Source organism: Wolffia australiana, chromosome 19 (assembly GCF_029677425.1).
Source record: "Wolffia australiana isolate 7733 chromosome 19, ASM2967742v1".
In the NCBI taxonomy this organism is placed as follows: domain Eukaryota; kingdom Viridiplantae; phylum Streptophyta; class Magnoliopsida; order Alismatales; family Araceae; genus Wolffia; species Wolffia australiana.
Window position 1 is genome coordinate 135,956 of NC_135853.1, and position 72,089 is coordinate 208,044.

General features: G+C 43.9%; 2 protein-coding genes and 1 non-coding gene across 3 annotated transcripts; 2 read left to right on the top strand and 1 right to left on the bottom strand.

The window, feature by feature from the left end:
• Positions 1–22,091: 22,091 nt before the first annotated feature.
• Positions 22,092–30,071, bottom strand: LOC144715884 (uncharacterized). Its single transcript, XM_078590890.1, is given in 9 exon segments — positions 22,092–22,196; positions 22,392–22,918; positions 23,417–24,448; positions 24,451–25,069; positions 25,768–25,935; positions 26,040–26,164; positions 26,252–26,665; positions 26,711–26,920; positions 29,909–30,071. Coding segments are annotated over 9 exon segments (3,363 nt in total).
• LOC144715951 (small nucleolar RNA R71) lies at positions 27,046–27,149 on the top strand. The gene has a single exon (XR_013584780.1). It is a non-coding gene; the product is annotated as a small nucleolar RNA R71 (small nucleolar RNA).
• A 20,839-nt stretch (positions 30,072–50,910) lies between the features above and the next one.
• Positions 50,911–54,837, top strand: LOC144715863 (coronatine-insensitive protein homolog 1a-like). The gene is made up of 3 exons (XM_078590864.1): positions 50,911–51,530; positions 51,839–52,319; positions 53,987–54,837. The coding sequence occupies exons 1-3, from the start codon at positions 51,043–51,045 to the stop codon at positions 54,782–54,784; spliced, it is 1,767 nt and encodes a 588-aa protein (XP_078446990.1). The 5' UTR covers positions 50,911–51,042; the 3' UTR covers positions 54,785–54,837.
• The last annotated feature ends 17,252 nt before the right edge of the window (positions 54,838–72,089 follow it).

Below are 72,089 nucleotides of genomic sequence, written 5' to 3' on the forward strand. Positions count from 1 at the left end.
CGTGTGCTGTCATCCACCGACCTCATCGACCTTCTCTGACTGCATACAGCTGACCAGGCCACCTCCGGCCCCTACGGCGGCCTTGACCCGATCTGCCGTCACCTGTGGCTGCCTACCGATCATCACGGGCCGCCCCAGCCACGACAGCCACCTCTGGCCGCGTTAGCCGCCGCCAGCTGTCTACGACTGCCTCCGGCCGCCTACGGCCACTTCGGCCGCCCTCACTCACCCTCAGCCGCCCCTGCCATCCTCAGCCACTCGTGCAGTCCTTGGCCGCCTCGGCCGCCCTCAGTTGTCTCGGCTGCCTCGGCTGTCTCGGCCGCCCTTGGACGCCTCGGCCATCCTCGCCCCCCCCCCCCTCGACTATCCTTTTCCCCCTCGGCTGTCTTCGACCGCTTTGGCTGCCCTCATCTTCCCTCGCCCACCCATGGCCTGCCCTCGATCGATGGTGCTTTCGCCATCCTCCATATCGCGCTCGCTTTCGAGCCCCTATGCACGCTTAACGGTGCCACTGTGTCTACATGCGCTACATGTGCGCCTAGTATTCTCTAGAGTAATTTTGAGGAGAGCACTCATCGGGCGACCCGCCTCTGCTCGTTCACCGCCACGAAGTACATGCCGTCGCAGGATGAACCGCCGCTGCCTTTGCTGCCGATGCCTACCTCCGTCCACTAGTAGTTAGTTTATAGCCTTCTCCATCATCGAAGCGATGCCGGACATTATCATCGCTGAAGTCCAATAGTATGTAGATGCAACTGTCCTATGCCGTGGCATCGTTACGCCATCACATGCCTGCCGCTATGGTCTCCTAGAGAAGCTTTAGGGGAGATGATCGTTGGATGACGTGCCGCCGCTAGTTTACGCAACAAAGTACATGCCGCCGTAGGATATACAGCCGCCGCTCCGCACCGCCGATGCCTGTCTTTGTCGCCCTATAGCAGAACATAGCCGGGCCCACCCAGTCACTGTTGCAAAAGCGTCTTCCCCGTGCTGTCGCTTCGCTGCTCTTCCCTCAACTCCTTGTGATGTAAACACGAGCTGCTCGATCCCGGCACGTCATGTTACATTAGTCTCCTAGCGGGATGTCTCCCTACAAGGTTCCCCGCACACCCAATGCACGCGCTGCCCACGCGCTGCCCATTCGCTGCCCACGCGGCCACTGCACAGTACCCTGCACAACTCCGTGCACTACACCCGCAGTGCGCCGCCCAGCTTGCACGTCCTGCGCCCATACGCGGCGCTTCCTACTTGTGCGCAGCACTTGGTGCTCGCACGAGGGGTTGGCGCCCACGCTTGGCACTTGGCGCTGGCGTGCGCGTGTTCAAGCCTGCCGATCTGCGTGCCCAGCACGTGCGGGCTTCACCTGATATGTTGCACCTGAGGCGTGAACAGGCACGCGTACCATGTGCAGTGTATCACCACATACGGGGGCGATGGCCTGAAAGATCAGGTTTGGGCATCGCTACCCATAGATGACTCAATCATTATATGGTGAGTCTCACGCAAACACGCCTTCCGAGTAAGCACGTAGGCCTCTAGGTAAGGAATGCCGCCTAGTTAGGGGCCTAACACAATAACATAGATGTTTTGTAATCACTTTCCACTAAACAATAGTTCTCCATTAGCGGAATTAAGGACGTTACATGTGTCCTTGTGAATTCAACTCATCGATTGCTATCACACAATTGGCTAATGCTATTTAAATTATGATGAAGCCCTTCCACATACAAGCATTCTGTATCAAAACTTTGTGATTCAAACTCACATCCCCCATACCTAGAATCTGTCAACATTTGTTGTCCCTAAAATTTACTTTCCGTCCTTTTGTGTTTCTCATGCATATTAGCCATGACGAGTCAACGGTCATGTGTCTTGAGCAATCACTATCTAAGTACCAGCTCCTCTTTGACCGTGTCTGACCTGAAATAAATCTAGGTCAATTTCCTAACCCATGTCATCCTTGCAAGTGGGCTAGTAGTAGTGGTATATACATGGTGAAAATTGAGTTCCATATCATATTTCCTAGGTATGGTATGTCTAGGAGGGAACGTATATGTCTGAATAGATGTAGGGAGATGATGCTACGTACTAGGCTAATTCCTAGGATAAACATACCTACAAGAATAGCCATGTGCAAGTGTTGTCTTGACATATAACCATAATCATATCCATATGGCATCACATTTCTCAGAACATGTGTTTGCGGATATGGATGCATACTCTCACATGGATAAGAAACATACTTATCCATTTTGTTATGTATCCATTCCCTTTCATGGATGGGATACGACCTCCTAGGCCTTCTCTCTTGAGCTCGGGTCTTCTTGAATGCCAGGTCTATATTCTCCAATGTCTTCTTCTTCTTCTCATCCATCGATATTGATGTTGATGTTATACTCTTCTTTGGAGTGGGGCTTACTGTTATTTCCTCCTCCGCCTTCTTCACGGTTGTCATTGTCTTATCCATCTTCATATTTAGGAAGGGTTGTGTCCTAGCCCTTCTTTGATGAATGATGGTCTATGAGATCCCAACATCATGTTGAGGATCTTTGAGCTATCTGCATATTTTTCTAATTACTTGCCTATGTCATCTCTCTCAGTTCTATCCATTCTATAGGAGATCCTAAGTTCTTCTAGTTCTTTAGTCAACTTATTGATTTCTTCATTGAGACAACCTATTTGTTTTCCTAATGTATCATTCTCCTTTAATAGTCTACTTTTTTCCACTTCTAGTTCATCAATTTTGGTGTTACGATCAACTTTTCTATCAACTACTTTAAGGGGTAGACATGTATCAAGTTCTTCTCTTAATCTAGTATTTTCTTTTTCTGAACTAGCTCCCTCATTTGTAAAAGATTTAATAATTTCCATCTTTTCTTTTCTTTCTATTCTAATTTTTTCTTAGCATCCTCAAATTTTCTTAAAACATCATCTATATATGTCTTCAATTATTCATCATCCATTAAATCAACTTTAGAAGAAGATTCATAAGTAAAGTCACCAGGGGCTGATTTTTCCATACTGCAGTTATCTACATCTTCACTCTCAGATCCAAGCTCCTTCCCATTTGGTGCATGTTCTTCATCTTCTTCGCTCCATGTTTCTTAAAAGCCTCTCTTCTTCTTCTTATCTTCAAATATATTTTGTTGGTCGTTTCCATCCTTTGTCTTACCTCTCCTTTCTTCTTTCTTCTCCATTTTAGGGAATTCAGATATGAAGTGTCCCTTTTTTCTGTAGTTAAAATAAGTGTTTACTTTTTCAAAGGCTAACCGCTTACCTCTCTTCTTGAGGAGACGTCCTAGCTTGTGAGAGAGCATCGCAATCTGCTCTTCTCCATCGGTGGAGTGTTCATCGCTCTTCAAAGCTATGTCCTTTCTCTTCTCCTTCTTTCTCTTACTTGAAGAAGCTTGGTCACGTGCCTTTAATTCCTTTTTTCTCTATTTTTTCATCTCATGTGTGATGAGAGAGCCCATCCTGCAGTCGTGAGATCTCTCCGAGCAATGCCACTGTTTAGCTATCCGAAGGCAATTGTGCCCCTTCTCGATCGCCGCCCCCTTTTGGCCTCTTGCGTGGTCTGACCGCACCTGCCCGGAGCAACATCAATTGACGACTTCGGACACCGGGGAAGCACCACATCTTGCCATTTGGTTTGAGGCTGCCGCTGGCTCATAATCTGGTGCCCTCCTGACATCAGATTTGTGACTCACTCCCTACGCACCATCTGCTGCTGATCCAGATTGGCCTACGGCAAACGTTCACCCAGCCCCCTGCTATCCAAATACCCAACGACAGTGTTAGCTGATCTGTATCCGTCCAACGTCACGGTCGTGGCTCTCTCGCTCACCTCGACCTCGCCTCCACCCTACCACTCCTGCACTAGTCTGCCAGTCAAGCCGCCAATCCTCTCTGGCACCTCTCCACCTCACCCGCGCCGGCTGCCGCTGTCATAAAAGAATTTGCACAATGAGCCACAGGCCGACAAGGTACGTCCTTCTTGGCCTGCTCGTTACATTATCCTTAGTAGCATATTGACTCCTCCATGCTCGGGTTAGGTAGGCGAGAGAGAAAGTTGCGCATAAACTACGACAAGTGAACGTCTTTACTGGTATAGACGAGTTCGTCCGTTATGCGTGGGCCCCTACAGATTGATTATGTTCGATGCCGTAGTCATCTTTGTTTCCTCCGACGAGGCTTGAGAGGCTATCATCGCTGTCACTTGGCGATCCCTTCGAAGCTTAGAGCTCGGCATCTCCTTCGAGTCAGGGCCTGCAAGTACGACACGTAGGGCACATTCACATCGTGCACCATAGTTACGTATACCCGTTTAGGGTTATTTATTCGTGTTGACGGCTGACCTCACTATCTAGGTACCGATCCATTGATTCAGTACCGACCAGACGATGTCCTTGACGACGTCCAACATCAACCCATTAGCTCATCGACGGGTCTTTCATCCAAGTCCTTTGATTCTTCAATTGCGGTCACCTTCATGCTCCATTCATCTGAAAGAGAACTCAAGATTTTTTTATTAATATCAAAATCTGTAAATGTCTTAGCCAATGACCTCATGGAGTTTGGGAGTTTGTCTAGGCTCCCCATCATCTCCTTAATCGTCTCCCCTTCATTCATCCTGAAAAGTTCAAACTCAGTGATTAAAATAGATAAACTAGTTTGCTTTATCCTTGATGTACCTTCATGGAAAGTACATAATTTATCACACATCTGCTTAGCTGTGCTAAGAGTTGAGATCTTCTCATGTTCAGATGGGTCTAGACAATGTAAGATAATATTCATGGCTCTAGTGTTAAGAGATAACTCCATTTCATCGACCTTATCAAGGTCTGCTCCAAACCGATCACACACTATTTTCCTTAGTGCAATACTAATCCCCATAAGAAACATTCTCATCCTATTCTTCCAATAGGAGAAATTTGTTCCATCAAACAAGGTAGGTCTAAAGTCATTATCCCTAGCCACAGGATTTACTCCTAGACACCTGTCACGGTTCTAAGTCTAGGTAGGTTCAAATACCACTTGTTAGTTTAGGTGGCCAAAGAATAACTTAAGAGGGGGGGTGAATTAGGTTCTCCATTTATATTATAGTTTTATTTTAATTAGCATAGGAATTTTCTACTTAAGAAATGAGGTAGAGGAAATGGGAAACACAATTATTTTTTTAGACAGCTTAGGCTAATCCTTAATGCTGTTGGGGGGTATCCGGCCCAAGGTGATGATGTGCCCTAACCAATTTTGTGTGAATGACCCCCAAGCAAATCACTTGGAAATAGGGCCGAATAAGGATACCAAGAAAAAAGAAAAAGTCGATGAAGCTTTGTCGTCCTCAACTCTCAAAGGCTTCCACAGAATGACATTGCTTAATCTACTTCAACTTAGCCCCCAAAGCCTTCTTCTTATGCCCCCCTAAGCCTTAACATGAGTCATTACAAAGATCTAGCAATAAAAGTATTCTGAATATTGTCTTCTCCTCAACAACACTTTGTATTAATGGCTACTGAAAATAGTATTCAAGATAAGGACTAATTTTACGTATTTCAACAAGAAAACTTTTATGTCAAAATTTTATTAATTCAGAGATAAATATTTATAAATATAACTATGACTTCCATTTACTAATACCTCCTTGTTTGTGGTCGTTCTTTCTTCAGTCCTCTTTTCCTTCACATTTTTATTTGGATAAAAATTTTCGATTCGCGTTTGATCTTTGATGCTTAAAACTAAAATATCTTTCTCACTCCTGCACCAAATGTAATGATTACACCTGGAACGGTTTTTAAACACAATTTTGCACAACTTTTATTTCACACAAAGTATCCAAAAACAAATCATAGAAACTCCAGAGATAAATCTTTCAACGTCCTTTGTTTACCGTACAATTCCTCCTTGTCCAACTTTAAACCCTTGTAACTCTTTTCAAGCTCAACCAAATGATGCAATTAAAATTTCCTTGGTTTTTTATGCATGTTAAAAATAATTCATATGTTAATCAAAGTCTCAAAATTTCTTCAAAGATATACTAAAAATTATAAAATTATCACAAGGTCGAGGATGTGCAAAATTTGGATCTTCGCCTTCTATTCTTTGAATCTTGAAATACCCCGCCCCAAAAACCACGATTCTAAGTTCTATGGACTTGGATTGATTTAAAAAAAATTCTTCAAAGAATTCTCAAAAACTGCTTCAAAATTGCTTTAGGAACTGAGAGATCTCTCTAACTTTTGGACTGCGATTTTCAAAGGGCAAGGAGAAAGGAGTTGAAAACTAGGGCTAAAACAACATTTATGGACTTGAAAATCAAAAAGGGCATAACGGTAATCTGTGAAAAGTCAAACAGTCATTTTTATTGATTATGATTAAGCATTACAAAATAATAATCATTTTAATTTTGATTTTTATATTTATAATTTTACCATCAATTGAAAATACCTTTCTAGAGTTTAGAGAAAAAGCTAACCGTTATGCCAAGGACTTGAGATTTAAAATAATTATAAACTTTTAAATAAAGATATCACCATTGGATAATAGTATCTTCATGTAATTAGTTTCATTAAATCATCAATAAATTCAGCCTAAAATACTAGAAGGTAGTAATTAAGATTTTGAAAAAGTTATTCAACAAATCAAATGAAGATAAATTCACACAAATACTTGAATAATAGTAAAAACTATATTTATCTTCATGTCATAAAATTACAATTCCTAAATACATGATTTGACTTGGTCCGTGTATGGTCAAACTAAGTAGCCTTTTAATATATCTAAGGCTCTTATTTTATCTTCACATACAGTCAGTCAACTACTTGACTGAGAGCCTATTGTGCTTTGATCAGAACCCATATTGAGGCATGCATCACATTGAACATTCATCAAAAACACATTAAAGCATTGCGCTAAAAATGGCCTTAAAGCTTAATTTTCACTCTTAAATTCATATACTTTGAAATGTTAGTTTCATATTCATGTTTTTCTAAATTAATTTATTTCAACACACATCTACCTATCTGTATGTCATTACGCATAGGTCTAGAAATGAATATCTCTCTCTTCAATTTCTGGTTAATAGTATTTATCTTGTCCTTATTTGAAGTTTGTCTTCTGATTTTTGGATTTCCATCTTTATCTTCTCTGTAATACTATAAATATTTCATGGTAAGTGAACTTAAACCCTAAGTCTAATTCAACCTCAATTAAAATTGAACCAAGTGAAAGATACTCTCTATATCAAATATCAATACTATCCAATTCAAGATTATGGGTCAAGACTAAGGCAACCACGAGTCAAGTATAGTCAAAGGTAAAGGAAGTAAATGGTCATATCAAAGTCTACAAAAGCCAATGTTTAGTTGATGTCAGCCAAAGTCATGGGTCTAATCAAAATCAACATGGTCTAACTAACCTAAGATCAAGGTCACCCTAGTTAAGGTAGACCTAATTCCAACTCAACCCTATGTCAAAGTCAACCCTGAGTTATAGCCAAGTCTAAATCAGAGACAACTCAAGTCTAATTAAAAGTAAGTCAAGGGTGTTAAGATATCACCCTATTCAAGAAATTTAACTATTGTGTTTGCATTGTTATCTTTATTTTGTTTAATTTGTATTCAATTAAGAGTTAAATCGTCCACTTTATGTGAGCTGTAGAATCCTTGTCGATTGAAACTCTAATAAGTACAAGAGATACTATTGCAGTCAAAATGTTTAACCTGAGGAGGTACAATAATTTTGTCATGACATGGGACATTTCCAAGGAGATCAGCCATAGGGAGTCAGAGTGTTTGGTACCAAATAAGGTTACGCCTGGATTGGGTTGTGATAAGCTCAAATTTAGGTGTATTTTTACTGGTTATTTATCAGTTAAATTGTGTGAGGATTGAGCTTATGCAACAATATTTATAACCTCACAACCTTAGGGTAAGTGGGGTGTCGATCCACAAGGAGCAGGTAAATCAAGAGTAATTTCCTTTTCGATTCAATGTATGTTTATACTCAGTCTTTCAAATTCAACAGTAATAATCAGTAAATTTATCCTCAGTAAAGTCCCACAGAGTATTCTTTTTAGACGAACCAACTAAGAAGAAGCCTCAGTAAATAGTTTCTTTACTGAACTATTCACTTTTACCCTTTTAGGCAAGTACACAAACACCTAGCGGGCGCTCTTGTGGCTCCTTCTGCTCACGGCCTTAGCTGTCTGCAGAAGGTTTTGCAGGAGCGTATGTAGGTTGCGCGCACGCGTGTAGATTACTGCACGTGGGTGCGCCTGCGCACGGCGCTTGCGGTGCGCGGGCGTAGACTTGCGCGCAGCCTTGCTGTGCGCAGGCTTTGCTTGCGCGCGCGTGCCGTAATGCACGGGCTCTGCCTGCGCACGACAGATGCTGTGCGCAAGCGTGCCTGCGCGTGGTGGCTGGCTGCGCACGGCTTGCCCGTGCGCCGTCGCCGCTGTGTACAGGCGTGGCGTGCTAGCAGCGCTAGCTGCGCGCGGGCAAGACCCATTGACGGTGCGGGCTGTGTGCAGCGTTGGCTGCAGGCAGCCTTGGGCGTGCGTAGCCCTGCTGTGCACGTCCTTGGTTGCTGGCGGCTTGGCTGCTGCTACAGGGGAGAATCTTGAACTCTATTGATAGGAGAACAATGGACTTGTGGGGGAAACAAAAGGAAAAACGATTTGAATGAACAAAGAACGTGCAATTAACTAAAACAAGAACAATGTCAATTGGAAACGTTAGAAGATCAATGGTATGAATCTTCCAACCCAATCTTGATTGTCTGAATGGGAGAATTACATAGAACTGAAATTTGGGGAATCACTCCGACCTGGTTTCACGACCCTTGCGGCGAGGTGGAGATCGTGTTGCCCAAACTACTCCACAGCTTGCTCCTTCTCTCCAGCTCCAATGCTCATCAGCTCTTGGAGGGTGCAGAACTCCTTCTTCCCCAAGCCCTAGCCTCCTTGGACAGAATTTCTGAACAACCCACAATGAACTCTTAAAAGAGTATTTATAGGTTTCTCTTAAAACATGCCCCGGGGGCATTTTTGGAATTTTCTTCTTCCTGATTTCTCGCCAGCTCCCCCTGATCCATTTCGTCTTCCTTTGGCTGCCTTACTCTATTTCTGACCTCATTAATCAAAATTGTCAGATATAATCCACTTGATTCAAAGAATCAAGTGGGGTTAGTAAATTTATAAAACAATGCATATGGATGGCAACCAACATGAATTAGATGGATACAATTGATGCTTTTATGCTCAAAAAGTCTAAACATTTGATGACGTATTGATAGTCATCAGGTTGTGATATAGGACAACTGTGAGTAGTAGTTCTTGGAGCATTCTCCACTTCTTTTATTGAGGTAGTCCCATAGAGCATTCTTGTTTCATGCTTTGAAGACATGGTGGAATCCATCAGGCTCGTTTTGAAAGACTTCTTAAGTCATGTCTGAGTGATTTTTCTTCTAGTAACAAGGAGACATCCAATATTTCATCCAGTGATGGTTCTATATTGCGGAACTAGCTGGTGGGAATTCAGACACCATGATACATCTAACGATCAAGGGCTTGACCCTGTCAAAAAAGCACTATGTACTGCGATCTAAGGTATTCCAATATTTCATGAAGAATGGACCTGAACAACATTTATGTTTGATAATTACCAAGGTCGCCCCCTAGAAAAAGGTTGACATCAATATGAACAGGCAGAGAAACTGATTTTTTCTAGAGGCATCTAAAATTCATTGTGTTCTATGTGATGAATTCAAAGGGGATCCCAAAGAAGAAAAAATTAGTGGCCAGCCAAGTCTATGATGGTGTGTGCATCATAAAGCACCCCAAATGGACAAGGATCACCCCTAAGGCGACTAGTAAGGAGCTCATGTATGTCACATGAATTGAAGATGTCCCATGGAGTAAAATGAATAATCAATATGTTTCCTGGTGTTAGCTCAGTTTGACATAAATTCCAAACTCCAAACTAGTGAACAAAGTGTTGGGGAGAAACTTATTGTAAAGTGAAGATGTCAAAATAGGTTAAACTAATGAAAAATGTTTCGTTGAATTTGATGACATTGATTGAGACAAAATGACTTCCATTATAGAAGACTAGTATTAGAATTGTAACAGCATTTCAAAACCCATGACACAATAATCTCTCTTGCATCATATTCGTGATTTCTATGATCTTCAGGTGAGAAATGTTGAGTTCTTCATGTCCCAACCTCCAGACATATCTGTGTGATCTCTGACATGTTGAATCTCCTCCGTTTTGATGCCCCCATAATCACTCCATTTTTTTAATATGTGTTAAGTCGAAATTTCAGTTCCAAATTAATCGTTGTATAATTCCAACTTACACAATAACTCACAATAATTTGTTTATTTAACTCAATAGAGCTGCAGATGGTGAGTCGAAGATCGAACACAAGGAGGGGGGGTTTGTACCTAGATTAGGTACCTGTTTATAGGTCCACGAGTTGAATTGAATAGCTAATCTTGGTTGACCATTTAAACTAGTGACATTGAACAAAATTTACTGAAACAGTAGCGGTAATAATGTCATTCTGATTCTGAAAGAAATTCCAAACTACTTGATATTTAACATAAAGATTCGTTTGCTCGGCTCGACACGAAGACTAGAATAGCGTGACTACTCAGGCACCTCTTGTTACCTCCTCGGTGATGCTCCTCGACTCAACCTTTCTTCATGGCTCCACACCTTACGCCTGGAGCTTGGCCGGTTCACGAGCGTGAATCGGATCTGAACAAGGAAGGATCTCCGCAAGAGGATGGTGTTCCTTTCTTTCTTTTCTTCTCCGCTGCCTTCCCGATGCCTGCTGCAATCCCGAATGCAGCCCTCTATTCCCTGCTTCCTCCTTTTCTTATTTCCTTTCCCGCCTCTCTTCTTTCTTCCCAGTCGTTTGATTTTTTCCGCCCACGAGCAGCCGTTGGATCCACTTCAACCAGCTCGGGCCGCATATGTTGCCGTGTGTCTTTCTGTATAAATGAGACATTGAGCGATGCAAGTTTAAGCACGACAATGACACATTTCTCTAAGTCCTACATTATGGTTAGCCAAGAAGGTTTTAATCCAAAATAAAATGCTTTTTTAAAAATTGAGTTTAGTAGTTATAATAAGAACATTTGTCCTCGTACTACTCCCCTTATCACAATGTTGACGTTACGCGCTTGTGTTGGCACTTCTGCTCTGGTTGAGCATGCTGCCTGCGAGCTTGCTAATCTGCTCATTCGCTTGAGAACCTACTTTCCTGTTGCAGCAAACGGAAGCCTTGCGAAACAACACACTATCAGCAAGTTTGAACTTCTAATTCTTCTAAAATTCACAAACCTGATCATCCGTGGAAAATTTAGCAAAAATGATAGAAAACTCCGAATATTTTTATGTAAATGTAACCTAACTAGGCTCTCATACTTGATTACTTATGTCCTATATCATGCATATTTAAATGCTATCATATATGATGCCGGACGTCGTCTCAACGGCGTCCGACCGTCACCGAGGGTAGGAACTCGGTGTCGTATCACTAACTAATCGGGTTACGTCCACGACGTCAACCGATGGATATGCGGGGAACAGAAATGCATGTATGACGATAACGAGGACGATGGTTCTACGATGGTACGTGCAATGCGCCGACAAGCTACGAGAGCCGATCCGGAGCGGGGACGGGGTCACCTAGCTAGGTTGAACCAGCCCTCCAAGTCGTCCGAGGCGGGTCGAGGGCGCGCACGCCGTCGAATGGGGATAACTCCCACTGGAACGCTCACGCGCGTCGGGGCGTCCCGACTCGTACCGGGCAGGTAAGACGCTCGTCTTTGTTTCGTCGTTCTCTCAATCTGTCTCACTCACCTATCTAACCCGAGCGCGGTGGAGGCAATACGAAAGAATACTGAAGGAAATAAATGACGTAAAGAGGCGAGGGAAGCAGAGTACCTTCGTCGCGCTGGCGACGGGATCTTCGTACCAACTGGTTCCGGAGGAGGGAGTTGTCGGGGGCGCCGGAGGTTGACTGGTGCGGAGGGGCGGTTGCGCGCAGTCGGCGCGGAGCGGTGCAGGGTGGCGTGGTCGACGGCGAGCAGTGCGGTGGGACGACGTCACGAGCACGGCGGCGATGTTGCCGCGGTCGGACGACGGCGGTCACGGCTAGCGCGACACGGAGCGACAGCTTGGTGAGGGCGTGAGCGGAGCGGCGGCACAGCGGTGCGGCGGCAGGCGGCACGGCGGCGCGGCGGCGGCGAGGACGGCACGGCGGCAGCGCGGACGGCACGGCGGCGGTGCGGGCGGCGCGGCGGCGGGCGCGCGGTCGGCGCGGCGGCGGGCGCGCGGTCGGCGCGGCGGCGGGCGCGCGGTCGGCGCGGCGGCGGGCGCGCGGTCGGCGCGGCGGCGGGCGCGCGGCGGCGGGCGCGCGGCGGCGGCGGTGGCGGCGGCTCCCCTTCCTCCTTCCTCTCCCTTTCTCCTCCTCCTCTCTTCTTCTTCTTCTTTCTCCTCTTCTTCTTCTTTCTTCTATTCTTCTCCACGACCTGACCCTTCTTTCTCAAAATGCAATTCTTCAAAAAATTTAGGTCAAGGTAAGGGAAGCGCCCACCTCTTCCCCTTATATATGGGTGAAGATGGCCCTTCCTTAAGTCCAATAACACAAAATAAAAGGGAGAGAAAATAAGCAAGAAAATAGGAAACGGGCTTGTCAGGCCCAACATAAAAAAAGGGGGGAAAGGGTTCCTCCTGTGGGCCCTTCCCCCGCTACACGACAATACGAATAAAGGGAAAACTATAAGATAAAGTAACTGACTGTAACGGTGTGCTCCGGTGGTCGGCGTCCGCGTCATGCCGAGTAACGGAATGCGGGATCCCGTGTTGCTGCGGCGGCTCGTCGTGGTGGCTGGACTCGTCTCGGTGGCGAGCTGGGTAGTGCCGGCTCCTCGGGTGCTGGGTCGGGGAAGTCCTACTGCTCCTCTGCTGCTGGCTCGATGACGTCCTGTGGTGACGCGCCATCAACCCTCCCGGGGTGGGAAGGACTCGACTCCGGCGAGTCAGGGTGGAGGATCGGCGACGGTGGAAGGAGGTCGGGACGGAGGCGTCGGAGCTCCTGTTCTGTAATCCACGTGTCGTCCGCGCAGGTGTGGCCCGCCCAACGTACTAGGAATCTCCTCGATGCTTCCCCACCTGCCTGGTCAATTACCTCCTGCAGTACACAATCGATTGCCTCGTGCCTATCGGGTGAAACAATCGGGGGAGTGGTGTCGGCAAACTCACTCACGCTGGAGGGGTCTAGAGAGGCTGGGGGTGGGGAGGAAGAAGGGGCCCGGTACTGAGCTAGGTCCGCCACGTTGAATGTAGAGCCTATTCCCCACGTAGGAGGAATTTCGATGACATACGCGTTGTCGCCCACTCTACGGAGGATCCGGAACGGGCCGGCGCTGCGAGCATGCAGCTTCGTTGCCGTCCCGGGAGAGTATCTCTCCGGCCTGAGTCTGACCATCACTAGGTCTCCCACGTCAAATGCTCTGGGTCGGCGATGCAAGTCGGCGGCTTGCTTGTACAATGCATTTTGCTGCGTGATCCTATCATGAATGCGATGATGTAATGCAGAGACATGCTGGGCAAATGCAAGTGCGTCCTCGGAAACCCTAACATGAGGATCTATGGGAGCTAGGTCTAGGGGTCGACGGGGTGCCTGGCCGTAGGCGATCTCAAAGGGGCTCAACCCGGTGGTTCTGTTCACCGAGGAGTTGTATGCGAACTCAGCGCGTGGTATGACAAGATCCCAAGACGCGAGGTGTTCGCCTACGAGGGAACGTAGTAGGTTGCCCAAGCTACGATTGACCACCTCCGTCTGACCGTCGGTCTGCGGATGGTAGGCAGTCGAGAACTTGAGCTTCGTGCCCAAGAGGCTCCACAGGGTCCTCCAGAAGTAACTCGTGAAGCGCACGTCACGATCGGACACGATCGAGGATGGCAGGCCATGGAGGCGCACGATCTCTCGGAAGAAGATCTGGGCGACCTTCACGGCGTCAGACGTCTTCGCGCAGGGCACGAAGTGGGCCATCTTCGAAAACCTATCCACGACTACCATGATGGAGTCGTAGTGCCTCGCGGTGCGGGGCAGTCCCAAGACGAAGTCCATGCTCACGTCGTCCCAGGGACGCCTCGGCGTCGGCAATGGGGTATAAAGTCCGGCGCTCTTCTTGACCTGCTTGGCCAAGGCACATACACGGCACTGGGCAACTATGTTGCCAACATCGCGCTTTAGGGAAGGCCAGTAGAATTGGCCTTCCATGGCGGCGATCGTCTTGTCGCGGCCGAAATGACCGCTAAGGCCTCCGGCGTGACATTCCCAAGTGAGGAAGTCACGTAGTGATGTGCGGGGTACGCACAATCTGTTCTTAAAGAACAGGTATCCGTCAGTAAGGACATAGTCCTTGTAATCCTGGGATGGTCCTCGTCGGACTTCCGCGATGATGGGGCCGAAATCAGGGCAGTTATCGTACCCATCTCGGATGGTCTCGAACCCCAAGACTGTCACCTTCATGACGTTGAGCACGTGAATTCTCCGGCTGAGGGCGTCGGCTACAACGTTGTCCTTGCCCTTCTTGTGCTTGATGACGAAGGTGTAGTCCTGTAGGTACTCGACCCACCTGGCGTGCCGATCGCTCAGTTTCTGCTGCGAGTGCAGGTACTTGAGCGCCTCGTGATCCGAGAAGAGCACGAACTCCGATGATAGGAGGTAGTGTCTCCAATGCCGTAAGGCTTGGATGACCGCGTAGAACTCCTTGTCGTACGTGGAATATCGAAGCTTTGCATCATTCAGCTTTTCGCTGAAGAACTCGACGGGGTGGCCCTCCTGGCTGAGGACGCCTCCGATGTCGATACCTGAGGCATCGCATGTAACCTCGAACACTTTCCCGAAGTCGGGAAGTCGTAGTACCGGCGCCTGTGTCATCATGAGCTTTATCTGGTGGAAAGCTCTCTCTGCTGCCGGTGTCCAGGCGAACGACTCCTCCTTGAGGCAGTCGGTGATGGGGGCCGTAACGGAACTGAAATTCCGTATGAATCGTCTATAGAAGGTCGCCAGTCCTATGAAACTCCTAACGTCGTGCATGCTTGCCGGGGTCGGCCACGACGTGATGGCCCGGACCTTCTCCGGGTCGGCGGCAACGCCCTGGGCGGACACGATGAACCCTAAGAAGGCAACCTCGGACGCAAGGAAGCTACACTTCTTGGGGTGGGCGTAGAGCTGCTCCTGCCGTAGGATGGTGCAGACCTGCCGAAGGTGGTCTGCATGCTCGTCTCTGGATCTGCTGTAGACGAGGATGTCGTCGAAGTAGACGACCACGAACTTCCCTATGAAGGCGCGCAGTACCTCGTTCATGAGACGTTGGAAGGTACTGGGCGCGTTGGAGAGGCCGAAAGGCATAACCCTCCACTCATATAAATCGTCCTTTATCTTAAAGGCGGTCTTCCATTCGTCGCCAGGACGGATCCGTACTTGATGGTATCCACTCCTCAAGTCTATCTTGGAGAAGATAGTGGATCCTGCCATCATGTCGAATAGATCCTGCACACGCGGAATGGGAAAACGGTACTTGACCGTTATCTTGTTGATGGCACGGCTATCGCAACACATGCGCCACGTGCCATCCTTCTTCGGCGCTAGGAGAGCGGGTACTGCGCAGGGGCTCATGCTCTCCTGAATGAGGCCCTTCCCCAAAAGCTCCCTCACTTGCCGTAGCAACTCCTCGTACTTCGGCGGCTCCATGCGGTAATGCGGTAGGTTCGGAAGCGACGCGCCGGGCACCAAGTCGATGGCATGCTGTATGTTCCTCATCGGGGGTAATCCGCTTGGTAGCTCTTCCGGGAAGACATCTCCGAACTCCGATAGGAGAGCCTCAACCTCTGGGGTGCGAGGGGTCACTGCACTGTCAGCAGGGACGTCAAGGGTGACGGCCAGACACATAGGTGTATCGTCACCCTCGCGGCCAAGGTCGCGAGTGAATAAGGGTCCTCGGACTATCACTAACCCTACTGGTCGGGTCGCGGCCAGCTTGCTGGCCGGCTTCGTGGTGTACGGGTGCCACGTAACTCGTCGCCCCTGGTGCATAAAGGAGCAGGTGTTCACGCGCCCTGCTAAGGTGACGTCGTGATCATATAACCATGGCCGACCGAGGATGATGCTACCCACCTTCATGGGTAGTACATCACAGAGTACGTCCTCGGCGTATGTGTTCACCTTCAGGGGGACGCGGCACTGACGCTTCACAGATAGTGATGAAGCGTCGATCCACAAAATGTCGTACGACGTGGGGTGCTCTATCAAAGTCAACCCTAAGCCGCTGACCATAGTATCTGAGATCGCGTTGATGCAACTACCGCTATCCACGATCACCTTGCACGCCTTGCCGTTGATCTTGATGTACGTGTAGAAGATCGATGTACGGGTGGCCGCATCAACGAACGGTGTCGGCTGTTGAGCAGCCCGTGGAAGTCTAGTGGAGTTGTCAACCCGCGGTGATATCCTATCTCTATTGCTGCCGGGTGTGTCGACAGCGATGTTGGCTAACGGCCGGACGGACGCACGGCCTGTCACGGGTGGGGCTCCTCGCGCCTCGATGATCTGGATGAATCCTATCTGTCCATCGGGCTCCTCGTACTCAAGGGCGCATTCCTCGTTCCCGTGATAGTGGTCCTCCTGGGGTACGTCGGCTCCATCGCAATAATCCTGTTCGGTTTCCCCGACATCAATCAAAAGTGTAGATGGGCATTGGTGTGCCCGGTGCCCTCGTCCTTGGCATTTGTAGCACGTGATGTGTGCTTGACTTGGTGCAGCGCTACGGGCCGGGGCATCGCCGGTCGAGGCCCGGGCTTGCGGGGTAGACCCCACTGAGGTGGTTGGGGTCGTTCCTTGGCCCCCGGTGACCGGTGCGGCCCGAGTGGTCGCGGGTAGGGTGGAACGAGCGGGTGCAAGCCGAACCGTAGGAACTCGCGGCGTGGTGTGCGCGTTGGGCGCCGGGGTGTCTTCGACAGGCGGATCCATGTGTTCCACTAGGTGGTATGCCTCGTCGACCTCTGCCGGTTGGCAGTCAAGGACCTTGCTGCGCAAGGCGGGCCGAAGGCCGTGGGCGAAGAGGCCGATGATGACGCGGGGATCCTCCACGAAACGGCAACGCATCCGGCATTCCTCGAAAGCCTCGATGTACTCCGACACCGGGAGTCGACCTTGCTTAAGGTCGAGCCACGAGGAAGAGTGTCATCTGGTACTGACGAGGAACGACTTGTTCCTTAGCTTCGCGCCATTTCTGCCCACGACATGATGGGCTGTCCTCGCGTCGTTCGCCGAGAATTGCTCATTCTCCCAAAAGATCTTGGCTTGTCCGCTGCCGTGTCTCCGCACTCGACGCAAAGGTCGTCATCCATCCTGTACCACCTGAAATACGAGTTCATTTTTGATTCCCAGTCAATGAACTCCTTGGGCTTCCTCGAGCCCTCGTGAGACGGGTCGCCGGGCGCGCACGCTCCTCTGGATGCGTGCGCACGATGCTCCTCGCGCGACGCCGTCGTCATCATAGTGCCGCCGGGCACGGGTAGTCCTCGCCGCTGGTCCATGGGGCGACGGGCGGGAATGGGTCGTGTCCGCGGTCGCCCCCGTGGTAGGGATGACCATCCCGCGGTGCTCGGTCCAAAGGCACCGGACGATGTGGTGGTGGGCATGCACCGTCAGCCCCGTAATATGGCGGGGGTGGCGGCCGTGGTAGTCTCGCCGCGCCGGGGGCTCGTCGAACCGCGGACCACGGGGAAGAACGGGGTCGAACCGACGTGCCGGATAGTCACGGCTCGGGTCGCGCTCGTACTGACGTATTGGGAGATCAGGTCGAGCATAAGGGACCCCGTCGTAGCCACGGGCGTAGTCGTCCCGCGGGCGATGCATGTCCCAAGCGCGACATCCTGTGGTCGCGACGGGCTCCTAGCTAGGCGCACGGTGGCGATGCGCGCGTAAAATGGGCGATCAGGGACCTCGTAATCATCAGCAAGGTCCGGGTCGGGGTGATCACGGTAGTCGGGTCTACCCGCCCCGTAAGGGGGGCGAGGGGGGCCTCGTGCAACCGGTCCCGCCTCAACTCCGGGCTCGGACACTCGGGTGTCGGCGAGCATCCGCTCCAAGCGCTCCGCCCTAGCTGCCGATGCGCGACGTTGAGCTCCTTGGTCTTCCGGAAGTTCTTCTCTTGGCGGGTACTGGCGAGTGGCGCCTCTTCGTCCTCGTCCTCTACCCCGTGCAGGGGTCGCTCTGGGGGAGTACTCGACGACGGGAGATTTCCCGTGTGGTCGTCGCCTCGTGGTATCCCGGTCTTCGTAGTCACTCGATCGGGAGTCGTCGAGGACGCGCGGTGTGCCGCGTGGGGAGTGCTGGGACCGGCGTGAACCACCGGGCGATGCCGGTGATCTCGATGCGCCTGGAGCACCCGTGACGTCGGGTGGGACCGGCGTGTCCTCGATATGGGGTAAGGTAGGATCCGCAACCGGCGAGGCCGGTTGAGGTCCCGAGAGGGCAATCTCGTTGCCTCTCTCGTCTCGCGACGGTTCGACTCGTCGCGGGGAGGTAGAACCTCCGCGTTGCGCCATCCGTGCGGATCGCGTCTCTACGGCCATTCCCTGGGTATCGATATGGATGCACGTAAAATCGATGAATGCGATGCACTAGATGCGATGCGAAGTCGGAGACGTGCTGTGGGCGACCACAACCTGGCTCTGATACCAATTTGATGCCGGACGTCGTCTCAACGGCGTCCGACCGTCACCGAGGGTAGGAACTCGGTGTCGTATCACTAACTAATCGGGTTACGTCCACGACGTCAACCGATGGATATGCGGAGAACAGAAATGCATGTATGACGATAACGAGGACGATGGTTCTACGATGGTACGTGCAATGCGCCGACAAGCTACGAGAGCCGATCCGGAGCGGGGACGGGGTCACCTAGCTAGGTTGAACCAGCCCTCCAAGTCGTCCGAGGCGGGTCGAGGGCGCGCACGCCGTCGAATGGGGATAACTCCCACTGGAACGCTCACGCGCGTCGGGGCGTCGACTGCATCCGGGTAGGTAAGACGGTCGTCTTTGTTTCGTCGTTCTCTCAATCTGTCTCACTCACCTATCTAACCCGAGCGCGGTGGAGGAAATACGAAAGAATACTGAAGGAAATAAATGACGTAAAGAGGCGAGGGGAAGCAGAGTACCTTCGTCGCGCTGGCGACGGGATCTTCGTACCAACTGGTTCCGGAGGAGGGAGTTGTCGGGGGCGCCGGAGGTTGACTGGTGCGGAGGGGCGGTTGCGCGCAGTCGGCGCGGAGCGGTGCAGGGTGGCGTGGTCGACGGCGAGCAGTGCGGTGGGACGACGTCACGAGCACGGCGGCGATGTTGCCGCGGTCGGACGACGGCGGTCACGGCTAGCGCGACCCGGAGCGACAGCTTGGTGAGGGCGTGAGAGGAGCGGCGGCACAGCGGTGCGGCGGCAGGCGGCACGGCGGCGCGGCGGCAGCGCGGGCGGCGAAGGCGGCAGCGGCGGGCGACGGTTGCGGCGGCGGAGCGCGGCGGCGCGGCGGCGGCGCGCGGCGGCGCGGGCGTGGCGCGTGGCGGCGCGCGGCGCGGCGGCGACGCGCGGCGGTGGGTGCGCGGTCGGCGCGACGTGCGCGGTCGACGCGCGGCGGGCGCGGCGGCGGTGGCGTGGCGGCGGGCGCGCGACGGCGCGGCGGGGGGTGCGCGGGCGGCGCGACGGCGGGTGCGCGGTCGACGCGCGGCGGCGCGGCGGCAGCGCGGCGGCGGGCGCTGGCAGCGGCGCTGCGGGCGGCGGCGCGCTGGCGGCGCGGCGCGCGGCGGGCGGCGTGGCGCGGCGCGCGGCGGGCGCGGGCGGCAGGGCGGGCAGCGCGCGCGGCAGGCACGCTGGGACGGCGCGCGACGGCGCAGCGGCGGGTGCGCGGTCGGCGCGACGGTGTGGCGGCGGCGGGTGGCGGCGGTGGCGGGCATGCCGGCGGGCGGCGGCGGCGGCGGCTCCCTTCCTCATTGCTCTCCCTTTCTCCTCCTCCTCTCTTCTTCTTCTTCTTTCTCCTCTTCTTCTTCTTTCTTCTATTCTTCTCCACGACCTGACCCTTCTTTCTCAAAATGCAATTCTTCAAAAAATTTAGGTCAAGGTAAGGGAAGCGCCCACCTCTTCCCCTTATATATGGGTGAAGATGGCCCTTCCTTAAGTCCAATAACACAAAATAAAAGGGAGAGAAAATAAGCAAGAAAATAGGAAACGGGCTTGTCAGGCCCAACATAAAAAAAGGGGGGAAAGGGTTCCTCCTGTGGGCCCTTCCCCCGCTACACGACAATACGAATAAAGGGAAAACTATAAGATAAAGTAACTGACTGTAACGGTGTGCTCCGGTGGTCGGCGTCCGCGTCATGCCGAGTAACGGAATGCGGGATCCCGTGTTGCTGCGGCGGCTCGTCGTGGTGGCTGGACTCGTCTCGGTGGCGAGCTGGGTAGTGCCGGCTCCTCGGGTGCTGGGTCGGGGAAGTCGTGCTGCTCCTCTGCTGCTGGCTCGATGACGTGCGGTGGTGACGCGCCATCAATATAGCCCCCCACTTAAATTATTGCTAGTCCCTTAGCAACGGTTAAGATATCTACTTGGGGAGTGGTAGAACAATGCCATTATACGATCTCGTAAGTAAGAATTGAAACATCAACTTGTCAGTGCAGCTCCACATATGGTCATGAGCGTCTAACTCCATAGCTAGGTTGGCCTTCTTAGGGTATGTTGGGACTTGCTCAACAGCTAATGCCTGAAGTTTTCACTTCAATCTGAGTCGAGGCTGGATCATTTGTGGGTATGATGCTATGAGAAAAACATGCTCCTCACACTCTCATCAAGTGGAGCTCATTCCTCACCCTCTCTTCGTACTGGTCTTCATACTCACAGAAAAGAGGCTACTTAGCGTACAGAGATTTTCCTGACTCATCTTTCCCTTCAGAGTGCATCGTCAAGAGTGTTCCTATGTGTGTGACGTCCTAATAGGTGGCAGAAAGAAAGAGATAGTGTAGCAGTTGAGGTGGAGGCCAGAATATTTGGGCTCAAAAGGTGTATAATCTACACGTCAAGAAGGGGTTCGACCCATGAAAGCTAATGTCCCGAGTCATTTGCATGCATAGATAGAGATTGCCAAGATGTGAAAGATAGTATAAAGTGTGAGCATAGACAGTTGTCATGGAACTATGAGACGATTGTGGTTAAGAGAGTGAATGATGCTACGCCACAATGATAGTGAATGACTTGACCCTCATGAAAATGTACCAATATTCTTTTCTTCTTTCTTTCTTCCTCTTTTTTTTATTTTTTGTTTTTTTTTCTTTTTTTTTTCTCTTTTTTTTTTGAAATATTTTGTTCATACAAAATGGAAGACTATTCTTTATGGCAACATGTTCTGACTCAAGGGTGACACCAAATTAAGCAACTGCAGCGTCTAAATAAATTGGGAATGCTTGCCATGGCATGAAATTCTCTGGGATCTTAGAATCATAAGTGAGGCTAAAAAAAAAGGATGCTACATAACGAGGACGGTGGAAGGCTTAGTCACATAGAATAGGGTGAATCAAGGGAGTTCTCAATGCACTCTGTTGGAAAATTTTGGTCATGAATAATCCATCCACTAAGTAGATTTGGTTGTTGTCAGGGCAAGGAAGGTACTCATTGCTCACTTTTTTTTTTCTTGATCACTCCATCTCCTCCTCATAGCACATCAACCCGTTGAATTCCATGCTCCTCGGCGCTTTGTTAGATTCCCACCCCAAGAAGACCAACCACCAATCTCTCCATTGCAGGTTCTAGACCTCATGACTTCCAACACGCTCACAACTGACAAATTAACGTTCACTCTTAACTAACAAAAACCTCAATTGGCATTATGTTAATGGATTATTGCTACCTCTAATTGCATACGACTTAGGGTTGACAAAACTTAGTGATATTAATACTTAACATGCATCCCCCTACATGCAACATGCATAGACCTCGATGCAACTCAAAAGAAAGAAGTAAAAACTAATGCCAGGGGAAGGAGATCCAAACAGTGAATGGCAGTGCTGACAGCACGTAGGGAATTGGATTAAGCGTGTGAGAAAGCAGCAGCTGGGAAACTCCGGCAATCTGAAACCAAAAGTACTAAATGCAAAAATAGAGAAACAGATAACACAAAAGTAGAAATACAGAATAGAGATAAGTAGAACCAAATCAGGCCGGTGGCATCGACGCGCCAGCTTCGGAGGGTTCCTGTAATATCATAACAGATGGCCAAGGTAGTGAGGTATTATCGATGTATGGTTTAAGCCGTTGGCCATTGACGGTAAAAGCATCATTAGTTTTGGGATCAGACAACTTGACAATGCCATTAGGAAAGACTTCCAAAATCTCAAAAGGGCCTGTCCACCGAGATTTTAATTTTCCCGGAAAGAGCTTTAGACGTGAATTGTAGAGCCAAACTTTCTGTCCCACTTTGAATTGTCGTCGAGTGATGTGCATATCATGGAAAGCCTTCATCTTATCTTTGTATATCTTCGAATTTTTGTAGGCATCATTCCGTAGTTCTTGCAGCTCATAAATATGCAAAACTCGTTTTTTGCCTTGAGCATCTAATGAAAGGTTAAGTTGTCGAATAGCCCAATATGCTTTGTGCTCTATTTCCACTGGCAGATGACAGGATTTCCCAAAAACGGGCCGATAGGGGGACATTCCTAATGGGGTTTTAAAAGCAGTTCGATAAGCCCAAAGTGCATCCTATAGCCGATGCGACCAATCCTTTCCATCGGGTCTAATGATCTTCTTAATAATTTTCTTAATTTCCCTATTAGAAACTTCAACTTGCCCGTTGGCTTGAGGATGGTAAGGCGTAGTGATCCTGTGGTGCACTCCGTGCTTTTTCAAGAGGGAACGAAGAATATGATTATTGAAGTGTGTCCCTCCGTCACTAATAATGGCCCTAGGACATCCAAATCTAGAGAAGATATGTTGCTGAATAAACTTGCAAACAATCTTATTATCATTTTTCCTAGTAGGAATCGCTTCCACCCATCGGGATACGTAATCAACTGCCATTAATATATATTCGTAACCTTCAGAAGTAGGGAACGGTCCCATAAAATCTATTCCCCAAACATCAAAGATTTCTAACTCTATGATCGGCTGAAGCGGCGTTCGGTGTTGCTTTTTAATATCTACGGCGGCTTGACATTGGATGCAGGCTGAGCAAAACCTAAAGGCATCTTTAAACAAGGTGGGCCAAAAGAAGCCACTTTGCAAGACTTTCAAAGCTGTAAGCTTGCTTGCATAATGGCTGCCGCAAAGGGAAGAATGTCATAGATTCAACAAGCTCCCTTGTTCCTCTTCGGGTACACATCTGCGGAAAATGTGGTCGACTCCCTGGTGGAACAATAGTGGTTCTTCATATAAATAAAACTGAATATCTCGAAAGAATTTTTTTCTATCATTAACATCCCAACTAGTTGGTATAAGTCCCGTGACCAAGTAGTTGACTATATGGGCATACCACGGAAGAGATCGGTTGTCAATATTGAATATATGTTCATCCGGGAAGAAGTCTTCAATGGGAGTGATAGACGGATGGGAGAGTCGAGATAGATGATCGGCTACTACATTGTCTATCCCCTTCCTATCCTTAATTTCTAAATCGAATTCCTGCATGAGTAAAATCCAACGCATAAGCCGAGGTTTAGTTTCTTTTTTTGAAAGTAAGAACCTTAACGATGCATGATCAGAAAAAACTATAACTTTACTACCTAACAAATAAGATCTAAATTTCTCTAATGCAAAAACAATCGCTAGCAACTCTTTCTCAGTAGTGGTGTAATTTTGCTGTGACTCACCAAGAGTTTTGCTGGCGTAGTAAACGGCCACGGGCTTGTTTTCTCTTCTTTGACCTAAAACAGCTCCCACTGCAAAATCAGATGCATCACACATCAGTTCAAATGGTGAATTCCAATCAGGATCTTGTAATATGGGAGCACTGATGAGAGATTCCTTAAGCTGCAAAAATGCGTTCTTTGCATGATCATCGAAAATAAACTCAACATTATTAGATAATAAGTATGTTAGAGGTCTGGAGATTTGAGCAAAATCTTTAATGAATCTCCGGTAGAGGCCAGCGTGGCCGAGGAAGCCCCTAAGTTGCTTCAGATTCGTTGGCAGTGGTAGATTCTTCATCACTTCGACCTTCGCTCTGTCCACCTCTAGCCCTCTCTTGCTGACTTGATGGCCCAACACTATGCCCTCTTCCACCATAAAGTGGGATTTTTCCCTGCTGAGCACTAGATGGTTCGCCTCGCAAATCTGTAATACTTTTTCAAGGTTAGCTAGACAGTTATCAAAAGACGTTCCGAATACAGAAAATCATCCATAAATACTTCAAGGCACTCTCCAGCTAAATCCGAAAACATGGCATTCATGCATCGTTGAAAAGTGGCGGGAGCATTGCATAATCCAAACGGCATTCTTTTAAAAGCAAATGTGCCTACCGGACACGTGAATGCTATTTGATTGTACCCCGAATACCCATCAAGAAAACAAAAGAATTTTTGTCCGGAGAGTCGTTCGAGACTTTGGTCAATAAATGGAAGAGGGTAGTGGTCTTTTTTAGTAACTGAATTTAGCTTCCTGTAATCAATACACACTCGCCAACTAGAGGCTACTCTGGTTTGCACTTCTTCCCCGTCATCATTTATGGTGACCATTATTCCCGATTTTTTGGGTACTACATGTATGGGACTAACCCAAGGGCTATCGGAAATAGCATAAATAAATCCTGCTTTTAGCCACTTAAGGATTTCCTTCTTTACCACTTCGAGCATGTGGGGATTTAGTCGTCTTTGTGGTTGTCTGCTGGGCTTAGAATTTTCATCAATGAAAATCCTATGTTCGCAAATTGATGGGCTTATTCCTCGTATGTCTTCAATTTGCCAAGCTATAGCAGATTTATGCATGGATAGCATCGTGATCAATGCCATTTCCTGTTCAGATGTGAGTAAAGATGAGATGATAACTGGAAGATGGTTGTTAGGACCAAGGAATGCATATTTCAAATGGGAAGGTATCGCTTGAGGTCAATATTCATGGGGGTAAAGAAACTCGGTATTGCTTTTGCATTTCCATTTTCTGCCTCAAAAATATCAACAGAAAATAAATCATGCAATTCAAGGCCAAAATCATCTTCTTGACCAAAATCAACTAGGCAAATATCCCCACTACTTTCTCCTGGAAATCGCATGGAGTTAGAAATGGGTAATCTAATAGATTTTCCCCCCATGTTTAGTGAAATAATTCCTTTATCCCAATCTGTTACAGCTTTGGCTGTAGCCAAGAATGGCCTACCCAGAATGATGGGTGCATTACTCAAGTTTCCTGCAATTTTCATGTCAACTACTACAAAATCTACAGGGAATTGGCAGTTTTCGACCTTAACTATTATATCTTCCAATTTTCCATGGGGTTCCTTAATAGATCCGTCAGCTAATTGCAATTCTAATAGTAGAGGCTCTAAATCTCCGAATTTAAACTTGTCGTATAATACCTTTGGCATCACATTCACACTTGCACCTGAATCTAGAAGAGATCTGTTGAACACCATTCCTTCAATTTTGCTCTTGATCAACGGTGCTCCCGGATCCCTCTTCTTCTTAGGTATTTCATTCAAGAGGATCAAACTCACGTTTTCTGAAAGTAGTACTCTCGTGGCCTTCCTACTGGGTGTGCATAATTCCTTCACGAATTTTGAATATGCAGGGACATGCTGGATAGCATCAACTAAGGGAATGGTGAGCTTAGCATCTTTAAAAACTTCTAGCAGGTTTCTATCACTCGGCTTCTCCTTAGCAATCTTTAGGGCTTTTGGAAAAGGTATGGGGGATGGTAATTCTGAGGGTTTAATTCCACTTCCCTCCTCTCGTTTTCTTCCAGCCTCTCTCCTACTTCCTGATAAACCTCTATGGTCTTTGGATGGGACTTGGCTGAAGGTGTACTTGTCGCCTTTCCACTTCTTAAAACAGCATTGGTCTCCTCAATTGATCTCTCATTAAATGCAAAAATATCAACAGAAGAAGCATCAACTAAACATACATTTTTTGGATTAACTAAAGGTTGGGTTGGAAGATGACCTTGATTCTGTTCACACTGAACATTGTCAGACAATTTACCTTTCATCCTTTGGTCGCTTTGTTGCCCTTGCGCCAAGCGCTCCCTCTTCAGCCTTTCAATCTCCGCTAGCATCTGCTGCATGACTGTGTTCTGTTGTTCAATGACCTTCTGCTGATTCTTCTTGTCCTCTCTTAGTTCCCTGACAAGGTCATTAAGAGTTTCATTAGTTTTATTTACAGTATTTTGAGAGATGAAAGGTTTTTCATGAGAAAAGTGTGTCGGAATGTTGGCCCTGGGTTGGTAGTTACGCTCCCCGTTATGTTGAACGGGTTGGTTACCATTTCTGTTCCACGCATGCGCCGTAACATTTCCTCTGGGTATTCTGGCATCATGAATTCCCTCTTGTCTCCCAAAGGCATTCACTTGCTCTACCATAGGGCAGGACTCCTCTGTATGATTCCTGGCCGTACAAACTGAACAATATAGGTTAGACATGTTACCAACTCCATAAGATAAACCTTGCACCGGCGAAGTCTGCATAAGAGTCTTGAATTGCTGAGAGAGCTCTTCAACTACTCTTCCTATCTTTCCTACATCCCTTTCAACCTTTTCAAAGCGGATGTCTGGTTCTACTGCCTTTACATCGATTAATCCTCCTCTTTTAGACAGTGTACCTCTACAATTGGTCGAGAGACTCTGCTGATACGCCCATCTCTCCACCAACTTCTCTAAAAAAGGAATCGCATCATTGACATATGCCTCTACAAACACTACTCCTCTTGCAATGTCAATTAAATTCCTCTCTGCGTCATTTAACCCTCCATAGAAGGTTTGGGCTAATTCCCACTGGGGTACTCCATGATGCGGGCATTTCCTCGTTAAAGACATGAATCTTTCCCACGCTTCGCTGAAAGTGTCGGTCCCTTGTGTAAAGTCTCTGATTTCCTTCCTAACGGTGTTTGTTTTACCAAATGAATAAAACTTCCTAAGAAAACACTTTTCCATATCACCCCATGAGGTAAATTCTTGACCTGAGGACTTAAACCACTCTCTTGCTCTATCCTTTACGGTGAATGGGAATAACTTCATCCTTAAGCTCTCTTGGGTCACACCAAGATAATTATATGCAGAGCAGATATCCTTAAATTCATCCAGATAATCGTAAGGTTCCTCATTAATTTTTCCATAAAATGTTGGGAGAATCTGCAGTAGGTGCGGATCAATTTTAAACACCACATTATCGGCTAGAGGGGCTGAGACTCTGGTGAGAGGTTGGCTTTCTAGTGGGTCAGAAGATTCTCTAATCCTCAAACGTCTCAACAGCTCTGCTTCTGCCACATGTCCTTGTAAGAAAATGACAAAAGGAAAGGAAGAATGGTCTATAATAAATAATAATAAAATATATGATTGATGTAGCGGCACATCAGCACGTGCCCCATCAATGCACTTTTATTCAAGGTTCAATTCATGGTAGTCACATAAGCACCACATATATACGTAGCTCCATGTGTCTTCTCACACATCGGGTCAGCGGTGCCATAGTCAAATTAATAAAATATGGTAAAGGCTGGGTTCTAAATGCATCATCCTTATTCCACACACAAATTTATTGCCAAAAAATCATGTCCTTTTTTTCTAGGAAATGTCTTCACCTGTAATAAAAATGGATAAAACTGTTAGTAGTCATTGGCTTTTATGGCATTGTGATTTGCGATGCTGTAATGTCAGTATTTACAATGAATATCAATCTAATCATTGTGGAAAGTTCTGATGCATCACCTTTTAATGATACAGATATTGGAATGTGGGATGCCCAATGATTAACCCTGGAAATGATTAATAAATTCATAAAAATTGAAATATATGTCCAAAAAATGCAAACAAATATGTTTTCTGTTTTAGAAAAATAATATCTTTGTGAATATTAAGTCAAGAAATTCAAGAAAAATTATTTAGAATCTCATAAATATTTTCATACAGAATATGATGTCTCAAAATTCCTAAAAGATGCCTTAAAGATCATGAAAATAAATAAAACTAATTCTAAAAGTAGAGTTAAACATTTTAGGCTTGATAACACACATATATCCTCAATTTAATGCAAAAAAACATGTTAACATTGTCATATTGATTTTTCAAAATTGCATGTTATCATGAGACACCTGAAGGATTCTGGTCTACCTGAACTTCATTCAGGAGTTTTCTATACTTATATTACGTATGTTTTTTTTTAAAAATGCCTACATTGTATCTTCCAACGTCTAGAAGAGCATTCATATTTGGCCCTCGAGGCCCATTTATCAGTGTACTTAAGCATTTGATTGGCCTAATAACCTTTATTAGCATTCTTAATTAATTATATATAACCATATAGATTAATTAATTTATCCCAATCGATAGGTCATGTTTCTAGCTTGCAGGATGCCAAGCTACTACTCTTATTGGAAAAGATCCATTGGAGTTAATTGGCTCACCCATGAAACTGTTCTATCCTCATTGATACAGAATGAATAGTATTGACCCAAGTGGGGATGACGATGAGGGAAACCTATAGTTGGATAAGTAGATAAAAAATCAACATGATCACTTCAAAACATTAGATTCAGAGAAAAGAATTGACGCAAGATGGCAAAGACTCACATGGGTAGGGTAGACTAAAGGTTAACTAAGGATGGATAAAACAGAACATAAATCAACACAATCAATTTGTTCAACATTTAAATCCGGAGGAAATGATGATGGTGCAGCCCCTTTCCTTGATCGAGAGTGGAAGGACTATCTTACAACCACAACGGTAAAAAAAAATCTCCAAATCCAATATCTCGAACGATTGACTAGGAGAAGACGCAAACCTATTCCACTAACCTATTCTACTAAGTTTGACAGCGGTAGAAAAATTCTAGATAAGTAATAAAGATCACCAAAGAGGGAAGAGTGGACCTTACGCACATGCATAACGTGATAGGGCATTGTGGAAAGTTGTGGGCGTGCGGAGTGTGGAGGAGGGTGGCAGCTGCACGGTTTGCCCGCACGAGCACCACACGTAATTGCCACCTGCACAGTCGCCGCGCGGTGGCCGCATAATGGCGGGAACTGTTGATGTGCACATCTAGTGGGCCGGATGTGGATCCAACTACACGGTCAGTTTGTGGGGGGTCAAGGGGGTTGTCGCCCCCTTGCGGAGTTTAGGGCAGTGTCCCAAAACCTAAACAATAAATGGGGTACATAGATGTAAAGGCCACACACTTAGGATGAGGTATCTGGTGGAAGGCGGTGCGAAGTGCGTAGGAGGGTGTAAATTCACCCTAAAAAGTACATGGGGTACACAGTTTTTTCTTCATAGGAGGGTGGCAGTCACGCGGTTTGGTCGCACAAGCACCGCGCGCAATTGCCATTCACGTGGCTGTAAATTCCTCCAATGAACCCTTTAGATAAAAAGGAGTTATTTACTCCTAAGGAAAAAAAAGAGTTGCTGGGTTCCCTAAAGGAAAATTTGCGAAAAAAACTTCATTTAGAACAAAAAACTCCAGTTTTGAGAAAAGCACATTGGCCTTTCAATAAATTCCCTTCGTACTGAAGGACCCAAATTTCAATAAAAGAGAAAGGAAAGAGAAGATAGATAGATAAACGTGACCCCCTCAATCCCCCTCGGGAGGAATTCTCTTATTTTTGTTAACTATTACATCAGCCAAACCCTTAAAAGAAAACAAATCAACTTGCACCAAGGAGCAAGGAGCGTATCTCTGCACCATGGCCGCCTTCGCCGAGCACGTCGAGCAGTTGCTCACACGCCCACTGCCTCCAATACCCGACGTCGTACCGGCGCTCGTGGCTCCAGAGTGAGCCCGCGACCCACCCCAGGTCGCGCAATACCCACATCATTCGAGGAGTCCTTACCACGATGACGAGTACGAGGAGTACGACTGGAGGCTATATGAGGAGCTTTGAGATCGGCACCCCACCCGACACCCCGCACATGACCCACCGAACGTCTGTGCTTGGGATAGACGGTACCCACTAAGGCGACTCCGACCGTGGGTACAAGTCGGACCTACCGGTCCGCCGAGACAATTATGTCCAGCCATTTGAACGAAGACCCGAGGCCGACCTACCGGCCCACCGAGACGACTACGTCCGGCATGACGATCATGGTTACAAGTCTGACCTACCAGCCCGCCGAGGCGAACGCGTCTGGCACCATGATCGAGGGCACGAGGTTGACATACCGGCCCGTCGAGATGACTACGTCCAGCGCGACGATCGTGGTTACCCGGCTGACCTATCGGCCCGCCGTGACGAACTCCTCCGGCCCCACGATCGCAGATTGGAGGCTGACCTACCAGCCCGCCGAGATGACTATGTCCAGTACGATGACCGTGGTTATGCGGCCAACCCACCGGCCCATCGAGACGAACACGTCCAGCACCACGGTCGAGGATACAAGGCCGAACGACCGACCCGTCAGGATGAATATGTCCCGCGCTATGATCGTGAGTACGACGCCAACCTATCGGCCTGCTGTGATGACCATGTCCGGGCCCACGATTGTAGATACAATGCCAACCCACTAGCCCACCGTGACGACTACGTCCAGCCCCACCTCTACCAGTACGAGGAACCTGACAAGGTTCCCTGGTACCCGCCACGTGTGATGCCTGACATTCGCACCCCGCGTGGCGGTCATCCCTGACATTGGGATGACCATGATCGTGACCCAACCCCGCCTCGATGACGCGTCGACCTGCATCACGAGGATCACCCGGTGCCCGAACGGCACCCGTTCGATGATGAACGTCGACGAGAGGAGCACCGTGCTCAGATCCAGAAGAGCGCGCGTGCTGACGTCGCCATCCTCGAGGGGTCGAGAAGACTCAAAAAGTTCATCAACTGGGAGTCAAGCATGTACTCCTACTTTCGGTGATACCGCATGGACGATGACTTGTGCGTCAAATATGCGGAGACGAGACTTAGCAGACAGGCCAAGACCTTCTGGGAAAATGAGCGTGTCGCCGGCGAGCGACAAGGACGGCCCATCACCTCCTGGGTCGAAATGGCGTTGAAACTAAGGAGTAAGTACGTGCCGTGACAAAACAAGATGTAGCTATTCCTCACGTGGCTTGACCTTAGGCAAGGTTGATTCTCCGTGACGGAATATATAGAGGCATTCGAAGAATGCCGGATGTTGTGTCGATTCGTGGAGGATTCGAGAATCATCATCGGTCTATTTGCCCACGAGCTTCGACCGACCCTACGCAGCAAGGTTCTTAAGTGCAACCCTGCCGAGGTTGACGAAGCCTACAACTTTGTGGAGCACATGGAGCATCCGAGCGATGAAGCCCCCGTGCACGCCACTCACATCGCGCCCCGAGCCACTCCCGTTCACACCGCACCGCCCGTTACCGTTACGACTTCCCATACCACCGGGGGCCAAGGAACCACCCCCCCCCCCCCCTCTGTGGGTTCTACCCCACCCGCTCGGGCCGTCATGAGCGACACTCCGTCCTGCAGCACTATCGTTAGTCAGGCCCCACTTACGTGCTTCAAGTGCCAAGGGAAAGGGCACAGAGCTAGCAAGTGCCCGTCTTCGTCCCTCCTGATCGATACGAGCGAGACCAAACATGATCTGAACGGAGAGCTGGATCCGTTACCCGTCGACGACTATTGTGTAAACAAGGAGATCGCGAACGGGTATGAGTCACCCAACCCCTAGGTTGGGTACATCCAGATAGTGGATACTAGTATGACCCTGGCTCCTGCTCCACACCCTAGCGCTTAGTGACTCGCTAGCATTGTCGCCAACCGCCCGAGCACTAGTGGGACAACCGTCCCACTTGACGATGACTCGCAGGTTAATCCTACGCCTGTCTCGCAGAGGACAGTACGGATGGCCGACACGACACTACAAACATCAGTCTTCTGCACTTTTGTCCGGATCAACGACAAACCGTGCAAGTTGATGGTGGATAGTGGTAGTTGCGTCAACGCCATATCGGGCGCGATGGTCGCCCGACTAGGGTTGGCAACCACACCTCATCCAACGCCATTTGACGTGTCGTGGGTTGACCCTTCATCACTGTTGACGAAGTGACAATGCCATGTCCCATTAAAAATGGGGACGTACGATGAGACCGTCTTGTGTGACGTCCTTCTTATGAGAGTAGGAAGTATCATCTTGGGTCGTCCCTAGATCTATGATCTTGACGTCACTATAGTTGGCACAACAAACACATGTTCGTTTCTGAACAAGGGACGATGGGTCACGTGGTACCCTTATACCACGAAGCCAGTAACGAAGAGTTCCCCGACCAAGATGGTCAGGCTTACGATCGTCCGCTGTCCCCCGTCCCCTCGAGAGCCAGGATACGAGGAGGACGACGTGTCATCGTGCTCAACCAATCGCGCCGCCCGCCGGACAGCCCGCGCCACCAATTAGGAGACCCACACCAAGCACAGCGTCGCCAGAGCTGCTCCTCCAGCTACACGAGCCGCCCGCACCAGTCGTCTGATCAGCCACACCGCCAACCAGGCTGCCTGTGCCACTCGCTCGGAGCGGACATGTAGCATCTTCGGTGGCATCGTCCAAGATTCTCCTCGACCCGATGCAGACCACTCGCTCTTCCACTGCCAAGATGATGAGCGGCAGATGCATTGCAACCGTCGTACCATCCGCAAGGTAACGGCCAACCGCCGTTGCCTTACCACGCGCGCCGAGCAAGTGCTGGTCTCCCCGGAGGCTCATGCCGTCAGAATGAGCCCACCTGAGATCGCAAACGGCCATGTCCCTCAACGACTTCAAACCCTAGCACCCGTAGTAGTCCCTCACTATGCATTCGCTCAACATGTTTTGTCGTTGCATCATGATCATCATGCTAGGTCATCATATAGGCATGCTCTGTACAAGCAGGCTGTCGACTCACAGAGCCAACTCCGAGTGACCGACGTGCGAAACCGAGTGTCGGTGAGAATTTGGCCGGAGAGCTATTCTCCCGGGCCGGCCACAATGCTACATGTTTGTAGTGCCGGCCCGTTTTTGACCCTCCGACGAGTGGGCAGATACGTCTACGTCACCGAAGTCCCTCCTTCGTGGGGGACCTGCACCACGCCTAATGTGGCGGGCCCAATCCCGTACCGAGCCCCTTCTCTCCCCTCTACCTTGACCTTTCTAAACCCCTTTGATGTGAGCGAGTTTGCCACGACCACTTCCCCGGTGAACACGCCCGATTGGCACGAGTCAGTCAATTGTATACTGTTTGGGGTAATTAACGATATAGGGAACAGGGTACCGCGAAGGCTCCTATATGTAGGTGCGGATGACCCGATCACCACGGAGAGCGACATACGCCACCGACGACCAGGCCCTCGCCGGACGCCGTCGCCAGCTACCCCAACTCGACGGAGCCAAGTTCTTCAGACCCCGGGAGGATTGATGGCGCACGCCATCAAGGATCGCGTCACCCGTGCTGCGCGCCATCGACGTTGAAGATCAGGTGAAGATGCTCGAGTTATCATTTCTGTTTTTCATCTCTCTCTCTCATGTCTTTGCATTTTTCCCTTTCGCGTCGTCATGTTTTGTCCCGTTCGCGATGTGTTTGTCCGTCTGTCATTTTACCGTCAAGGGGAGGGACCATCCATTGACCCTTTCCCCCTTGTCTCTCTCCCTTTCTTTCCCCATTCCCTCATCTTCCCCTTTGTTTTTCTTATGTTCTTTCTTTGCTTGTAATGGGGGGAGTCCATTTATAAGGGCTCCCCTAATGGACTCCCTCGTAGGCCCAATTTGGGGGCCCATTTCCCTTCCCCTTTATAAGGGAAGAGATGGGCGCCCTAAAGACAGAGACCAGGAAATTTTCAAGTTGTGATTTGTTCAGTTTCTTGGTCTCACCCTTGAGAGAAGAAAGAGGGAAAAGAGGAGAGGAGCAGATCGAAGAAAGAAATAGCAAAGGAAGACAGACTGGGAGAAAGGATAACTAGCCACATCTTTGGTCCACTGCCAACCCGTTCACGAGGATGCCGTTGTTCCTCCGTTCCTGATAGGATCAGGTTTACGCATGGCTTCTCACAGCATGAATATTCTGCCACAGGATCAACAATTATCCCCATGGCAAAAAAAGAATAAAAGGACTCTGCCAAGCCGCTCAATAACATTGCGATCACCCGATTGTTGACAGCCGCGCAACAACCTTCCATTAGGACGCGGATCCGTTGCGTTGTTTCTGATCGCGACGTGACCAATCTCTTCCTCCGTAATGGTGCCTTTCACTTACGATTGAATCGAGAAATTGATTGCCCCAATTTTTCGAACGTCTTCGGCATTGTTCACGCCCTATTGTGCCGTTGAGCAATCATGCAACATTGCCAACCCCAGACTGCTGCCTGGACCGTGATGAGCGGTTACTGATCTGCACTGCCTCTCGCAGGTGATGCCACATGTGTTGAATGTGTGCCATCTACCAGTGCTCGCCAACATCGCTTGAACCTGGCCACGCCAGCCTAGCCGCGCAATCCACATAGTCATTTAGCCAGAGTCATCACCGTTGCAAATAGACAACGAAGCTGCGGCTGCCAAGGACCACTCAATCACGTAATGGAGTCCTCCTAGCCGCTCTCGCGACAAGACACGCCGGCCACGCCGTTTGAGCCGGCCTGCTACGTTGCTCCACGACGTGCCGATGTGGTGTCGACAGCCTCATTACCTCTCCTCTCCTCTGACCTTTACAAATAGCTCCTGCATATCTACCCAATCAACCTGCCGTGATCTCTCCAGCACCTCTTCATCAAACCCGCTCCGACCACTGACTGTCGACTCCCTGCACCACGAGCCACGCTGACGAGGTACGCCGTACTCTCTCGTCGCTCATTTAACTATCGTTTGTAGTATAGTTTCGTCTCGACTCCACCGCGCTCATGCTAGGTAGGTGAGTGAGGTGTTGAGAGAACTACGACGTCTTTGATTGTCTTACCGGTAAGGATGAGACCGTCCATTACGTGCGAACCCTACGGATTGATTATGTTTCGGCCGTAGTCGCATTCGTCGTACCAACAAGGTTCGAGAGGCCACCATCGCCATCACCGACGACCCGTCCAAGCTTGGAGCTCGGCGCCTCCCTCGAGTCGGAGCTTGCACGTACGACATGTAGGACATTCATCCCATCGTAGTTACGTCGACCCATTAGGATTTTAGATCCGTCCGACGATGACACCATCGACGTTCGATACCATCATCTCTTATAGGCACCGAGCCATCATACTCGGTGTCGACCGGACAACGTCCTAGACGACGTCCGACATCAGCGGGAGTCGTAGAGACATTCTTAAGCTAGTTTCCATTCACGTCTTCCCTAAATCCAATATCTCTAATCACCAGATCTATATCTTTTACTCAACATAGCTATAACTTGCTAATCATAGCATGCTTTCTAATATCCCTCTTCACATCGTTTCTATTACTTCTTAATTAAAAATCTAAAGATAATTCTTCTACTACTTATTTTAACTTCATCTTCAACTATCGTCATAACTATCACTTATATGTATCAAAATACTACTCCTATAAGTATTATAAATAATTGAATATATTATCTCTACTTATTTGTTAGTCTTCCTAATATCATCTAACATCACTTATTATTTCATACTATCTTAAAGTTTTTCTCCCACTCATTATTGATTATCTACTACTATCTTACCCACTTTATTGTTAGTAATCATCTCTTATATGATATTATTCTACATTATTCCTCTAAATACTTATTTCATCATCCTATTATTCCAAAACCTAACCCAGTAATTAAGTTCAACTCTAAAGCACAGACCCTCTGGAGACCGACCTTACTCCCACTTTACACTTGTTTGAGTGAGTTTCCTATTTTAATGAATTTATTTGATTTAGGAAAATTAAAACTAAAATGACAGTAAAGTTAAGATTGTAATTTTTTTTATCAACGTACTGATAGATTTCATTAAAATTCTCAAGTTATTTATAGATGCCACAATCACATCCTCCAGAATGAGGGTGACGATAGTGCCTATGGCTTTTAGAGCTACGATATTGTTGAATCCTCAGTTTGAGATATCACTTTTGTGTTAGAGAGTTATAATGGGAGCTTAAAAAGGTATTCCTGTTTTTACTCATTGCTGATAAAAGTGATATGGCAGAAAAGCTAACTAAGTATACACTTCCAGTGAAGTGCAATACTATTATGAACATCACAAAGATGTTGCATCCTTCTATGAAACTAGTTTCCATGGATCATTATGATGTTGTGTTGTGTTGATTTATGCGTGTCACCTTCTTCAAATGATGTCAGAGTGAGATGCTGAGACTATGTGTCAGTTTAGTATAATGCAATCATTACCATCATTAAGCATCTCAATCAATATTGTTTTCCATGGGTTGTATCTCTACAAAACATATTCTTCAGACCATGGTAGGCAATATCCGAGAATAACTTGGATAAATGCTTAATTATTTCTAAATACCCCCAACAATCTCTTTCTTGGAGACTAGGGAATGACAATCTCTTTGTTGGAGAAGATAGAAAAAGATTTTTTGTCAGTTTTGTCAACCAGCGTCCCAACAGAGAGTATTCTCTAGAAATCAGAATATTTTCACACACACATACAATCTGATTGTAGAAAACATTAGGATTTGACAACAATGAAGTATGGTTGTTTCCATACAATCCCAAATGTCATACACAAAAAAAATACAACTAAAGCATACATATCAGACACCGAGCTTTTGTTAAAATGGTAAAGACCCTGAAAGACTTCTCAATATCTCTCATAATATGATATTTTCACGTTCTTAATTCAAGTTTAGATTTCATATTAATCGATTCCTAGTTTAGTGCTGAACAAATACAAACCTTGTATCACCAATGATGATAAGTTTTTGAAGGGTAAGGAATGGTTTTTTTATTACTAAATGAAAACTTATTTTCAGCATAGGTCAAAATGAGATGATCATCATGTGTTGGCTTCTAGGGTAATGTTTGGAAAAAACAGAGTAGAAAAAATTTGAGGATCAGGTTTACTTCTGGTTTTGGCAATGGAAGTCTTGTAAAACTGTTTGTTCATATTTTTCAGTAATTGGATGGATAATTGAACCATAGAAGTCCTATTCAGGAATTTGAAAATATGAATACCCAGACATGTTCCCAATATATCTAAAAACAAACATGAATTTAAAATATATTTTAATTTCCATAATTTATCCTGGACAATGTATCTGATCATTCTTGTGAAATATATGAAAATTAGTAAGTTCAGAAATATATCTAATCAGGAGTTTATTTTGTGATGATTCTTTGTGTGAATCTTTTGTAAATTATCGCGCCAGATGAATCATTTCTTTTCTTTGTGATCTTGCTATGCTCTGCATTTCCCAATATGAAATTATTCAATTCCCAATCAAATGTTAGGATTCTTAATGATATTGATTTTTATGAACGTTAAAAATAACTCTTATGGTTTATAAAGCTTCAAAAGCTTTTCGTCGATGTCTCCAAATAATTATCTTCACACATACATCACTGATGATACAGATATTATGTCTTGATATAGTCATCCTTGTAATTTTCCACTCATACATTAAATGGTAAAATTTTAGAATCAATATACTTATATGCATGTTAGCAATAACCTTTATATCCATCAAAATTCAAAACCGATTAGCAGAAATCTCCAAATGATAATTGTCTGACTATAAAAATTTTGATTCTAAAGTTTATGGATTTGGCATGATTTTACCGACAGACTTATAATTGAAATATTTATCAACAAGTAGCCTATAAATTTCTACAACAGGCTAGATCTAACGCTTGCTTTGTGTAGTATGATTTTCAAACAAGAAGAGAGAGAAGGTAATTTCAAATTACAGCTAAATCAGCCTATATGGGCTTTGAAAGTGAAAGGGGAAAGCTGTAATTTTCAGAAATCGAACAGAAATGAATTTATAATGAGAGATAAAAATAGGGGAGAATCATTTTTAAAATTTGAAAATGTCATAATTCTAACTTTACCATTCACTCCATAAGCCATATAAGGTAAATTCAATAATTGTATTTCTCGCGTGCACTTCAAGTTAAAAAATGTAACCAAATTGTAAATAAAATCTTGACATATAGTTATCTTCAATATTATAGATATTTATTCATACTCATCCTTATTTATCCTCTTATGAAATAGCCTAATAATTAACATATCAATGTCTAAGGTAGTTAAAGAAGTCCATGTTGGCCGTCATTTACCACTAGTCAAATTGTTTCTGATTCAAAAAAGTATTTTACTAAAATTTTAGAAAAATCTCAAAGCTTAAATCAATGATGTGATGGGTTAAATAGGTTATCAAACATCACATCTTTACATGTATCAAGGTATTCATCCAATGGAAGTGTAATTTGCATAGTTTGTACGATACAAAGTCAGCCATCTTGATATTCAAAATTTCTTGAATGAATAAACATGTCTGAACTAATGTAAACCCATTGACTAAGATATGAGTTTGCATAATACACTATGAAAAATTATATACTTGGGAATTTTACTCAAATCTACCAGACCTTAATCTTCCTCAAGATTTTCCATAGAGAAATTTCTCACGTATAAAAAAATTCATTACATATCTTAGATACCAAATTTATTCCTTTCTGAATGCAAGTATGGTACATGGTTTCCCCACCCAAAGGTATACTACCTTTCAGGTTTAAGTGGATCTTTAAGAAGAATGTTGGTGTCGATACAAGAGTTGACATATATATGGACATATTAGTTGCAGAATATTATCTTCAAAGACTAGGAGTCAACAAGGATGAACCATTCTCACATGTTGTGATGGTTAAGTCAATGAAGGTCCTCCTCATTATAGCTGCACACTATCACTATGATATTTGACGACTGGATGTCAAGATTGCCTTTCCCAATAAAAACCTAGAAGAAAAATTTTATATGATACAACCCAAAGGTTATGCATTCGAGGAATCTCTAGATAAGGTGTGCAAGCTGCAAAGATCCATTTATGTACACTGTTTGAAACATGATCCAGAATCATTGATCTGATGAGGCCATAAGATCTTATGAAATCATTAAGAATGAAGATGAATCATGTCTGTAAACGAAAAGTAATTTTCATCATTTTAAATGTGGACAACCTGCTACTCATCAGGAATGTGATAACACATTATCAATAGGTTAATATGATGATATTTACATGGTATCCACATTAAATCTGTTATATATGCATGTTATCAAACCTAAAATGATTGAATCCATTTTTAGAGCGTTGTTTTGTATTTTGCCACTTCTTAAGTATTTTTGCGGACTTTTCTGAGGTCACATTTGGATAAAAAATAATTTTCGAGTCATAATATGATTGTTCCTGAATTGTTCAACATTATATTCACAAAGACAATTTTTCCAAGTTGGAATATGTATTTTTTTTATTTTCTGGGGTTATATTTAATTTTATATGAATATACTGTTAATGGTTAGTGATAGTAAATTTTATAAATTTTTAGGTTTATATTTAACTTTATTTCTGCCATAATGCTTGTCAATATTTGATTCCTCAAATGGCGACTAACTGATGATTAATGATAATCATTAGTGTTCATATTAATGACAGTTAAAACATTAAAGTGTGACCATTATGACCATTATGACAGTTAAGAACTCATTCTCTCTTATTATTTTATCACAGGGATGATGTGGCTTTACTAAAAAAGGAAGTTTTTCTTGTAATAAATGCAATGTGGAGACCACGAAAGCGTGAATTTAAAATGGTATTACTTTAATATTCCTCCATCATTTGACTGAGCAACAATAGTGGCACTATCTGATGTGTCACGAGTCTTGTGACGCACACGTATCTTATTTTAGTTAGTCCTTAATTAAAAACATGTTGACGTAGCACACAATGATGCACCGTCATGTCACATGCAAATTGCCTACTATAACAATATGACACTGCTAAGAGGCAACACGTTGCATGATAAGAGTCGTTGATCGTTGATGTCATGGGCCACTCCAAGCCAATTATTATATTTAATGTCATGATGAAGAAAAAACCTTAAAAACGACATGATGGCGCTAACAAGGATGAAGAGACAAAAATATTTAATTAAATCAATGGCTAGGAATTGTCCAACTTCAGGGCTTCATATTCAATGATCCAAAAGTTTGATCGAGTTGAAAATTCTAAGGTAACTTCATCTCTCTATCCTCTATCTATATGTAGGTATCTACAAATTGAGCGCCTAAACTTTGTAAAAAAACATTTAAGCTCACAACTTCATAGCGAGGCAGATTAAGGGAGAGTAAGGTTTTCAAGGTCCATCAAGGCCTTTCTTGGTGTCTTGAACGGTTGGGGAAGGTCAACAAACTACTAGGGAGCTGATCTCCACCAGGAAAATACCTTGATCCTGGTGGAACATTCGAAGCTAAGGTTAATATCTTGCCTTACATTGATCATTCTTCAACACATTCACTTAGGAAGAGTACATCAATTTCATCATCACTATCCACAATCATCGATTACAATCCATCATCAGTTACCACAAACATCTTGTGCCATCTATGTTGTTACACTCTCTTCACCTAAGGAACTCTAGACCATTATCTTCGTCCATCTCATTCCTCACTCAACCCCTACATCCACCACCTTCATTATTATGTTTCATCCCATCATCTCCATCACGCCTTGTTTTCAAACTTTCTTATCCTAAAATAAACCCTAATTTGAATATTAAACCTTAATATATATATATATATAAATATATATCTTCTTTATCATTTCCGATTATTAATCATCTTTTCTTATCATCACCTATTCATATCTTCCTCTATCGTGCTCTCTCATTTTCACTCTCTTAATTGACGTTCGACTATCTAATGTTAACACTAATATTTATAGTATTCTCATTAAATAATTATTATTCCCATCTTATCTCACCATCTTCATCTTATTATTATGTATTACTTCTTGTCCTCTTAAAATCATTCTATTGAGATAGGCATTTCCCTACGACATGGTCCCTATGGAGAACCTGTACAGATCCATTATCTAATACATTTACATGAGTATTGGTTTATAAATTTAATTGCTTAAACTCAAATCTAACAATAATGTAATTTTACCCTGATTTTGATTTTACCAAAATGATGTATGAATGTTTTTGTCATGATACATGCTGCGACCAAGAACTTTTCTACAAAGTATTTGGAAGAAGTAACCTACGGATTAGGAATATATATGTATATAGATAGATCAAGGAGGTTGCATGTATTAATCCAATCTATGTATATAGATATCATTGCCCAAAGGTTTTTCATGGATAACTCCTAGTGCGGTCTCATATTGATGATACATGAAGTTTAAGTATCTAAGGATCAGTCACCAAAGACTCTTGAAGATAGAGTGATGATGGAGAAAGTCTTGTATGCTTGATAAGTTGAAATTTAGGTGGTTAACCTAGTCGATATGTAATTTTGGGACTTATGCAATAAAATTTATGATTAACCCTACTTCACTTATCACCAATGTAAATTAGTAAGGGGTCGAACAACAGAGAATGCTTTGTGATTAAGATTGATATTTAGAACAAAAGTAGTGATTAAGAATGTGGTTAAGATGAGAGATTGGGGAAAGAGAAGATATTAGATATATATTGTGATTTTAATTAAATTAATTTATATCTGATCGGGGACCATCCAACTTCGAAGACTGCGTCGAACTAGTTCGTCGACCAAGGGCTCATGTGCGAGATCCAGCCTTCGGAGTACCTGGCCTCATCAACGGGCCACAAAGGTTTGACGTTATCTTTCCTTGCATTTTCCTTGTTTAGTAGGCCATGTATGTCAGTCGTATATTTGTTTGTTTTTGTTTGTTCACAAGTGTTTGGACCACTATATGGACCTACACATTTGTGCGTGTGTGAACCCATGTGTAGGCGTGTTAGTGGATTTCTCTCTCCTATTAGGGGGACCTAATTACTCATAATTGGGCCTTCTCCCCTTTATTTCTAAGGAGCATGCCCGTATTTGCCTCTCTAAAAGGTAGGGCCCGTCCATTGGAAGAGGAAAGAAGAAAAGATAGAAGAAAATGTGATTTTTAAGGATTTTTTTCTGATTTTTTTGTGTTTTTTAGTTTTTGTCATATTTACGAAAATGACACTTCAAAGTTAGGAGAGAGACACTTCAAAGTTAGCCGTCCTCGCCACAAACTACTGCCGTCGCCGGCTTCGCTGAAGCTTCGGTTATCATCTCCCAAGACTGCCCAACGGCGCTCGCGGCTGCCTAGCACCATCCCCAGCTGGCCACCTACGTCCGCAGCCACCTAGCGCCGCCCGTGGCTGCATCAGTCCCGCCCTCGGCCGCAGCAATGCCTCCCGTGGCCACAGCGCCGCCCGTGGCCACCTAGCGTTGTATGCGGAGACAGCAACGCCACCGTCAGCCACCGCAGCCACCTGTGGCTTCCACAGCAGATGCCCACGGCTACCACACAGCCACCCGCATCTGCCGCAGCATCCCACAATTACCGCTGCCCTAGCGGGCGCCGCAGCCCATTGAAGCCACTATCGGAGTTCCGCCGCAGCCACTGCTAAGCCTTCCGTCCGTGACCGTCACTTCCTTGTGCCGCCCGTGACACCGACGCGATGACATTCACAGCCGTGTCCTCCAGCCGCTGACGCATCTACCAGCCACCACTGCGGCCACACCCTAGTTCGCAACCGCCATCGTCAGTCATGACTTCGTGCCTCGCCACCTTGCTTCCGCCGTGTCTTTCTATTGATGCACCGCCATGCCTTGCTGCCACCGCGCCCGTAGCTGCACTTTTGCCACCGTGCCCGTCACTACAGTCATCGCCTTGCCTCGCCGCCAAGCCCATCACCGTGGTGCCTTGCCATCGCGCCTATCATTGTGCCTAGCTGCCTACTTGCACCGATGTGCCTACTTGCGATGCGGCACATACTTTCGTTGTCGTGCGTACTTGCGCTGACGTTCTTACTTGCGTCGTCGCACCTACCGACGTCGTCATCATGCCTATGTGTTGCTCGCCTTCCAGTGCTGCCAAATCAGACACCGCGTGGGCCTACCGCTCCTAGTACGCTCATCCATTCCCTCTCGGTGTTATATTATTTCTTTCAGTGTCTCCGTACGTTTTCTCCACCCCCGGGGTTACTGATAGATAGGATTCATGTTTTGAGGATTAGGATTTCAATCGATACGTCCTTGGTTGAGACCGTCGAGAGCGTGCGCAAAAGCACTAGTAGCCGAGCTCACACCGTCGGCCTTCAACCCGACATTCAGATCATCAGGAGCCTAGTGTCATTTCCATGTCGCGTTTACCATAGCTGAATGGTCGTTGGTGTATGTCAACGCCAGATTTATACTTCTCAGTGATTTCATCGTTACATCATCACTTGCATGACATCCAAGTTAGTCAGTTTCCCTACACGACATGACTGCCCTCGCCCTCCCTGTGGTGTAACACGAGCCGTTCGATCCTGGTGCCCGTCGTGTTACATCAATATCTATAAGTTCTTAATTCTTACTCATAAGAACATGAACTTATAATAGAGATTAGGATGAATGAATGGATGTGATGAAGAAACCCTAATGGATGTGATGAAGAAAACCCTAATAATGAATGGGTGGTATAAGCTATTAATTCCTACTCATAGAGTTTACTAACTTATAACAGAGAATGAAGTGATATGAGAAATGGAATGGATAGAAATATGGGAGAAATGGAATAAAAATCTTAATTTAGCGTTTAGTACTTACCTTTTCCTTTGGTTATTCTCCCAAGCATTAATCTCCCTTCATGGACCTGTATATTGTTTCTCAATACCTTGACTTGTTGCAATAGACACGAAGATACATCAAGAGGGGGAAGAGACTCACTTTAGAAAGAAGGAAAACCCTAAATTGGTACTCCAAAGCCTTTGTTTCACAAAGTCCCTTCAATGTATAAAGAAAAAAATTGTACAAATGAGAGCATAATTTTGGGATCTATTTATAGGCTCAGCCATAGGTCATGCAAAGAGAAATAAGACGCGGGTCTCCCATGGAATTTCAGCCAAAACTACCCATGAGATCAAAAGTTATGGCCATTTGAATTTTGAGCATTTCTAGCCATTCATTTGTTTGACTAGTTCAACCAGAATAGGGAGCCACCAGAGCATGCCACATCATCCATCATTGTAGAACATGAAATTGACTTGTTCCACAAGAAAAGAGAGCCACCAGGTTGTTCCACATCATCCCTCCTTAATAGGCCTTAATTTTGCCATTTTTTAACCTAAAAATACTTGGAAAATATCAAATATAATCCAGAAAATTCTCCGAAATTGAAAATTAAATATCTCTTTATCTACAACTCCTTTTTGGATGAAACTTTCAACAAATTAATTCTTTTAAAATATAATATACATTTAAATCATTATAAACATCAAAATATATTAAATTTAATGAAATAATAATTTTTTAGTGGACATGTTTTTTGGGGAAAATTACATAAAATTCATGATACCATGCATAACATTAGCTTAATCATGCTCTAAAGCGCATGAAAAAAACATGAATTATCATGCTTATTTGCATGTTATCAATGCTTCTGTCATCAAATCCTTCATGTCTGTAATGGTATGTACTGGGCCTGATTTTCATTTTTCTCTAAGTGTAATGAGCAAATTTCATGTAGACCCAGGAGAGGATCATAATATAGTGGTGAAATATACCATTAAGTACTTGAGAAGAACTAAGGATTTATTTATAATTTATGGAGGAGAGGAGCTGAAGCTTCAGATTTCATCTATAATTTCTCGTCAGACCAGGATGATAGCATATCTACATCTGATTTCATGTCCACATTTACATCAGCATGGTTTCTTGGAAAAGTTCATAGTAGAGGAATATTTTTGGGCTTGATGATACAAGTTACATACATTGCACCAGTCAAAGTCATCAAAGAACACGAATCTTTTTGTTCTTTCTATTTCAGAGCCTATTCCTTTGTTGTGAGACAACAATTGTGCAGTAGCACAAAATGAAAGAGCCACTGTCTCACTAGAGATCAAAACACATTCTTAGGCACTTTCACTTGATTAGGGAGCTCATTGTCATGGAGATATCGAGCCACAAACCAATCCACTAGCTCATGATATTTTTTGCAACACTACATAACAATGAGGTTTTTAACTAAGGGTAATTATTATTAGTCCAAATGGGAGATTGATATATGTAATATGGCACTCAAGCCAATCACACTTGCATAATGTATTTAAGCTCATCTGAATAAATATCTATTTATAATTATTATTGTGTGATCTGTATAATGAAGTCCCTGAGTATTGCAATGACTAGGTGAACTATGATCAGATCACAATACAATGGTCACTAGTCATCAAAGATGTTTCAGGTATTCCTATACATTGGATACTTGAGGTAGACAAAGAATTATCTGGATATAATCACAATATACAGTCCTATTTATATGAAAAGTATGGCTGATCATGTGTCGTTAGTATGGATACACTAAGGAAAAAGAATGGGTGCTCTTTCGAGAAAGAACTAACTGAAGTCATCAATATGGAACCTTAACCTATCAATTGGGTTAAACTGACCCTTTATTAATTAATCTATATGCTGATGTAGTTAATTAATAGGTTTGGTCAATAAACGTTATTGGGCCTTTTGAAGTTATAAACTAGATTAATGTATGGCCCTAGAGGTCACACATAAGATTAGAGGATGTTCAAGGATACACTTTATTAATAAGTACTTTATGTAAGTTGGAAATAAGCATAAATGTTATTGAGAGTCTCAACTCATTCCATTATAGAGTCTTGATCAACAAGATCTTCAATAAGATTTCAAGAAGAAGAGGAGATACAGTAGTCCCTTCATCACATGGACACGTCAATGGCTTGAAAGGATTCTCCCATAGAGAAAAAGTAGAACAAGTTACCCACAAGTTAGACAATGTTTGCATGTTTTAGGTATCAAATATGAAATGATTACTTGATTTTTGTTCTTCCAATATTTTAGGCATGACTTAGATCCCCATAATGTTAGGTAGAGCATTCTTTCCAATTGAGACTCTGGGATCTTATGTAATTTTATGATTAAATACTCTAAATTAATTCATCTTGGTAAGTAATTTTATATTGGTGATAATAATATGGGGAAAATATAAATTTTATCATTTAAATTTTTAAATTTTATTCTATTGAATTTTTTATCTTCTAATTTTTAATTACTTAATTTGGACATTCAATATAAGATAATTTCATAATACTCAACATAAAATTTGATTATAATTATTTAATTTAGGCTCATCACTTTGCCCACTTTTCATCTTTATCTTTCATTTGTTCCTTGAACAATATATCACTATCCATGACAAGTTTCCAATGACAGCATGGATTAGAAATTAGAATGCAACACAAATATATGTCCCTCAATTCTAGAGAATTCGGATCCCCTAATGCCCAACTCCAACCATTAATTTGATGTCACTCAGCCCTACTTCCTATTCCTGTACAAAATTAGATTAATAACATATATTTACCATCTTACATTCAGTTTATTATGCTTGGTATGGTTATTATTCTTATGGGACAGTACATTTTCAAATGTGTCCCTGAAGACTCACTCTCGAGTCCTGACAAATGATATAAACATATCCATTAAAACATTGTATAATATTATTACTAAAACTTTTTATATTAAAGACATAACCTTGATATATCATCGAATTTGACCCACATTTTCTTCAAACCGAATTAATGTTGTAATATTTGATACACACTTTATAATTTTATTTAAATAACAATAAATCATGTAAATGAACATCAACGTTTTGATTTGTCTTGATATTGTGAAATCTGGTTGATCTAAAATTTTGGCAATTGATAGAGAGGACGTAAAACTCCTCTTATTGGCAATATCATTTAAGAATTTCAAGAAATAAAGCACCAAGTTTAACCTGCATCAAAACTCTAATTAGCCATTTTAAGTAAAATGTCAAATGACTTGAATATTCATCTATCATTATGACGTGCAATTTTAGATTTATTTGACCAGTATATGTGTGCCACAAATAAATATTCAAACATCAAACTTTAATGACTTTTATATATAACACTTTCTTCAGTATCATTGAATCTTTATCATGATAACAATGATACTTGATTTAACTATATGTGAGAAAATGAATGTGTATAAACCATTTATAAAAAACTAAAAAATCTGATTTAATATATTGTCTTTTTTATTTTTTAACAAGATGAATAAGTTGATTATGTCATATCACTGGATTAAAAATCTAAGAATCATAAGTGATTGGTATATTTTAAGTTATAGACCCAATAATGCCTCAAAAGTATTTTATGATTCATTAATAAATATAAAATTTGATATTACATGATTCATTTTCATATGAATTAATAAATTATCTCCAAATATTTTATCTCTTAAAAACAATTAAATAGTGGACATAATGTGGTCCAATCCATACGTATGAGTATTGATGATGAATGTAACTCACACTTCCATATTCAAATAAATATTAAATATTTATTAGTTTTATGTGATGTTTATAATGAAATTCCTAAATATGTGCAATGACTTAGTAAATTATGATGAGATCGTAACACAATGACCACTAATCTCTAAACATATATTCTAAATATTCCTTGAATACTTTGGACAGAAAGAAAAGAAGTGCACTATTTGATATATACTTATATAAAAAACTCAATTGATCTTGTGGGTACTATTTTACGAGCATTAACAATAAACAGTAGGTGCTCTTTAGGGAAAGAGTTCAAAAAATTGATTCATATGAATCCCTGAATGGTCTTATACCTAAATGACAATCAAGTTATTCATGTCACAATCATATATTTTAAGTATGACTCAGGAGACTGAATAACATGGTTCAAATAGGTCCTAACTCATATATAGAAATAAGTACACAAAGGTGTTTGAGGAATAATATGCATTAAATAAGTAGTTTGGGTAATCAGATATTAGAGAAGTTGTTCTCTAGTGATCATCACAATGCATTAGTACTAACTAGAATGCCATATTAGCTCTTGACGTATAAACATGCCCAAATTACATGCATATGAAGAATTACATATGTACTGTATCCGATAACAAAAAAAATCCATAAGAGAGTTCAATTACTACTATGTATTTTCTAGAGCACGAGGTTTAGGATAGCAGTCCACGAGCTGAAAACTTAACCTATCAAATGGGTTAACTTGATCCTTAGTTAATTAATCTATACGTCAACAAAGTTACTTAATAAGCTTGGCCAAGAAATGTTATTGGGTCGCCCAAGTTATTAACTAAATTGGCCTAGAGGGTCACACACATAAGCTCAATAACTAAGGATCAAGTTATATTAACTTTTATGAAAGTTATATGAACTTTTATGAAAAGTTCCTAAATAGGAATAAATAAAGGGGGAATATGTTTTTTGGTGCCCATACAAGCAAGATTAATTATGTCCTTGCTGTGAAGTCAGTGTAGGTTTAATCCATTAACCTTGCAGTGATAGATCAATTATGTCCTTTAACATGAAGATTGTTGGCAATAATTGAATTGATATAGGAATAATTTTGTTCCTAATTAACATTTTCGAAATAATTAGGATTACATGGAGTTTTGTGAAAATTGTAAAACATAAATTTTTATTCTCAAGGAATTTTATAAAAAGTTGAGAATATATAGTTATATCCACCAGAGAAACTTGTCTCGGATTTGGGTTTATGCTAATACATTAAATGATAATAATGGGAAATAAATTAATGTATCCGTATAATATATAAATTCTCAAGATGTATCTCAAGTATAATGGCATTTATGTTAAAATTCATGTTTAGAATTTAAAATTGTCACACCTTCTAACGTACTGAAGACGTCACTTCAGCTTAAATATTTAGGATGCTGGAATATTCAGCAAATCATTTATTTTTAGTTAGAAATATTTAATCCCAATGTAATTTTTTATGCTCATCCTTGAGATTCGGTAGAGGCATCCTGCGAATCTAGGAATCTGATATTTAATTCTTGTTTTCTTTAAAATTATTGCCATGATCTTTGGTCCGGATTGTCCTACTGACTGGCGCTCGCTGGCTCACTCGCGTGGCCGGGTGCAGGATCAGTATACCGAAACGCAGAGCGAGGCGCCGACTTTTCATGGGGGTAAAGGCTAGCGGGGCCTATCGCAACGCGAGCCCAGAGATTCGGCGCGATCAGCGGCCATGACTGAGTGATCTTCTTCTTGCAGCGGCGGCAGATTGGTTGAGGAAGACAGCGGCCATCACCGATGTTTCGTGGCCTTCTCCTGGAGGAAAATCGTCCTAAGACGTGCCCGTGAGTCGGCGGGAGGCGAGCAGCGCGCATCGGTAAGATAGACGAAGAAGGCAGGAGAGGAGAGGAGAGGACAGGAGAGGAGAGAGAGGAGAGGAGAGGAGAGGACAGGAGAGGAGAGAGAGGAGAGGAGAGGAGGAAGCGAGTGATCAACGCCGAGATCGTCGGCGTCCCGCCGCCCGAGAAAATGTCGTCGTGGAGAACCGCAGTAGCTCTTAATGGGCAAATTCAGTCACGTGTTCCTCGTACTCTGGGTCTGCGAGACCAGCCTTGTCCCATCCAGTTTATATTTTATTGGGATAATACTATGAAAGAGCCCCAACTTTCAGTTTTGTAAAGATTGTAGCCCGAACTTTCAACTTTGTAAAAAAAATAGCCTCGACGAATGAGACGTCGCCATTTGGCGTCGAATTTTTTTCCCCACCTGCGGTCAAAGGGTGACGCGGCGGCCACCGTGGCGCCCAGGTGGACTCCACGGTGGCATCCGCGTCATCGCGTGACCGCGGACGACGCCGTGGAGTCCGTCCGCCCACGCCGCCGCCCGTCTCCTTCTCCAACCGCCGGCCGAATTCGTCGGCCGCCGCCGCCCGCATCCGGCCGCCGCCGGCGCGCGTTTCCGGCCGCCGCCGACGCCGCCCGCCGGCATTCGCAAAAGAATAGAGAAGAGAAGACGAGAATGTCTTGCTCAGATCTTGTTCGTAAGAGGAAACGTTTCATGTCTTGCTCAGATCAACGAGAACGCGCGGCAGACGGCGGCGTCGACGACGGCAGACGGGCGGCGTCGACGGCGAATGCCGGCGGGCGGCGTCGGCGGCGGCCGGAAACGCGCGCCGGCGGCGGCCGGATGCGGGCGGCGGCGGCCGACGAATTCGGCCGGCGGCGGGAGAAGGAGACGGGCGGCGGCGTGGGCGGACGGACTCCACGGCGTCATCCACGGTCACGCGGTGACGCGGATGCCACCGTGGAGTCCACCTGGGCGCCACGGTGGCCGCCGCGTCACCCTTTGACTGGAGGTGGGGAAAAAAAATTCGACGCCAAATGGCGACGTCTCATTCGTCGGGGCTATTTTTTTTACAAAGTTGAAAGTTCGGGCTACAATCTTTACAAAACTGAAAGTTGGGGCTCTTTCATAGTATTATCCCTATTTTATTTCCGGGCGGGAGGGGGTAAGAAATGAAGGACTCAGTGGCGACTTACTGCGCGCCTGATCCGCCTTGAAGTCGAGGGAATGATTAGTTGGAGCCGGGGCTCGGACCCTGGCCGAGCCGAGAGGAGCGCGGACCCCAGTCCGGACCGACATGTGTTTCTGGGCGAGGTTTCTCACGCGACCCCACGTGTATCCATGGCCCCTCATGCTGCGGGCCTCGCCGGGAGACGTAACTATTTCTGACGTAGCTCCTCCCGGCCTGGTGCTGGGCTTGGCCTGCCCGGTGATCCGCACCGCCATTTCTTCTGAGTTCTCAATCTCATGGAGCGGCACGAGCATGGCGGCAGGGCAATAGCCGCCGGGATATCCGACGTCGCGCTGGAGTTCGTCATGGGCTACATCGAGGACCCCTCCGACCGCGACGCCATCTCGCGGGTGTGCCGAAAGTGGAACGCTATCGACTCCATGACCCGCAAGCACATCACCATCGCCTTCTGCTACGCGACCACCCCAGCTCGCCTCTGCCAGCGCTTCCCCCGCGTGGAGTCCCTCAAGCTCAAGGGCAAGCCTAGGGCCGCCATGTTCAACCTGATCCCCGAGGACTGGGGTGGCTACGCCGGGCCCTGGATCAAAGCCATCTCCCGCGACTTGGACTGCCTCAAGGACATTCACTTGAGGAGGATGATCGTCAAAGACACTGACCTCGAGCTGCTGGTCACAGCGCTAGGCCCTAGGCTATCGGAGCTCAAGTTGGACAAGTGCTCTGGATTCTCCACCGACGCGCTCAGCCTTCTCGCCCGTTCCTGCAGGTTAAAATCCGCAAATTGGTGCACTCCGACCTTTTCCTTATCTGAATCCACAGTTTTACTGTGTCTTTCAAATCGAATATGCGTAACCCGCCTTCAAGAACTATCCGTCTCTGTAGTCGACTGTTCTCTCTCACGCACACATGCTGTCGATTATCTCTTTGTTTCGTTTTTTTGCTCATTTACATGAACTAGTTTCTAAATTGGAGGACTGAAGAGAGCAGAAGTCCGTTTGCTCTGTTTCCTCTGAGCTTCAACTCTCCAGATTGGGCTCGCCCTAATGCGGCGCTTTGTCGATATTCCCATCGCAGTGGCTTGAGGACTCTGTTCCTGGAGGAGAGCTCAATCTCCGAGAAGGACGGGAAATGGCTGCACGAGCTCGCCATAAGCAACAGCAATCTGGAGACCCTCAACTTCTTCATGACGGAGCTCCGATCCATTTCCTGCGACGACTTGGTTCTTCTTGCCAAGAACTGCAGGTCCTTGAGGTCTCTTAAGATTAGCGACTGCGACGTACTGGATCTGGCGGCTTTTTTCCGAGCAGCGACGGGTCTGGAGGAGTTCAGCGGGGGCTCCTTCAACGAGCCGGGAGGAGCGAAGAGCAAGTATCTGACCGTGCGCTTTCCACCAAAACTCAGTCACCTTGGTCTGAACTTCATGGAGACGAACGAGGTGCCGATAATCTTCCCCTTTGCTGCGAACCTAAAGAGGCTGGACCTACAGTTTACGTTTCTCAGCACCGAGGACCACTGCCTGTTGATCCAGAGATGTCCTTCCCTGGAGATTCTTGAGGTAACTCCAGTCATGATCCGCCAAATGATTGCATCGGGGTTTTATCATCATGAAATGTGTGCTCTCCCTCATCCTCGTTATTCTTATTATCGTCATACTAATTATCTGAAAGAATCATTATCGCAATACTGATATTTCATGATCACATTTTCAACATCTTTTTCAATAATATCATCGGATGCATCGCTATCATCGTCAACATCATGGTGATCATATGCGTCATTATCGAAGCCAACGTCAGGATCATCATCAATAGCACGAGCATCACCATTTGTATCATTGAAGACATCACCATACCCATGATCCTCAGCGGCATTACCATACTCGTATCAGACCCAACATATACACCGTTATTGACTTGCATCCGCATTTTTTAGCATCATGATCTTCATCATCGTGTAAATCATTATCTGCATTACTATTGTGTCACCATCAGTATCATGGACATCGTCAGCATCCGCGTGCCTATTTCGACAGCATGATCATCATCATATCGTTCCCAACATATATAACAACAGCGATCTCTGAAAAACTCTCTCCATGTCATTTTTCTCAATCTCTCTCGACGTATTTCTCTCTTTGAAATCTATTTATAAGTCTCTCTCATTCTATCTTATCTCTAATTTTCTCGATATCTCTATCTATCACAGTCGTTATCGTTCTCATATTATATACACACATATATATTTATAAATTTCTGTCTATGTACCTCTCTCAATCTCTCTCTGTTTTTCTCTCTCGACGTTTTTGTTTAATTTATCAATTTTTTTTTCAATCTCTCTGTCTGTCTAATCTCGTACCTCTTAATCTCTCTATTGTTCTCTTCATATCTCTACCTCTTATTATTTTCAAAAAAAAATCTCAACCTCTAAGTCTCTCTCAATCTGTCTTCACTCCCAATCTCTCTTTAAAACGCTTAATCTTTAGGAATATCACTCTCTTCCAATACCTTTCTCTCTTTGTCTGTCTTATTGGCGTACATGTCCCGATCATCATCCGTATCTTCAGCATCATGATCTTCAGTACCTTCATAATCATTATCCACATCTAGATCATAATCAATGTCACGATCGTCGTTAGTATCTGCGTACCAATGTCAACAGCTCGGTTATCAAATGTTGTTGATGATGATCATGATGTTGACGTCTATGCTGATTATCACCAGCGTCAGCTTATAATCAGCATCATCATATGCAACATTTTCGATGTTACTACCGACATCAGATTTTTTTTCATCCTCGCCGCCGTCAACATCATGATCATGATTATCATCATATTCTCAACATCAACACACGCGTCAATATCGAATTCAACGTGGTTGGCATGATTCATCAAAATTTAAAGTAAGATCATCAACTGTAGCATCCTATCATCATCATCATCATATGCATCACCATCGAAGTCAAGATTGTGATCACCATCGTATGCATAAACATTAATTTTACCATGATCATGGACAGGATTAGGCATCACTATCAACATCATCAGCGCGACCGTTATCAGCAGCTCCTTTAATCATCATCATATGCATCATTATTGAAGTCAGCATAGTAATCTTTACCCCTTCATTACTTTACAAATTCATATATACAATTATAATTATCATTATATTCAATTTACGTAATCGTCACGATGTTTTTTTTCGGTTAATGATGCCCATTTCACAGGTAAGGGAGGTTATAGGAGACCGAGGCCTGGAGATAGTCGCCGAGAGGTGCAAGAAGCTGAGGAGGTTGAGAATAGAGAGAGGGGACGACGAGTACGAGGACGAGCAGGGAAAGGTCTCGCACAGGGGGCTCTTAGCGCTGGCCAAGGGTTGCCGGGAGCTCGAGTACCTAGCGGTATACGTCTCAGACATCTGCAATTCGGCGCTGGAGGCGATCGGCTCATTCAGCAAGAAAATGCGCGACTTTCGGTTGGTGCTGCTAGACCGGGAGAAGCACATCACGGAACTGCCCCTGGACGATGGCGTGAGGGCTCTCCTGCGCGGCTGCGAGAACCTGCAGAGGTTCGCCCTCTACCTCCGCCAGGGAGGGCTCTCCGACGCCGGCCTCCGACACATCGGCGAGCTCAGCTGCAACGTCAAGTACATGCTGCTCGGCTACACGGGCGAGTTCGACGCCGGTCTCCTCGATTTCTCCAGGGGATGCCCCAAGCTGCAGAAGCTCGAGCTCCGGGGCTGCTGCTTCAGCGAGCGCGCTCTCGCCCTCGCCATGCTGCGCCTCACCTCGCTCAAGTACCTCTGGGTGCAGGGAAACAACATCTCTCCCGATGGTGGGGACCTCCTCAGCATGGCGTGCAAATTCAGGAACGTCGAGTTCATCCCAGCCCGCAAGTTCTACGGGGACGACGGACACGACCTGGTCGCCGAGCAGCCCGCGCAGATCCTCGCTTACTACTCCCTCGCTGGCATGAGGGATGACTATCCGAATACAGTACTGCCCATCCACCCCCTCTCATCTTGAACACCTTTGCTCCCATATGCACCATTTATGTCTCCTACGTCGTTCAGATTCTCTCTCTCTTTCTCTCTCTCTCTCTCACTCCCCCTCTCCCTCCTTCTCTTTCTCTCTCTCTTTTTCTCTCTCTCTCTCTCACTCCCCCTCTCTCTCCTTCTCTTTCTCTCTCTCTTTTTCTCTCTCTCTCTCTCACTCCCCCTCTCTCTCCTTCTCTTTCTCTCTCTCTATTTCTCTCTCTCTCTCACTCCCCCTCTCTCTCTCCTTCTCTTTCTCTCTGTCTCTCTCCCCTCACTTTCTCCCTCTCTCTCGCCCCCTCTCTCCCTCTCTTTCTCTCTCTCCCCCTCTCTCCCTCTCTGTCTCTCTCTCCCCCTCTCTCCCTCTCTGTCTCTCTCCCCCTCTCTCCCTCTCTTTCTCTCTCTCTCCCCCTCTCTTCCTCTCTCTCGCCCCTTCTCCCTCTCTTTCTTTCTCTCTCCCCCTCTCTCCCTCTCTCTCGCCTCCTCTCCCTCTCTTTCCCTCGCTCTCCCCTCTCTCCCTCTCTCTCCCCTCATTCCCTCTCCTTTTTCTCTCCCTCTCTCGCCCCCTCTCTCCCTCTCTTTCTCTCTCTCCCCTCCTCTCTCCCTCTCTTTCTTTCTCTCTCTCTCTCCCCCTCTCTCCCTCTCTCTCTCTCTCTCTCTCCCCCTCTCTCCCTCTCTCCCTCTCTTTCTCTCTCTCTCCCCGTCTCTCCCTCTCTCGCCCCCTCTGTCCATCGCTTTCTCTCCCTCTCTCTCGCCCTCTCCCCCTCTCTCCTCTCTTTCTCTCTCTTTTTCCCTTCTCTCCCTCTCTTTCTCTCTCTCCCTCTTTCCCAATCTTTCTCTCTCTCTCTCCCCTCTATCCTTCTCTCCCTCTCTTTTTCTCTCTCTCCTCCCTTCCTCTCTTTCTCTCTCTTTCCCTCAGTCCCTCTCTCTCCCTCTCTCTCTCTCTCTCTCTCTCCCTTTCTCCCTCCCTTTCTCTCTCTCGCCCCTCCTCCTCTCTTGCTCTCTCTCGCCCCCCTCTCTCTTTCTCCCTTTCTTTCTCTCTCCCGCCTCCTCTCTCTCTCTCTCTTTCTCTCTCCCGCCTCCTCTCTCTCTCTCTCTCTCTGTCTCGCTCCCTCTCTCTCTGTCTCCCTCTCGCTCTCTCTATCTCCTTCTCCCTACCCTTTTTTTTCTTGGTCATGTTTTCATCCCATATGGTTCATTTAGTACATGGCGATATCCCTCAAATGTTCATCGTCAAGGGGATTCGCTCTGGGACGAGCCTCTTTCTCTCTAATCCTTTCTCCCTCCCTTCGACGTCAAGCGTTTGTCCTCCCTCCCTTCGACGATCAAGAAGAAGGAAGAAGAAAAGGAGAGAGAGAGAGAGCGAGAACACTCCAAAGAGATTTAAGATCACTGTATTTCATACCAAAACTTTTAACTAGGTTGATATTTATAACATAAAATTTACAAGGCCTACAACAGATCTAATCCTGACCGTCGATTCCTATCTATATTTAACTCTTTCTGTTTAAATCGTAGCCTTTATAATGGTTTATAATGGCTACAACAGATCTAATCCTGACCGTCGATCCCTATCTATATTTTACCCTACCTATGTTGAATCCTATCTATGTTGGAACTTATATTGAATCCTAATAAACTAATCTCTAATGAGTATAGTTATACGCGTCCATTTATTTCAAGGACACCGCTACGCGGGCAACCGGTTGCCCCCGTCGAATCTTGGGCAACCGGGACACGTGGAAAAAAAACTACGTGTCGGCCCAGGATTGGACCAACCGGTTGGCCAATTTTTTTTGGCGCCCTTCTTTCGCGCTCTCTCTCTCGCCCATTTCATTTTACTATATTCTCTCTCTCTCTTCCTGGCGATTCTCCAGCCTCCAGAAAGCCCCGCCACCAGTCACCGCTGCCGTCGCCTTCTTCTCCAACACCGTCGAGGGCGACATCACTGTTGGCATCACCACTCCGGCATCACCGTAAGCTAATCCCTGCATACGAAAGCTTGCACGAGGCCGCTGCAAACATGCAGATCGAGGACAGATCCGAGTCTTTGGAATCGTTCTTGCGGTTGGAAGTGGAATTTTTCTTGATAAATTTGAGTCATTCTGTGGAGAGATTTCTCATCTTTGGGGTCTGCGCCTGGAAGACAAACAAAATCACGCGTCGTTTGAGTAGTTCTGTGGATAAATTTGGGTTTGCGGATAAATTTGGGGTTTGCGGTTGGAACTCGAGTTTCGTTTACACCAAAAAGTAGTTCTGGTTTAAAATCAAAATCGATAAAACCAGAACTACTCAAAATCACGAGTCATTCTGTGGATAAATTTGGGGTTTGCGGTTGGAACTCGAACGACCGCAAAATCACGAGTCATTCTGCGGGTAAATTTCATTTACACCACAGAATGACCGCAAACCCCAAATTTCTCGATAAATTTGAGTAGTTCTGGTTTAAAATCAAAATCGAAGACAAACAAACCACGCGGCGTTTTACACCGTAATCGAAGAAATCCTTTGCTGCGCCAAAGTCACGAAATCATCGTAATCGAATGACCGCAGAACTACTCAAAATCACAAGTCATTCTGCAGATAAATTTCGTTTACACCACAGAATGACCGCAAACCCCAAATTTCTCGATAAATTTGAGTAGTTCTGGTTTAAAATCAAAATCGAAGACAAACAAACCACGCGGCGTTTTACACCGTAATCGAAGAAATCCTTTGCTGCGCCAAAGTTCCGAAGACGAATTTGAGATTCAAACTTTCAAGGTTTGTCTCGTTCACCAGTCCGTAAAATAGTTGTTCAATATATTTATGGACACCGCTACGCGGGGGTTGTTTTGCCGGAGAATCGCCAGGGTTGTTTCGCCAGAGAATTGCCAGGCCTTGGAGAATCGCCGGACGAGCGTATTTTCGCTGGAGAAATGAAATAAACCATATTTTTTTGGAGTTCTTTTTCCACTTGTCCCGGTTGCCCAAGATTCCTTTGGGGCAACCGGTTGCCCGCGTAGCAGGGTCGTTATTACAAACTAATCTTGATTAAGGTCACTATTAGGCCACGTCAGCTCTGCGAGTCGCTGACTCCTCTTCACCTCCCTCTCTTCTCTCTCTCTCTCTCTCCATCCTTATCTCCCACTCCCTCTCCCTGTCCGTCTCCCTGATCCTCTCTCTCTGTATTCCTATCCGTCTCTCTCTATCCTTCTTTTTTTCTCTCCCTGTCCCTGTCTCTCTCCCTTTCCTATCCCTCTCTTTCTGTCCCAGTATCTCTCGGTTTCTCTCTCTCCCTCCCCTTATCCCTTTCTCTCTTGCTCTCTCTCACACCCTATCTCTCTCTCTTCCTCCCTATCCCTCTCTCTCTCTCCCTATCTCTCACTCTCCGCCTTTTTCTCTCTCTCCCTCTCTCCCTCTCTCTTTCTCTTTCTCTGTCCCAATCTCTCTCTCTCTCTCTCTCTCTCTCTCTCTCTCTCTCTCTCTCTCTCTCTCTCTCTCTCTCTCTCTCTCTCTCTCTCTCTCTCTCTCTCTCTCTCTCTCTCTCTCTCTCTCTCTCTCTCTCTCTCTCTCTCTCTCTCTCTCTCTCTCTCTCTCTCTCTCTCTCTCTCTCTCTCTCTCTCTCTCTCTCTCTCTCTCTCTCTCTCTCTCTCTCTCTCTCTCTCTCTCTCTCTCTCTCTCTCTCTCTCTCTCTCTCTCTCTCTCTCTCTCTCTCTCTCTCTCTCTCTCTCTCTCTCTCTCTCTCTCTCTCTCTCTCTCTCCCAATCCCTCTGTTCCTATCCGTCTCGCTCTCTCTATGTGATGTGGGACAAGAAAGTTGACTTGGTGTAAACGTTAATTAATACTAAATGATTATGTTAAAATATTCCTTTAGGGAGATCTGAATTGGTTTAATCTTGTAGAAGTGGATGGAATTAGTGAAGTAGAGACTTAACAAGGACAAACTAGGGAATGATTATGATATCCTAACTTAACGGAAGTACAGTATTTAAAATAGCCAAATAAAATTAAACTAATGGGATTCATAATGCCACAACTACTCAGAGCAAATCAACAATTATTGCGAACATTTATCCCACAATTAATGTGTCACACAGAGGTGTGTGGGATACATCATCAGTTGGCAATAGTAGATGTTCACATGTATTGCGGGAACGGTGGAAGCGAAGTGCAGAAAGCGAACTCACAAGATAGGTGGGATACAGCATTAGAAGGGATGAACACATGAAGAGGGAAGCAAATGAGAGGCAAGATGGAGATTACAGGGTTGAGACATGGGTGTATGGTCTATGATGTCTACGATTAAATGTTAGACAGATGATGGAATAAGATACGGCAAGGAATAAAGGGAGAGAGTAACCCAAGAGGAGCTGATCGTTATCGAAGATGAAATCCCAAAATAGTTACTTCCATTGTCGCTATCACAAAAGAATCACTCTTCTCCAATAATCAAACTTCATAATGAACTCAAGCAAAAGTGTCATTGCGAAAAGGTGCATTGCCCTTTTAAAGGGAAACAAAATATGTTGTTATAAAAGAAATAAAACCATGGACATTTTAAGAAAATGTGATATAAGAAATGGGAATGATGGTGTTGGTAGAAACAAATCATAGGTGAAAGTTAACAGAGTTTTCGTCAAACGACAAATTTGGTTGTTATAGAGAGAGTGAAAGAATGAGAGAGTGAGAGGGGGATAGTGAAAGAGTGTGAGAATGAGAGAGGAAGAGAGTGACACTGAGATAGAGCAAAGGCAAAGAGAATACCATAGGAAGAGAGAGAGCGAGAGAGAGGGAGAGAGAGAGAGAGAGAGAGAGAGAGAGAGAGAGGGAGGGAGAGAGCCAGAGAGAGAAGGAGAGAGAGTGAGCAGGTAAGATGGAGAGTACAAGAGAGAAAGAGGAAGAGAGTGAGAGATGGAGAGAGGGGGAACGAGAGGGGGAGAGCCTGAGAGGGAAGTAAGGAGAGGGAGAGGGAGCAGGCGAGAGGGAGGGAGTTCAATAGAGAGAGATTGCGAGAGGAAGAGAGTGTGTGAGAGATAATGAGAGAGGGAGGGCAAAAAAGAGGGCGAATGAGAGAGAGGACTAGAGGGAGAGAGGCGTGGAGTAAGAGCAGGAGAGAGGGTGAGAGAGAAAGGTAGAGAGAGAGGGAGTGGCAGAGAGTTTGTGAGAGAGGGCTTGAGAGAGAGGGAGAGCAGGAGAGAGTTTGCGAGAGGGGGGAAGAGAGAGGGAGTGAGGGCCTTGAGAGAGAGGAGGAGAGGGAGAGCAGGAGAGAGGGTGAGATAGAGAGAGGGAGAGAGGAAGAGAAGGCGAGAGCGAGATGGGCTTGAGGGAGTGGGAGAGAGGAGGAGATGGAGAGCGGGAGAGAGGGACTTGAGAGAGAGGGAGACAGGAGGAGAGGGAGAGCAGGGTGAGAGAGAGGAGAGGGAGAGCGGGAGAGAGGGACTTGGGATAGAGGGAGAGAGGAGGAGAGGGAGAGCGGGGTGAGAGAGGGAGAGAGAGAGAGGAGAGGGAGAGCGGGAGAGAGGGACTTGGGAGAGAGGGAGACAGGAGGAGAGGGAGAGCGGGGTGAGAGAGTGGGAGAGAGAGGAGAGGGAGAGCGGGAGAGAGGGTGAGAAAGAGAATGAAATAGAGAGAGGCGGAGAGGGAGAGCGGGACAGAGGGTGAGAGAAAGAGCGGGAGAGAGGGTGAGAGAGAGAGCGGGAGAGAGGGAGAGAATGAGATAGAGAGAGGTGGGGAGGGATATTGGGAGAGAAGGTGAGAGAGAGGGAGAGCGGGAGAGAGGGTGAGAGAGAGAGGGAGAGAACGAGATAGAGAAAGGAGGAGAGGGAGATCAGGAGAGAAGGTGAGAGAGAGAGAGGGAGAGAACGAGATAGAGAGAGGGATAGAGGGAAAGAAAATGAGTGGAAGAGAATGAGAACGGGAGCAATGGAAAGAGGGAGCGAGGGATGGAGAGCGAATGAGAGAGAGAGAGAGAGAGTAAGACCGGAAGAGAGAGGGAGAGAGAGAGGGAGAGGGAGGGAGAGAGAGAGAGGAAGAGGGGGTGAAAAGAGAGGAAGAGAGGAAGAGAATAGTGAAACGAGATAGTGAGGAAGAGAGGAAGGAGAGCGGGAGAGAGGGCGAGAGAAAGAGAGGGAGAGAATGAGATAGGGAGATGAATAGAGAAAATAAAATGAGAGGGAGAGAGTGAGAACGGTAGAGAGGGCGAAAGGGAAGGAGAGAGCGAGGGAGAGCGAACGAGAGGGAGAGTGAGACCGGAACAGAGGGAGAGAAAGAGAGGGAGAGAGAACAAACGGGAGAGAGTGAGAGAGAACGAGTAGGAGAGGGGGAGAGACAACGAGAGAACGAAAGAGAGAGATAGAGGGAGAGAGAACGCGCGGGCGAAAGGGAAAGAGGACGACAGAGAGAAAGAGAGAGAACGAGCGGGAGAGAGGGCAAGAGGACGAAAGAGAGAGGGAGAAAGACCGGGAGAGAGAACAGAGGGAGAGAGGGGGAGAGGTAGAGGGAGCAAGTGAGAGAGTAACGGTCTTCGGTCTGGTTATATGTGGGAACCGGACCCGGACCCGGACCGACCGTGTCCTTCCCTAAGAGAGAGATATTTATAGAGAAAGGGAGAGAGTGAATATTTTGGCATCCTTGAAAAGAAAAAGAGAACGATCTCTCTCACACACATTCTCTATTTCTGTCTCTCTCTCCCTTTCTCTCTCGTTGTCCTGATTTCATCCCATACGGTTGATTTAATACATGGCAATATCTCTCAAATCTTCATCGTCAGGAAGATTTGCACTAGAATGAGCCATCCTCGATGGTAGTGAGAGAATGTGTGTGAGAGAGAGATCGTTCTCTTTTTCTTTTCAAGGATGCTAAAATATTCACTCTCTGCATTTCTCTATGTATATCTCTCTCTCCCTTTCTCTCTCGTTGTCCTGATTTCATCCTATAGGGTTGATTTAATACACGGCAATATCTCTAAAATCTTCATCGGTCAAGAAGATTTGCACTAGAATGAGCCATCCTCGGTGGTAGTTCCATTTTGCTTTCATCAAAGAAACAGCCTAGCCTATCATTCGTGAAGAACTTTGAATGTATGTTCTTTAAATATTAAATTATGTCTCAACAATTCATTTGTTTGATAATTTATTTGTTCCAGATATGGGAAATTGCTTTGTGGAAGAGGAAACAAAAAATGTTGATCCTCTTAAAACCAGTTTGGAAGGGCTGTGGAAGAGTGGAAACCAAGAGGATATGCATTCTTTAAATGACTATAGTAAGTATTGAGTTGAAGTGTTCCAAAGCCCAACAAAAAGGTCATCCACCCATATATTCCTGAATGGGAAAACATGTCAATCCAAGTTGAACAGCGGTGGCCCTGTGCTAGTTTTACCTTATTTCAATTTTCTTCCAACAAGCACTGGATTGCATAATGATATTTGGCATCCAAGTTGATTGTTCTAATAAACTTTAAATCTTATAATTAGAATCCTATGCCAAATCCATCATTTTCACATGAAAAAATTGAAGTATTGGACTGTTTAAAAACTGAAACCATTTTTCTCTATCACTACATTACGGATAACTGTTAGAAATGAAAACTTGGGAAATATATCAATCCAGCCATCCTACACCCTAGTTGCTAAGTCAGCCTGGTATGCACTTGAAGAAAATACATATAAATTATCTTCAAATCTCCACCATAAAAATTCATCTTTTTCTCATTTTCCAAGGCCCTCCAAAGTTGGTTCAATGATAATACTTGTGAATTTGGGATGTGTAAGTGAATCTGGGATCACTTACGGGTCAACTATAATTAAGCTTTGAATTACTAGAAGAAAAATTAAATTACAGGTAAGGCGAGACTGTATTTGTTGGTCTAATGATAACATAGCCTGTCATCTAGATCAGTGATGCCTTTTTCAATTGTCTAATTTTAATAAAATAAATAGACGGCCAAAATCTCTCACATTCTTATGAATCTGTATAAGGTTTTTTCTCTCTTCACAGAAAAGATATCGAATAAATCTATCATTAATCGAGCATGTAGCTTTGTTTCTTTGGTGAAAATATCTTAAATCTATGAAAAGATAAAGGAGAATCATTGACAACACGTTTGAATACTCCAAAAGGGAAGAAAGATATACTCCTTTAAGCATTAAAATTTTGGGGTTCTTGTTTGGAAAGATATACTGTTTTTATTTTAATTGAGAGTGACCCAAATTTGTATTTGGATGAGCAAATTATAGACAGTTTTATTGAGTCAACACTTTTTTTCTTAAATTTTGTACCTTTACGGTGACTTCCATGACAGATTTCTAACTTTTTAACCTGACTAATTTTGTTATTCTAGTTGTCTGTGGATGCATTTTTTGGTCCTATATCTGAGGATAGATATTAATAGCCATGCTGTTGAGATTTGAGCCCCAAATCTTTGTTTGAGCACCACATCTTTATCCTAGTCATAATTTTGAGAGTCACATCTCAGTACTCAAATATCCAAATTATATGGTATTTTATTTTTGTAATACTCTGTTCCCGATATCTTTTATCTGTATTTTACTTGTCCCATGTCTTGATTGGCCAATTATTTGACTTTGATCTGACATCAGAAATTGCTTGATTTTCAAAGCGTTGCATTTCATAACTGATATTAATTTCATATCACCTCTAAAAACTCCCACATATGATTATTATTCTTTATCTCTGTAATCTCAGAAAATATAATTTTCATAAAATTATACAATGATTTTCAACCTCAATTTACTAAAGTTAATGGATCGGTCAAAGTCAACATTTTTAGCTCTCAATTGGTTTTCTTCTTATTTACGAAAAGTAAGGAAAAATAATTATAATAATCCTTACATTACCCTCTTAATGAAAATATAAAAAATCATAAAGAATTATCGCTGAGAATTAATTAGTTGACTTGGTCAGTCCAGACTCATGAGTTGAATAATTATGTATTTTTAATCTGATTTTAATTGTATCATAATCTGTTTTGACATATTTGAATGAGGATACTTCTAAATTTTAATTATATAAAGATTAATATTATTACTATCTTTCTTTTCATCCAGTTATACTTAGTTTTCCATACTTAACCATTTTTAAGAAATGAACATTAGCTCTCTATGGATTTGACCCATACTCATTATTGTACTCCAGTTTTTTACATTTCAACGAGTTTGGAAAAAAAAATTATTAATGAAGCATGTGTTAAAATGACTGCAATATTTTGTTCCATAAGCAGGCCATTAAGGTTGTCACTTGAGTGAGGCCCGCTAAGGTAGCCCGCCATTACGAGACCCTTAGGGCCAATGCTTGAGTGGGACCTATAAGGGAGCACACTATAACGTGGCCTCTTTGAAGACAATGCCTGAGTGCACGCCAATCAGAGTAATGGGCATGTAATTAATTGTTAAAATTATTTATAGCATTTTTTGAAATATTTTTTACTTTTGATTGATTTTATGATGATTTAATCTTAGTTTATATCGTTAATTTCTTGAATAAATAATTTTGCATCCCAAAAAAATATTTATTCATATTTATTTATATATTAGGGGTTTATTACATTTTTAAATTATATTCTAATTTTTATGGAATTTTCTGAATTTAAGTTAATAAATAAAATAAATTTTAATTCAAGAAACATAATAATGAACTTATTTAAATATTTAAATGAAAATTTTGACTTTACGACTCAAGGAATTGCATGCCACACTCAAAATCCATTACATAAATTAGAGGAGATCAAAATTTGGAGGAAAGAGATAATAGGATGTCTTTGATTGCTCCAAATTCAAATGAGGATATCTAACAATCCCGAATGATATTTGGGCTGAAACTTTAAGGGTGATTACATCTTTCCGTCATCAATCCATCCAACATGTTAGATCTATAAGTAGAATTGCCCCCCATCTTCGTAAAAAAGGTACCATTGGATTTTGTTCCAAATTACTATTAGCGCAATGATTTTCTCATTCAATACCTTTTTTGGTTCTGTTCTTTTACTCCAATAGTGAAGGATTGAAGGAGTGGCATTCAGATCAAGATACGTGAAGAATATGCACCACTCGGCCTATTGAGCACATGAAGACAAGGTTAGTATGTTCTTCATCTCTCTTTCAACTCACATCTGCATCATTTTTCCTATGTTATCATCACTAATAGTCAAGGTTTCTGATGGATATTATGTGGATGTCAATCCAATTATGCTGCGAAGTTTTATTTAAGTTCATTGAATGAAATATTTATTCATTGTCATTCTCATGTGATGTATATCATGAAGTTTGTGAATACATGCAATTATCTAGTAAATTATTCTTAGTTTACAAGATCTTTATCATTATTCTTTAAAAATCTATTCTGAATATTCATATTCAATGGATAGCCGAGATGGAAATCTAACTTTCCTAAAAGAATAAGACTATCTAATCCTACTAATGTTTTTTTTCCCTACTAATGTGTTAAGTATGCATGAGCATCTGGTCATTAATGCGGAGACACTAAGGCTGGATAGTGGGTGCTCTTTGGAGAAAAATTTTATTGAATTGATATGTCTAAATTCCCAAATGGTAGCATACTTAAATGTGAGTCAGATGGATTCATGTTACAGTTGTATAAGCGATACCTTGACCTGAGACACTAAGGACATCTCGTGGATGGATGGCTATGTTTTGACTTCGACTTATGAGTCCCTAGCCATAAGATTCGAACACGTATTAGCTCGGATATATTAAGAAACACACGGAGGTAGTTGAGTGGTTAAGACAAGATCCTCCATCTTGAGTTTAAGAGGAGATCGACTCAAGGAAGATGAGGCAGCTAAATAGCTAGCCAGGTTAGTGAGGATATTGGAGAAGATGTTCAATTCATTTCCCTTGCGCATCAGTACTAACCAAATGATGATTAGTGTTCCATGATTAACCATAGCGTAAGCCATATGCAAGTCTTGCACAGATGAATAATTATACATGTACAGTAACCAATGATGGACTGGGTTCCATAAGAGAGTTCAAAGACTACTCTATATCTTTTAGGACACGAGGTGTAGCCAAAGCACCCCATGTGCTAGAAACTTAACCTATATATCGGGTGAAATTGATCTTTGATTAATTAATCTATATGTTAATATAGTTAATGAATGAGGTTGGTCAATCAATGTTATTGGACATTTAACATTATTAACTAGAATGATATATGGACCTAATGGATCACATGCATAAGACTAAAAGGATGTCGAAATATATCCTTTGTAAATAAGGATTTTTATGAACATTGATTAACAAGTAAAAATAAGGGGGGACACCATTATAGGTGCCCACACCAGCCACATCTGGGATTCCTCCCATTTCTTATTTGTTTGGTTTTTCCACTCACTCCACAAGCCCTCCTTGATGGTGAGAAGATCCACGAGGTCTTCAAGAAGAATTGGTAAAGAAGGAGAGGAGATACACAAACCTCCCAGAGGTCGGACGATTGAACAACTTGAAAAAGATCTGCCTGGACAAACCTCAATGGTGAAAAATGTTCCCCACAAAGTACTTCATATCTGATGTGTTTTATAGATCAATTTCGAATTGATATGTAGCTTCCACTACATTGAAACTCATTTCATGCACCAAACCATAGTCCTACAACCCAACAGTTTCCACTATCACACATGCCACCTTCAACTCCACCGCTCATCTATGTATATATGCCTCCATCTACATTCTGCTATTGCTAGTAAAATCATCATCAGTTCCCCCTAGCTACCGCTCATCAAGAAGTAGCTGTAATCATCTCCTTCGCAATTAGAAGTGGGATCTCTTTCATTCACTCCACTCCACTCGTACACTACCATCAATCATCAGCTAGCACCAGGAAAGGTATGTATTTAGAATTAATTAGTATTTTTCTACAATAAAATTATATTAAAATTATTTATATTAAAATTATTTCTAATAATTTTTGAATCATTTTAAATTAATATCTACTAGTTTTATTTTATCAATTTAGGTTAAATTACTAAAATAATATTACAAAAAATAAATAGAATTTAAAGATAACTTTTATTTATTCATGAGCTACGTGGATTTGACCCTTACTCCCATATGTTCATATTTTAGCATAAATTAAAAGCCACAAACAAAAAATGTTAACCCGCATTTTTGGTTTGTCAAATACATAAGAAAAGGAAGCAATTGTGATCACATCTGGCAAATGCATGATATTTTTGGACAGTGGCTGAGCTTAACATGCACATGATAGAAAAATATGTGGATCGTTGCATATCAATAATGTTACGATCAAATTATGACAGTTTCAAGGTCATCTACGTCTAAACCAAAGAGTAATGGTCACTTAATGAATTAAGTGACCATTACTCTTTATGTCTCCATCATGCAACTAGTATGCTCAAGTCTAAGATGACCAACATGAACCTATCAGTTAATGATTAGTGGAACCAGCATTGACAGACTTCAAAGACTATAAACTATGCAATAAAGGGACACAAAAAAGCTAAGAAACTGACCCCTAAATTAAAGTGTTGCTTATGAAAAAAAATCTTTGTCACATTAATAAAGACTTCATTAAGAGGAAGGCACAACTATCCGAGTATCAGTTATGTAATATTGCATACATTGAAATGCATGAATCAAATACAGGGATACATGAATCAAATGCATGAATCAGTTATGTAATATTTCAACCACTTACAGGGATTTTGAACAAGGCGGCCTCCAACTAAAAATCAAGCATTCTTCATCTCGGCAATACAATGCATTCACATGTCAAAGTGTGAGAGATTACTAATCATGAAATCTATTCAATTAAAATCAACAGTTCAACATTACAGAACTGTTGATTTTGAAGTATTTTATTTATTCAGTTGTTTTAATGAAATTTCATCTCAAGTTTTTTGATGCCCTATCATTAAACCCAAAACATCCAAATCATGAATATCCAAATATGGTATGGTAAAATTAATATTTCTCATGTTTTTTGAGAAGGCAATACATTTTTTGGTGCCTTACCTAACCATGCATGCCGATAATAATAATTTATGTTTCTTTTCAGATCACAAGAGTCTCCCATTCATGAAAAAGCAAAAAATATACAGTCTGGAGTCAGATGGGAAAAATCGTGCAGTTATTTTAGCACATGAGTCCTAACTTACAACAGGTAAAAAATTCTGGACTCCCCCAAATATGAACACATGAGTATGATGATGATTAGGGGTCAAATCCCAAAGAGCAAAGATTAACTTTTTAAGAATGGTTGACTCAATCAAACGTGGTCAAATTAAAACAAAAGGGATGTAATAAGTATGATAATTTTTATCAAATTAATTTAAACATTATTATAATCCATTTAAGTCAAAACTGATTTAAATTGGATTAAAAATCGATGATAAGGACAATTCATTAAATTTTAGGGAAGAACGTTTTCGAATTTTATATGATCATAAATAAGATAATGCATGATTATCAGAAATAGGTTTTTTTGTAATATGCATAATATTATAATAAAAATAAAATCAATGGACAGTTCAGTGCATTGACTTTGACCAACCCATTGATTTTCAGTGAACTGAGGATCAAAATGGTAACATAATTTAAGAAAATAATATATTTTCATAAAATTGAGAGATAGAGAATAATTATCACATATATTTGGGAATTGTGTTGAGACTGTATAAAATTAACATCAATTTTCAAAGTCAAGGCTTAAAAAATGAGTTGATGAATGATATTCAATAAAATTGAAGAAATTGGCAAAGCAATTGATGTCAGAACTGGATGAATCAGTTATGAATTGAAATATGATAAATAGAGGATTAAAATATATAAAAGTATTGCAATTAGGAGATTTGAGTCCTGAGATATGGATCTAACATTTCCATGCCCAAAAATCATGACTCCCATGACGATGTGGTGGTCAAATGTCAAACGAATCTCTATGTTGATATACGAATGGAAAGCCCGATCTACTGCCCCATTGTGTGAGATTTATTTCCGTAATGAGCCAGAAAGATGTGTCTGAAGTTAAACCAAAATATTTGTAGTGAACTTGAGGGAAAACACTGAGGATTCAATCAAAATATCTATTTTTTATAATCTAATTGCATCTTTAGTCCATTATAAATTTATGAAAAAATAATACATCTTTCTTATCCAAATTCCCTAAAAGTTGGGCTTTATCCCTCAAGTTGAAAGCTCATTAATCAACTCATTTTTCACTTTTTGAGTCTTCTAGGGTGTTGGTAATGATTCTCCCTCATTTTTTGATGAATTGATGAGATTCTACCAGGAGAAGCATCATGAAGTCAACAATGCAAATCACTCTATTATTTACCAAAGAAACATGAGAACACACTCGATCGATCAATGATTTCTAAGGTTTCTTTCGTAAGAAGAGAGAAGGCTTAAATAAACTCACATGAATGTGAGAGATCTGAGCCTGGGTGATGCCATGTGGAAGCATAGGAGAGGCCACATTCTGCATGTCATGGGTTCTAGAGTGGGGTCCAAATCTTCATTTTTTACATGCTTCCACATGTATCTGCATGGAACATCAAAATAGTAATCACATATGGAAATAATTTCATGTCTGTAAGGGTATAAAATAAACATCTTGGGCTCTTGTGGGCCACATTGTGGCACGTAGGCCATTCTTTGGGCCCATGCAGGTGTGTTTAATGGGTGAAATGCCTCCACACTTATGCCGCCACATCAGCTTCTCCCACAGGCCCAAGCCTTCAGTTCTTTTTACTTTTAGACCTTCAAAATCATTTAAGTTCAGAAATAAATTATAGAAGTTAAAAAATCATATGTTTTAATTTAGAAATAATTTTTAATCATATTTTCTCCATTGGTTTCTAATTTTCATCTTTTTAAACTCATGTCACGTGAAGTAAATAATAAGATAGCAAAAAGATTAGTTTACAGGATTCGCTAGTTTAATTGAAAAGTCAAACTAGGACTACTTTGATGTTTCTAATATTCACCTTCATTTGTTGCTTCATTGTTCATCCACTTAAATCTTGAAAGAATTAAACTCAATAAATGTGGTTAATTTCAAATTGTTTGACCTTGAGAAATATCACTATGAATAAAATACATCATTAACCTTATATTATTGTATAATTTAGGACTTAGTGGAATGGCAGGGCAACAGTGAAAATATCATAAAATAATGATAATATGCATGATAATAGGAGGCAAATATTGTGGTTGATACATTGATAAAGGACCTTTTGATTTATTTTTGAAACAAAATGGCATAGTTCATTAATATACCATGTTAAGCAAGCCAAACATCAATGGGATAGCTGAACGGAGAAATACAACACTAAAGGAAATGGTTAGAGCTATGGTGACTCACTCAACCCAACTAACTCACGTTGTGGGATGATGCACTGAAAACATCAATGCATATGCTAAATAAGTTCCCTACCTAGTTTCTAGGGAAAATACTTATGATTTATAGACTGGTAAAATACTTTTAGGTTGCATTCATATCTGAGATTCATAGCTGAAGTCAACCTTTACAATCTTACTACGAGGTCTATAGATTTAATGATAGTCAGGGCTTAATTTATTGTCTATCCAAAGAGTTCGAGATATTACAAGTTATATTCTCCTACATATGCCACTAGAACTGGTGAGTATGGTGAGTCTTTTTAGTATAAAGTTGAGTTAGTGGGAGTATATTTAGGGACTTATCTTTGAGTAGTTGGCAAAAGATACTATGGGACCTCATCATAGTATTGATAATTTTGGTAGATGCACTCCTCAAGGGACTCTCAAATACTTACCAATTATTATTCCCGCAATGGATAATACTCTATAGGGAAGCACGCCAGTTCCAAAACAACCACAAACACAACCATCAAAGGACCCTCAATTAGATGAAAATCTATATCAAGGTCAAGAGGTTATCCTAATGTTTATTAGAAAAAAAAAAGCAAAACAAATCCTTCAGATTATGGGTTATACTTATTATGTCAAGCTATGGGTCAATGTGAAAATGACCCAATTAATTGGCTTCAAACAATGAAGGATGGGTTTGAATTAATCAACCGCAACCAAGTCTAGGAAATTGAGGACTTATGTTAATGAAGAAACCAATTGGTTGTAAGTGGGTCCACAAAACTAAGCCTAAACCTAATGGAACTGTCAAGCAATATAAGGCTAGAATTGTTGTGTAAAGGTTTATCTAGCTGGAAGAAATTGGATATTATGAGACCTTTTATCCTTTCTCATCAAAGGACTTATTTGTAATAGTAATGGCCTTTGTAGCTGAATTCTATTTAGAGCTACATCATATGGATGTCAGAAAAACCTTCCTAAATGTTAAGTTAATGGAGGAAGTGTATGTGCAGTAACCTCAAGGTCATGGGTTTAATGGAAAAGAAAATATGGTTTGAAAGCTGAATAAATCAAGACAATGGTACTTAAAATTTATGAGAAAAACAAGACTCGAGACAATGGTACTTAAAATTTCATGAAATCATCACCACTTATGATTTTAATGAAAATGTTTTTATCCATGTATATATATTAAGGAAAGTGGCAGTAGTTTGATTTTTTGGTGCTGTGTTAATGAAATATTTCTTTCTACTTCATGTTTTAATTTTTTGTATGAGACCAAAGATTTCTAATCCAACCATTTTAATATGAAGGACATAGGTGAAGCCCACTGTGTTATCAGAATTCAAGTACATCGTGATATATCCCCAGGCTTTCTAGAACAATAATAAAATCATATATATCAAATTTGATGTGGAGGTTTTTGATGAAAAAATGTTCTCTAGGAAAGGCCCACATCCTCAAGGGCAACAAACCAAGAAAACTAGAAGGCTCTCATGAAGATGAGGAAAGACTTGCAATAAAATAAAAACCATATTCTCCATGTTGGTTCTCTCAATAATGCCAAAATTTTCACATTACCTGACCTCGCTTTTGTCACGATGCATCTTGGAAGATACCAAAGTGGCCCCCAAACTAATGAGTTTGCTAGCAGCCAAGAAGGTTATACACAATCTATAAGGAGCAAATGATCATATGCTTTAGTATTAGCCAATGGATCATCACAAAAACTTATGGGATTCTCAAACTGAGACTTTGCTGAATGCTTGGATTCAAGAAAATCCTTTTATAATTACGTACAGCTTGGGGAGCTGTCGGATGGTCTACTACCAACCCGAAGCGATCATGGAATCTAAAATGTAAATTGAGTATGTGGGTAGTTTCCGAGCATCTTCGCAAGCCATATAGTTTTGGAACCTCATGTCAAATATGATAATACACATTATTAATAGGCCAATATGACAGTAT

Excerpts from the sequence above, each read along its gene's own strand:
- LOC144715863 (XM_078590864.1), top strand. The coding sequence starts at position 51,043 with ATGGAGCGGCACGAGCATGGCGGCAGGGCAATAGCCGCCGGGATATCC. Across the intron at positions 51,531-51,838 it reads CTTCTCGCCCGTTCCTGCAG|TGGCTTGAGGACTCTGTTCC; the intron begins GTTAAAATCCGC and ends TTCCCATCGCAG. Across the intron at positions 52,320-53,986 it reads CTTCCCTGGAGATTCTTGAG|GTAAGGGAGGTTATAGGAGA; the intron begins GTAACTCCAGTC and ends CCCATTTCACAG.